The sequence below is a fragment of the Camarhynchus parvulus genome, chromosome 1 (genome assembly GCF_901933205.1).
Source record: "Camarhynchus parvulus chromosome 1, STF_HiC, whole genome shotgun sequence".
Classification (NCBI taxonomy): domain Eukaryota; kingdom Metazoa; phylum Chordata; class Aves; order Passeriformes; family Thraupidae; genus Camarhynchus; species Camarhynchus parvulus.
Genome location: NC_044571.1, coordinates 94577465 through 94649553, shown reverse-complemented (window position 1 = coordinate 94649553; position 72089 = coordinate 94577465). Strand labels below are relative to the sequence as shown.

At 41.2% G+C, this 72089-nt stretch overlaps 1 protein-coding gene across 1 annotated transcript; it reads right to left on the bottom strand.

Moving 5' to 3' along the window:
• Positions 1–41371: 41371 nt before the first annotated feature.
• On the bottom strand, positions 41372–70418 carry DPT (dermatopontin). Its single transcript, XM_030954299.1, has 4 exons — positions 70120–70418; positions 58265–58390; positions 48294–48401; positions 41372–42703 (listed from the first exon to the last, which is right to left on the bottom strand). The coding sequence occupies exons 1-4, from the start codon at positions 70416–70418 to the stop codon at positions 42637–42639; spliced, it is 600 nt and encodes a 199-aa protein (XP_030810159.1). The 3' UTR covers positions 41372–42636.
• Between the last annotated feature and the right edge of the window lie 1671 nt (positions 70419–72089).

The following is a 72089-nucleotide window of genomic DNA, read 5'->3' as shown; positions in this document are numbered from 1 at the left end:
ATAATATAATCAGAGAAGAACTTGAAACCTCTTTTCTAATAGTTTGAATAAATGATTTTTCTCTACCTTGTTTACTTTTTACAAATTGACGTTAAAAAAAAGATAAAGCTACCTTATTAAATATAAAGATGGCTGAAACAAAAGAAAATAATAAGTAGTCAGTAGTGATTACAGAAAATTGCTGTGGGTGATTTTGAGTAGGAGCTCAGGATTCTAATGTCAATAGAAATGTAGTTTTCCCTCCTATTGAAAATAATTTAAGAGGTTTATTTCTTGTCTGTCTGTACTTTAAATTACCAGCCTGTCTTTAAACTCAGTGCTGGAGATGGGTGTTTGACTGGTGCTGTTAAATGGCTGTTCTGGATGAGGACTTCAGGTGCCAGTAGGTCCTCTCCCTCCCCACATGGCCTTGAGCTTATTTAGGCCATGAAACTGTACCAATGGGATGCAAATTCCTGGCGGCAAATCCACACCTGCTTACTTCCTTGTAAGGACTCATCCTGTGAACTTCAAAGTTATGCTTCCTTTATGTTGAGCCACTTGGATATGTAAACATCTTATAAACTGGAGAGCAATAACTCAAAACTCTGATTTTTAAAAAAGTGTATTTTATAAGCCAATCTATATTCTGCCCCATTTTTGGTAGTGGGAGGTTTAATTGGCAGGCAGAAGTTGTGGAATATTGTTTTGTTTGCTTAATTTTATTGTTTCCGTTGCTGTTTCTAATGTCAGTCTTTAAGGCTTTGATCAAAGAAAGCTTTGAATTCTTTCTTCTTCAGCTCTTAAGAAACTCTAACTTTACATCAACCAATTCCACAAACACAGAGGCCAACTCCCTCTTGTATAAAGAAAGTCAGCCCTTCTCAGTGCGGTAAAATGCACCTCTTCAATGAGGAATCTAAATAGAGAATTAGAAGTTTTGGTTCATCCAGAAGAATTCTGCAAAGTAACTTTGCAAAATGATGTCATTAAAGATGTGTGGTTTAAAAAGCCCTTTCATGTACATTTAACAGAGATGAAACTTGACTTTCTTTGCATGCTCTTATTAATGTAGTCTAAATGGAAATATGAAATTCCATTGTAAAAAACAGGAGATAAACACAAGTATAAAATGTGAAATAAACACATTAAGTCCATCTCAGACTGACTGAAGTGCAGAAAGTAAGCAGATTCACTAATGGAACCATTTTATTGCCTTAACTCTTGTAATTTATCCTGAATCAGGCTATGCTGTTTCACCAGTTGCTTTCATTTTATCCCTTGTAAGCAAAATAATGTGCATCTAACATCTCTGACAGTGATGCAACCCAAATTATATCTGTCTGTCTTTGCGGTTTGTTACAGGATGATAGCATTTGTGCTGTCTTCTTTCCTTCTCCAAATCATCAATCTTGACTCTTCTACTCTTATTGTTTCAGGTTGGAGTCATACAACAAACCAAAAAAAAACAACAAAAAAAGTTTCTACAAGATAAAAGGAATATACATGTGGAGTATTTGGTTGCACATATTTTGCCTTTTTTACTCAAGTTGTGAACTCCTATTTCAATAGAATTATTATAGAATAAGATACTGTGGTCATTGACATGCTGTCTTGGGCTCAGCAAGATAATTATATCAAGGTTCTATCAGATTAATAAATTGTCTTATAAATTAAAGATTGAATACTGGCACAAATATTCAAGCTAGGTCATGTATTGTATTTCTTCTTTTTCATCTTGTTCCCAGTGTTGTCAAGACGAACAACTGAATATCTGAATTGTGAACAATATTTTGTCCACCAATTCATCACCTCATGCACAAGGAGTTATAAGGTGTTTTTGTAAGTCCTTCAAATCAAACATTTGTTGGCTGCTGTGGAGGGTAGGGTCAGCTGGCTACTCCTGATTCCAAAGGAGATTGCATTGGCTGTGTAAGCTTGAAAATGGGATGCATCTTTTCTTTTGTACAACCTGCATCATAGGTGATCCTTTAATAGCATTGCACATCTTGTCTCTTTTGGTGGTTTCATCAATTATTCAGAGCTATTGACCCCACATAAGTGTAGTAATCATTTCAGTTGAAAGCTTTAGGACAGATATTTTTGGCCCAAGGAAGAATTTTATCATCAAAATAAGATCCAGAAACTCCAGTCCTGCACCAAGAAACATCATGGCAGGTAATAAACAAATATGTAACAAAAGAATACTCTGTGAAGGACAAATCCACAACCTAAGTAAACAGCTGAAAGGTCTAAGCCAAACAGGCACCCAGAGCCATGTCTGAAGGAAGATTCCTCAGTCTGGCATGAAGATGTCATTATGGCAAATGATTTCAGGTCGTGTTGAGGTCTATCTAACCACATAAACATTTATTTGTAAATGTTGCAGACATTATATCAGATTTTTTGTTTCAGATTAGATTTCTCATTTCATATCAGATTTTTATATAGAGATATTAAGTCACATCTGTGTGACTGTTAAGATACACAATATTAATAGCACATTGTAATAGCACCATTTAGGTTGTTTGCAAGCTGGAAAAGCTAGCCCACTTCTCCTCTCTGCCTGTCAGATACACAGGCAGGTGGGAAAATGTTTTCTTTTCAGGGAATTTCTATTACAGAAGTTTCAGTGGTCAATGCTGACCTGAGCAAGAGTTGATTGACTTCCCCTGTGTTTCCTCCTGTGTGCTTTTGCTGCTCACACATACGAGAAAGGGAATAAAGAAATAGAAAGGTATCTCCAAATCTATCGATACAGAATTGGAGAAGAATTCAGAGAGGTTCTTCTTGGAGAAGGCAGAGCTCAGCTATATAATCTTTGCACAACAAAAGAGCTGGGGATTTTCAGTTACATTCATAAATCTGCTCTCCCAGCTGAAATTGATTTAAAGATTAAATGAATACATTTTTCTACATGACAATTAAAAGAGAGTACATACTCATGTTGATAGCGATGGCAAGTGCTAAGCTAAAAAAGAGGAAGTGTCTTTATTAAGAATTAAATTAAAGATGGTAATGCCAACAATATGATTAATAATCAAATATCTAAAAATGCATAGTAGTATGGACAGCAAGGTAAATGTTATGCCTTTTTTTACAGCTGAAATACCTACAGATATGACCCACAGAAATGCTATTTATGGAAGCTGTAACAAAAACATCCCCATGTTATTAATGTTGGTTTGGTCACAAATCCCAAATATAACACCATGCAAGTTATTACACTGAAAATCACCAGCCCAAACCAGGAAAGGATAAAATATCCCTTGTCTTTTGAAAATATAGAAGACTAAGAGCTATGGCCTGCAGCATTAGATGAGCCTGGAATTGTTATTTGAAATTAAAAATCTTGATATGAGTCTTTGAGCAAGGGAACTCCTGAGCACTTAACTAACTTAATTTTATCTCCTTTTTTTTTCTTTCTCTACATTGACATGTGTTTTGTTTGTTGGTCTTTTTTGTTTTGTTAATGTTGCTTTGTGGCATAATATTGCATGTTTCATTAGGCATATTTCCAGATATGCTGTCACTGGCCATGTTGTACAGCTGTGAATAATTAGTATCTGAAATCTCCACTGGCATATGTGAGAAGTGTGAGGAAAGGATCTCAGGAAGCAGGTGTAGAAGCAGGATATCATCTCTAATGTTTCAGTCACTGGGTTTGTGCTCATGACCCCTTAGTGTCAGAGAGGGCAGAGGTTTTGAAGGAATTGGTAACATCTTTCCTTATACCAGTTGAAATATTCACAATATGGAAAGAGTATCAGGATCATGAGAGACTTAAGGAGTTACCTTATCTTCAGTCTCTCAGGTACAGAAGCAAAACCCACAAAAATATTCAAATTATAGATCATCCTGCATGGAGTCCCTTCCTTTCCCCGTGCTTTCTTATTTTGTTTCAATGAGTTTATATTTGGAAATTGTTTCTCCTTTTCTTTTTTTTGATAGTTACTTCATGAATATGCAGTCATAAGGTGTTTTTGTAAGGTGTTCTGAAGGTCCAAGACTGCAAAACTGGCCGTGCATGAGACCAAGGGAGCATGGTTTGCTCATAAAGAGGCAAAAGAAAGTGTAAACAGATGGATGGCAAACGTACTCAGAATTTTTAAATCCTGCTGATTGTTCCTTTCTGAAGACTTATCTACTCCTACACCTCAGTGTGTCAGTGACACAAGCTTTGACTGTCAGCACAAAAATTTGAAGTAATGGGGTATGAGAGGGCTGGTAGATGTGTGTAGCTTGTGAGTGAGACCAATCGGTATTTGACTTAACATTATTTACTGGATGCATTTGTCACAGACATTTCTTTTATGAAAAATCCTCTCTTAGGATTTTCCTGCTGAAGCTGAGAAGTTCAGCAACCAGACATAAACAATAGGTTATCTGCTTCTGTGGAATGCAGCAGGTCAGTTCTGGATTGGCCCAGATTGAGTGTTTGGAGGTAATGGCCAATCCGGAACTGAGCTCTCTCGGACACAGTCCGAGAGAGCAAGGTTTGTTATCATTCTTTACTTTCTATTCTTAGGTAGCTAGCAGCTTCTGGAAACTCTCCTTTTCTTTTTCTTTTTAGTATAGTTAAAATAGATGTTTATATCATAACTTAATAAATCAAGCCTTCTGATCATGGAGCCCATCTCGTCTCTTCCTTCACCCCGAAAACCTTGTGGCCAACCGGCGACATGCATTGAGGGAAAAGACAGACAATTTTGGTTTCCTTATTTTAAATTCAGTGACTGTATCTGTGCTAATAAACAGTCCCAGAGATTGTTTCCATATGCTGAGTATGATTTTATTTTTTTTAATACTGTCACATGAAAAGGGGAGATTTGCTCCACCTCTTAGTGTTTGATTAGTCTGTTAGCTCCCCAGGAAAACTGGGACCCTTGTGCCCAAGCAGTCTATCAGTGTCTTTTTATGAGGGCCCTTCACTGAGCAGTTCACTACATTGAAGGCAGTTTGGTGGACCTGTTTAGGGTCACATGCCCGAGAAACCTCCTCCTGGGTCTCCACACCTTTACTACTGCCAGCATGTTTGAAGGACTCTCATTAACAGCTGATGGAATAACACTCTTTATTAATATAATTTCAACAGATTTAAGGGCTGCTCGTGGTGGTATCTCACTTCAAAAATGTATCCAAAACAATAGAATAACAAGCAATATAATTCAACACAGCATACTAACAAGATCTAATCCCTAACAAAAGTTAGCTCAAGATAATCCTTCAGTGTGCACGGAGTACAGTTCTTACCCAATAGGGGTCCCTGTGGGGGGAGAAGACAGATTCAGCCTGTCAGCTGATCCCAGAAGTTATGATGGAGTCTTCCCCAACTTCTTCCCAATCTTGACTCACTTCTGTACTATTTCCTTACATTTATGTTAAGCTTGCGTGACTTCAGTCATGCATTTGAGTTACTGAGGGGTGATCATACCTTGGGGCAGATATCTCAGCATGGCACTCAAGAAAAGTGTTGCATGGGCACATGGGTCAGTCCAAGGAGAGTGATTTCACTACTGCTGCTGATTCAACAGCAGGACATATTCCTCTGTTTCCCTAGGTTTTCAGCAGTTGTGCATCTTACTGGCTAGAAAGTACCACTGAGTTCCCTCCTCTACAAGGGTTTTGATAGAGTGTGGCCATGGTGTTTCCACCCTGCTCCACCCTGTGTTTAGCCCCCCCTTAGACTGTACTGTGTGTAGGAGGTTGGGTGTACTGACCAAGTTCTATCCCACTTTATTTTCCTCTGTAATTTTGTCCCCAGTCATCTTCCCACAAGTGCTTAACTACTGTCACTGACCTGTTTTGGCTCCAGCCAAATAATATGCTCTCAGACAATTCACAGGCACAGCTTGAAAGTTAACAAGGACCAAAATGTTTTGGGCTATAAAGGAGTTGGGCTATAGAAGTATGTGAAAAAATGTCCAGTCTGTACTAGAGAATAAGTGCTGGGGGTGCATTTACCTTCCCAGTATGGACATTAGGTATCCAGTGAATAATGTACTTTTGTCAGCAGTCTGCAGTAAAATGGCTGTGCAGCTGTCACTTGGCATGGATTAGCCAGGGCTGAATCTAGTGTGGACTCCTAAAAGGGTGTTTTTCCTCCTTATGTTTGAGTCTGATAAGAAAAATTGGTGGATCCCAACAACATTTTCATTTTAGAACAAGTGATCTCCTCCACTGTGTAGTTTGTGTATCATCATCATCATCTGTATGAAGATGAAATAACTAAATTAGTGGTGGTTTGATTTGTTTTCCTATTAAAGAATAATTTTTCACATGGAAGATGATCTGACTCATAGCCCTGTTTCATATTGGTGAACACTGTAGGTAAATGAGAATAATAATGGAAAAATGGGACTCTGTAAAGTTTTGACAAAACCTACCCCTTACGCTTCTGAAATGCCATCTTAATTCCTGAAAAAAAATTTAATTCCTATCAACTGCTTCCATTGTGGGGTCACCTCCTTGCACTACATCTCCCATGATTCACCCACAAGCCTCGGTCTGCTGCCTCTGGCACTCTCCTGCCTTTGCTGATTCATGAGTGTTGGCACCTGCTAGGAAACATCTTTTCAAGCAGTCAGGTGTTTTCCGGCATAGCATTTTGTCAAAATCCTGTCTTTCAAATCTTCCCAGGCTTTTGTGATTTTTGAAAGAGAAGCCAGGGCAATGGTTTTAACTCGTCACTGTGCTCTGAAAATGCTCCGCAGCACAGGGGAAATTGTGCCACCCGCAGATGAAAGACAGGAAAATAGAGGCATGGTGACTAATCCACAGTGAATAGCACATCTTAGGGAACAGAGTCCAGGTCATGTGCCCCCTGCCAACTATGCTAGAATAGTGACTTTGGTGACTTAAAGGTGAAAGGCTGCAACTGTGAGACGAGTGGCCCTCCTTTTTTAGCAGTGATTAACATTCCTGAAAAGCCTTCCCAGGCTTATGGCAGGTAGTCATTATTTACTGCCTCTGAGGATCTTTATGCAAGGATTTACATGCCAGCTGTAACAAGCTCAGATGCCTGAAACCTTGAAATTTGACTTGCACTATTTTAAATTCTCTCCTTAATTCAAATAAGGAATATCCTAAATGTTTTTACGGTAATAATATGGAGGTATGTAATTTCTTCGGGAGGAAGTGAACTACTGGAAAACCTCACTGAGGCATTTAACAGATTTATTAAAAAACATAAACCTAGAACTGAACTTTCTAATTCAATTCCTTTGTGCACTGGCACAACAGTGCAGTGGCTGTTACTGCATCACCCAAGTTTCCCTGCCTGCAGTGGTTTAGCTTTTCTGCCTCCAGTAATGAGGTACCTCCCCTTCTAACGCAGCAAAGCTAAATTTAGGCCCTGCAGAGTGCACTATTCCTATATTTAGTGCTGTGAAAGTACGACTTCACCAAGGAACTGGCTAAACTATGAGGTGTTCTGCAGTCCAGGAGACAGAAATAGAAACACAGCAAAGTGCCTCTTTGGATTTTTCCCCTGTGGCCAGGCCGCAGTGACAACGGAGGTCTCTGTGCAGGGACAGCATTTAAATAATATTATCTATCCCAGCAGTTATCATGGAATTCCTGAACGTGAGCAGACAAAGAGCTGCAGAGCCCAATGGCACTGGGAGGCCACCGAGCAAGGCTGCTGGCTTTGTGACGAAGGGAGGCTGCGGGCAGCTAGCTGGGGGCACAGCGGCTCTGCAGCTTCCCCGGGCGCCAGCAGCACTGCAGGGCTGGCTCCAGCTGTGTTTTACTCCTCTGCCCTACGGCTGGGGATCTGCTCACACACGGTATGCATAGAAATACGCCGGTGCTCATGTGGACCATCAGGGTCCGATTCTCATGTACCCAAACTTGCCATGTGTCAGCTTGGTGTGATTTGTAAGACAATATAATACTGTTTGTTAAGCCAGGTGAAGTACTTGGGAGGGAAACAGGAAATTTGGGGGTACTTTCCTTTGGGTTTTCCATCAAAGCAGGAAAATGCACGCCACAGACGCGCCGTGGCGATGGAAATTGTTGTGGCTTTTTCTCGTGAGGCTCTGAGGGGGTAGAGGGGTGGGGTGGCGGCGGCAGCACCCGCCCCGATGGTGGCCCGGCTCTGCCCGGCCCACAAGCACGGACGGCACCGCTAGAGGGCTCGCAGGACGGGGATTGCCACGTCTGGAAGAAAGCTAATTAGAACTCTAAGATGTGCTGGCACCGAGCCCTTTTTCTGCTACTGGCAGAGGTTAACAGAGTTATTATAAACGGGTACTCAATGATCACTTCAGATTGCCTCTTGGGGACTGCCAGCCATATGATTTAATTCCGGTGTGAATCAGAAAGCATCTTTTGGACAGACATCGGATTGATTTGGTCCAGCAAATCACTTTTGGTTTTTTTATTCAATTCTGCAGAGTCTGTATCTCAAATAAGAATGGATTAAAGTTTGATGAAAAAGACTTACTTATTGTATCATAAAACCCTTGGGAGACAACTGTTTTCAGAAGAAATGAAAATGGTCAAGAAAGATAAGTATATAGAGCTAGAAGATTCCTGAAATGATCCTCTGCTTTCATAGCCATCAGGCCACACAGTGATAAAACTTTCCTAAACTAATGTTGTTATTTTCTAAAAATAGCCATGATTTTTCTTCCCCATTGTTATCTTCCTGGGGGGTTCTTCCAGAACAGTACAGGTAGAATTGTTTACTAATTCCAGCCTAATTTGGCTCACTTATTCCCATTTGCTCTTGTGCCATTTTTTCTTCATTAGGTCTTCTTCCTCCCCAATGTATCCTCCCTCTAAATACACCTGGGATAATTATATTTGTGCCAGCCTTTGCTTGGCTGGGCTAAACAAGCAGAGTTCTTAAAATTGCACATTCTAAAATAGGCCATCAAGCTTCAGGACTGTTGCCACAAGGCATAAGGACCTCTTTTTTAATCTTCTTTTACCCCTTTGTCCATTAGAGAACATTGCACAAGTGGGGGTACTGTGACATGGGGAAAATTTGCCATTATGTCTGTGTGGCAACAGAGTAGTTTTCTGAGACAGAATATTGCTCTGAGAGACCCACTTTATGATGCAAATTGGCAGGTACTGGTCTAGATGAGCTATTTGCCTTTGATTTCTAATTTTTAAATGTAGAACAGCTTAGTTGCTATAGAGAAAATCATACTGGTATAAACCAAGGAATATGACCTCGGAAAAGTTGAAAATAAAGAGAGCAGAGACTTGAAACACCTCAAATTTTCCTGAATTTTCTGTGAGATTCAGGAGCATATTAAAAACATTCAGGACAGCATTCACATATTAGTATCTTCTCCCTTAATGGCTGGTTCTTGGAAACCAGAAAACCTTTCTAGCTTTGCCACAGTATCCCAGACTGCAGTGAGACCTCTGCTCCTTTTGTCTTGTCTCCTGGCTGAGCTTCCATGCATGTAATGAGTTGCCAATGATGGCTTTTCACAGAATCACTATATTAGAAGAGACCTTTAAGATCATTGAGTACAACCCATGCCATAACACCTCAACTAAACCATGGCACTGAATGCCACATGCAATCTTTATTTAAACACATCCAGGGATGGTGACTCCACCACCTCCCTGGGAAGACCATTCCAGTACTTGGCAGATGATTCCAGTACTTTTGACCACTCCTTTCAGCTTTGTGCCAGGAGCATGGACCTGGCAGGCAGTGAAAACTGACTCTGTTCTCATAGGAATGAGAAGAGGGAAGCATCTCCGAAGGACAAGGTTGAGTCCATGCAGTGCTCAGTCTGTGTAGCAAAGCTTATGGCTGGGAACAGTCAGTCAATGACCACTGCGGACTATGGAATCACAAACCCTGAACTGTCCTGAGGCAGGAATGACAGGCACAAAGAGTAGGACAATGCCAAGCGTCTCAAGTTCCTATTAACTTGTCTGTTGCTCATAAAGCATGCTCTCTCCTGAGTATTCACTCATTTACACAAGCATTAAGTGTATCTGCAAAAGTATATCTATCTTGACATTTTTTGGCTCTGTGATCAGGGCAATGCTTTGATAAAAAAGGGGAGTGAAAGGGCCTTCTTTCAGCTGGAGACCAAAAGCTGCTTGAAAGGAATGGAAAGGGAGGGGGATTCCATGCTGAAGATGATGAAAGAAGATGAAGTTCTTAAGTAAAGTGAATGCTTCACTGCGCAGAGTTAATGCTGAATTTCACTGGTCTGGGAAAAGAAGCTGAAATGTTGCTGCTCAGATTTGTCTTACTAATTTTCTTACATGCTACTGAATGACCCAACTCACTTTGTTGTGGGAACAGAATATGATCCAACCAATGCCCAAAAGACTTTAGGAAAAACTCATTATAAAGAAAGCTAATCCTGTGCTGTGACAAGACAATGTGTAAATGTTTTAATATTATCTCCTGGTAGATCCAGGAGTTAAAGGAAATGGAGGCCTTGTTGCACAAACAGTGCCCAAGAGATGGAGTCACTGCTCCAGTAACTTGTAGTCTTAACAGATGTAAGGGAAAAACAAAGGAGGTAAGAAGCAAGAGCTGCATGATCTGATGTGGGAACGTGCCAGTCCAGTGAGCATTAATGGCTCACAAGCAAATTTATCCTCTCCTCACAGTCAGTCTGGACTGAAAGAAAGGTGATGGGAATTTAATAAAATACAGATGCCACTCTAGCAGAGAGTCTAGCAGCAGAGTGACTGCAGGCAACTCCCTATGGGCTGGCTGTGTGGCAATTGCCAAGGCGATGTCTAGAAGTTCAGCTCCCAGAGCCCGTATATCCCTGTCAGCACATTGATTTGCCTCAGCTGCAGGACCCAGGCACAACCTGGCGTGAAGCCCCTCTGCCCAGCACTGGGCACCATTGGAGCAGAGGTGCTTGGGGAGATCTGGCCTGGCTGCACCCATGTAGCCAGCAATGCAGCTCAGCCTTTGCCTGGACCTTGAGCCTTGGTTGTTTCTCAGTATAACATGGCATTAAAGCTGTGTTGAAAACCAGATTTGCTCACATCTGTTGCCAGATCTCCAGTGATTCTGAGGCCAGGATTTCAGCCTGGCAAGCTATTCAGCAATGCTATCCTCACAGCTGTAACTCAATTAACCAAGGCATGCAAAACTCTTTGTGATTTTCCCCTTCTTCTTTCTAGTTCATTTTCTAAATAGCTACACATACCAGTTGGCCTGTTCCTGTTTCTCAGGTGCTTTCTTCTGTTGCCAAAACGTCTCTCTCTCTGGCAGGCAACATGAGGGAGGACAGCACCACTCTCCTTCCCCAGATGGTCAGTGCTGTCTCCTCCTCAGTCACCAACTGCTGAATGCGAAAGGATTCATGACACGAGTGTTCACATAGTGAGAGGCTGAGAAATTCCCTGGCTTGTAGTACTGTCCTCAGCCCGACCTTCCTCTTCATCTATATTTTCATTTGCCACTCAGGATGAAGGAGAGCAGCCATGAGTCATCCTAGGGGCTGATGACTCATAATTTCAGTCAGAAGACTCAGTGTGCTGAGGGTTTCTCAAGGCTCTGCCCAATCTTCATGCCCAGAAGCTCAGTGGAGGGTTTGTGCATGGATTTCCCTACCTATGATTTCTAGCCCCCAGTTGGTTTTTCTCTCTGTTTCATTGTTTTCTCCCTTGCCAGTAGCTTTTCCCTACCCCCACAATCCACCTTGAGCTTTCCAGTTCCAGACTGAATCTGCCTTCTTCATATATGCTAACGTTTCCCTCTAACATCCTGTATGCTTTTGCTGCTTGGAGAGAGCCCACTTATATTTGCTCTCTGTGTGAGATGCTGCTATATCATGGCTTGGACAGCCTGTGGCAGTGCGCTTGAGTGCTAAGAAACACCACATTCTTTTCAAAGCTAAGTTGCTAAGCTGTACATGTTGATGTATGCCACCCCTTGCAGCTGGTATCAGCACAGAATCCTAGAATGGTTTGGGTTGAAAGAGACCTTAGATCATCCAGCTCCAAGGGCCCTGCCATGGGGGGCCACTAAACCAGGTTGCTCAGGGTGCCATCCAGCCTGGCCTTGAATACCACCAAGGATAGGACATCCACAACTTCTCTGGGCAACCAGTATCTCACTACTCTCATAATGAAGAATGTCTTCCTTATATCTAATCCACAGGCTTTTGTAACAAGCCCCTTTCCCCTTTTTTAGATACTGAAAGGCTGTTCTGACCTCTACCTGGAGCCCTCTATTCTCCATGCTGAACAACCTTAACTCTCTCAGCCTGTTGCCATACGAGAGGTGCTCCATCCCTCTCTGACCATCTTCCTGGCCCTCATCTGGACCTGCTCCAGCAGGTCCTCATCTTTCTTATGTTGGGGACCCCAGAATTAGATGCAGAACTCCAAGTGGGTCTCACCAGAGCAGAGAAGAAAAAAGGCATTTCCATTTTGACCCAGAGTAGGACAAAATAATTTCCCCTGACCTGCTGCCCATGCTGCTTTTGATGCAGCCCAAGATGTGTCTGGCTTTTTGGGCTGTGTGCCCTGCCCTCAGTATCGGGTCATGTTGAGCTTCTTGTCCACCAACACCTGTCAAGTCCTTCTCCTTAGGACTGCTCTCAGTCTGTTCTCCACCCAGCCTGTGTTTGTGCTTGGGATTGCCCTGGTCCAGGTGCAGGACCTTGTGCTTGGCCTTGTTGAATTTCATGAGGTCTGTGCAGGCCCAGCCCTCAGGCCTGTCCAGGTCCCTCTGGATGGCATCCCTTCCCTCCAGCGTGTTGACTGCACCTCACAGCTTGGTGTTGTGGGCAAACTCACTGAGGGAGAGCTCAGTCCCACTGTCCCTGTCACCAACAAAAGTGTTAAACTGCCCCTGTCCCGGCCCCAGCTCCTGAGGAATGGCACTCATTGCTGGTCTCCACTGGGATATTGAGCCAGTGACTGCACTGAGTGTGACCATCCAGCCAAATCCTTCTCCACTGTGGTGTGGTCTGGACCTCTCCACTTCAGAGATGGGGGTGTTGTGTGGGACAGTGTCATGTGCTTTGCTTGTACAAGGCCAGGTAGATTATATCAGTTACTCTTTCTTCATCCACCAATGCCCTCACCCACCATGGAAAGCCATGAGTATTTTCGGGAACAATTTGCCCTTAGTGAAGCAATGATGGCTGTCACCAATCCGCTCCTTATTTTCCATGTACTTTAGTATAGTTTCCAGGAAGATCTGCTCCACGATCTTAACGATGGGTTAAACGGGTGACTTTCCAGCTGTGCATCTGTGGATCATAAAATACTCATCTGATCCCAAGTTAAGGTTTGCGTATGAGCCATGGTGAGTGGCTGAAACAGCTGCTAGGCCCAAGCATTACTTGTCACTTCTTGTTTGAGGTTCACCTTCACATCAGATTACAGCACCCAGAAGAAGCACAAATCGGTTCTCAGGGAGCAATGGCAAGTTAGGAGGTTAGCCACACAGCAATGAGATTGTTCATTAGAAGCTGTAGGAAGAATTCTGCTTGATGTGTAAGCCAGTGGTGATACTAGGAGGGGATCTGAATGAGAAGGGCATATGAGAGGTGCAATATGCTGGGAAAACTGGGAAAGAGGGCAGCATTAAAGTGTAACAAATAAGTAATCGAAGTAATCCTTCCCAGCTTCTTTGAACTGACAAATATTCTTATGTTCAAAGATAAGCACACACAGAAAAAGAACTTATTTTTATTGTACAGTGCATGACTGATGTGTTGGCAGTATTTTGTTGTTACTCTGCATGGCTTTTAATTGAGGTTACCTAGAAACAGCAAGGGACAAAAGTGTTTCACCATGACTGAGTCCTAATTACGGGAGAGTTTATAGAAAACCTAAACTGTATCATGGGAAAAAATGGAAAGCCAAATTAAGTTGTTCTCAATCTTTTCAGCTTCTCTTTGATTTACAGACTTTTTAAGTAAAAAAATATAGATAAGAGTTATGTGAACCAGTTATGGTTTGATCCATTATGTTTCTCTGTTTTCTTTTCCCAGCTTGAAAGGGAGAGAGGGAAATGAAAACTAACTTAGTTTAGGGCTCTGAGTCAAGAGTCCTAAGTGGAAGTTAAATTTTTTATCTCAGTACAAACTTCCTTCACAATATCAGTTTTTTTAAGAAAGTCAAAATTTTTGTGTTTGTTGGAGAAGCAAACCAAACCAATATGCATCGAAACTACAAACCACACTGTACTTGGTAGAATGGACTATTGGCTCATGGTCTCTCGATACATCTTTTCTTCAATAGATTTAAAGGTGCAGGCTATGTAAAGAAATCATAGAAACTATACCATTTACCAAATTGCAGTGAATGTCATATTTATGTGGAAGGTTAAAAAACTTGTATTGCATCTGAACAAGCTCATTCATGGATAATAAATAAATGAGCTGCTAAAAGGCTATCAAGAATGTGAAACTACTCTGTCCCCTTTTTTCTAATTATAAAATCTCAAGGATACCAGCCTAGGCAGCACATTTACATAGAAATTCCTAGATCAAAGTGCTCCCAGAACAAAAGATTTGCTGGAATAAAGTAGCTTCCAAAAAACTCTGGATAATTGCAGTCTTGGTGGAGCCAAGCCCCCTGGAAGCTGCCAGCCGTGTTGTGTGTCTTTTGGCACCTCTGCAACATATATAAATAGCTGGAGCCCTTTCTGCAGCCAGGAACAAGTGAGATGAGAAAAGGCTCTGTTTCTAAATTTGAAAAGAAAGCTGTAAACAACAGGCATGCTGATTTTAGGTGTGCCAGGGGACTTTGGGAGTCTGCCCTTTGGTCCTCTCAGCAGGCAAGGTCAACTTCCCCTCCATTTTGTTTAGTAAACACAGACAGAACATGACCACAGTCTGGGACTGCTCTTTTTGAGAACCAGATCTCAAACTGAGAAGATGAAACTTATCCTGTTGTGATCACAAGCCCCACACTGAAACCTTTACTTTAATAAGCTTTGCTAACCAATTGTCCAGAGTGGCTACCTTAACAATGTTGCTGTGCAGTTCCTCTGCTTAATCTAGCCTTTGAAGGTGTCAGTCAGGGTTATTTATAGGGAAAATGCAAGGAATAAATAAAGATCTTGGGCCACAGAAAATAGCACCACATTAAGTAAATGGCAATTCATGACAGTTTGAGCCATGGAAAAGTTCATATCCTTCCTCTGTTCAGGACCACCCGTAAATTCATGTGGCATCTGGCCACATGAATTTGTAACAGGCCTTCAATGTCTTTGCTGTTCCCTAGTCCTATTGAAATGCCAGCCATATTTCAAACACCCATGAACTCTGCACACTTCACACAGTGAGCTGGATATTCTGTTGATGGTACAGTTTTAACCACTTCTGATCCAGTTGGGACAGAGCAACATGGTCTACTGAAAAGCAAAGATGGATGTTAAGCTGTGTTTTCACAGATTTCCATTATCTAAAGACTCAAGGTCTCATTTCAAATGTTTTAGTTTATCCTTAACTGAAAATTTTGCTATGTTATTTTTGCAAAAGTGTTTGCATAATTTCATAGAATCTTAGGACCATTTAGCTTGGAAAAGACCCAAAGGTCCACATCTGCACAATCTTGTATTTGAAGAGAAATATAATCCAACAAGACAACTGAGGTTTTTCCAACTACGGTGTTAGGTCAGTGACATTTTACTACCTTTAGAAGAAAGGGTTGTATGCTGCACTAGGAGCACAACTGAAGGCAGCAGCTGCCTAGGTGGTATTGTGTGTTAGTGAAAGCAGTAGCTGAGCAGGCAGCTGCATGTGTCACATTTCACACCTCACCATAACCACTAGAATAACTTTTCATTTATTCCTTCCTGCAGACAAGGTGGGGAACTCCAGAAAAAAATCCCCGCATAAAACAATTCCTAATTCCCCAGATTGCTCAGGGTGCTTCAGTTTATTAAGCCTTTTGGCTGCTTCTTGTATGCTCTTCTGATTCACTGAAGTGACCCTTCAAAGTTTGCAGCACGGGGGGCTCTGGCTAAAGCACTTTTTTAGCTTGTTTTGCTAGTATGTTTCAGATACTCTTCTTCAGAGTCATCATTTCACTTCTATCTTTGTAAAGCTAAATAGCTTTTTGTGCACCCTATTTTTACACCCCATTCTTTATTTTTGGGTCTAGACTTGATGTAGGAGAGAAAGGTTAGTTCTATGTGCCATGAAAATATTTGCCATGGCACTTTCTGTTGTGCTATTTGACAGGGTACTCCTTCTTCTATTTGGCCAGTTACTTTTACCCGACTCTTTTTTGCAGAATCCACAGCCCATTTATCACAAATGGTCCATGAAGTATTCAAACATTTGTGCAAAGCATGTTTTTCTCAGAGATCTTGTTCTGGTTTAACCACTGCTGGCAACTAAGCACCACACAGCCTCTCGCTCATTCCCCCTCCAGTGGGATGAGGGAGAGAATCTGAAGAGCAAAAGTGAGAAAATTTGTGGTTGAGATAAAGATAGTTTAATAAGTAAAGTAAAAGTGATGTGTGCAAGTAAATCAAAACATGGAGTTAATTTATTCCTTCATTCATAACTTCCCATGAGCAGGCAGGTGTTCAACCATCTCCAGGAAAGCAGGGCTTCATCATGTGTAATATGTGTCCCCCCTTCCTTCTTCTTCTACTACCTTTATATGCTGGGCATGATGCCACATGGTCTGGAATATCCCTGTGAGCAGTTGGGGTCAGCTGTCCCAGCTGTGTCCCTTTCCAACTTCTTGTACATTCCCAGCCCACTCACTGGTGGTATGAGAGGCAGAAATGGCCTTGGCTCTGTGCAAGCCTTGCTCAAAACATCCCTGTGATATCAACACTGTTTCCAGCACAAATTCAAAACACAGCCCCATACTAGGTACTATGAAGAAAATTAACCCTGTCTTAGCCAAAACCAGCATAGATATCTATTCTGTTACAGGTTTTGCTTTTTCTTATGTTTTCCACAACATTCTTGGGATGTCATGATGACACTGATTGCACCTGCCACCACAATAAACTCAGCTTTATTAGTAGCATGTAATAATATAGAGCAGAGTCTGGACACTACAAATGAGACCAATTTCTCTGTCTCACAAGGGAGCACTGTTCTTCCTGTTTTATGGGCAGTGAATAGAGCCTTAAAGAGTCTCATAAGAATACCATAGAGAAACCTGGTTTGTTTTCTGAAACTTTTTTTTTTTATCCTAATTAGAGGACAATCCTGCCTTGCTGGCATTCCTCTGGTGTTGTGAATTACAATGTGTTTAATTACCAAGTAGTGTTGTTCTTCCATGCAAGAATATTTTGTTCCCAAATCTTCATCCCAGCTTCAAGACACAAGAAATATCTGTGTGGATGAAAGAGCTGTCACTTTAGAACAGCTGTTCAAATACACATAAACACCCTGCTGAAATGGCTGTTTTGCCTATGATTTACATTTGTAAGAGGTCTTAATAACTGTTTCTAGTATGAAATTTCAGCTCAAGCTTAGAGTTAACACTGGTACAAACTGCAGTAGTGCCAGAATGCTGTTCTGCTCTCATGCTGCTCTGCTTGCTTACCTGGTGAGACTGGAGGAATGACTGAGGAAAAGCTGCTTCGGGGACATGCAATCGAGGAAACTTTTCACCTGATGCCTAATGGTATTTATGCATTTTGTCTCCGAGGTTCCTGCCTCTAAGAGCTTTCTAATGTCCTCTGTGGTGGGCATGAGGATGGCTGCAACTGGATTTCTGGTGAAGAGTTTCTGCATAGCTGATGCTCTGGTTTTGGGGTTATTTTTATTATCATAACAAGGAAGTATCAGGGCAGTGGGGACACGAAACTGCCCTGAGCGTGTAGCTAGGCTAAAAGCTCATTGTGAAGTGATGGAAACCTATTTGATGAGTGGAAAAACAGAGGTCTGCCATCTCTAAGACACTGTGGCCTTTCTGAAAGGAGGATACTTCATTTTTCTTCCCACATGATGAGTTCCTAAGTGACTGGCATGAAAATACAGAGAGACACCAAAATGAGATATTGCTGCATTTCCAATATCCAGTATAACTGTAGGAAAAGCTGTATGTGGTGATGGTAGAAGCAGATATTTGCACACCCATGTTAATGGTAGATGCAGATAAGTAGGTAGAAATTTGCTCAGTGTGCTGTCTTTCATGGAGGCACACCACTTAGAAGTAGATTATGGTAGTGTTACTGTAGCAGCACAGCTCTACACAGTTGTCAACCGGTGTCATAGGTACAGGGTGAAAATTTAAAAATTTCTCACTTCCGAATGGTAATTTGTTGATTTTTTCTTTTTCCCAAATTTGAAAGTTTGTGATTAGAGAACAAATACTTCAGATTGAAGATTGACTTCAAACACCAGGAGATATGATGGCAACTAAAATGTAGTGATTTAGCCCTGAACCTACTGGATCAAGTCATCTCTCACTTTGCTGAAGGAGTGGATAATTGCCTTGCCTTGTCCCTGAGAGGGTTCTTTGAATATACCTGCTTGGTTGTGAAGAAGGCCAGCAGAGGGTCAGCCATGGAAATAAATAGTGAGTAATGTTAATATAGGTTGTTTGTATCTTTTCCTTATTAGTGTGCACATGTCACATGCCTTAGAACTGGTCATGGTGGGAGCTGATCATTTTCCCTCCAACACACACGGCTCACACTTGTTAGCTCTCAGTCATGGACCAGTCTCCAGTGAAAATTTATTGACAATACTGACTGTATTTGTTGCTGGCGTCAGGGTTTTGGCAGCAGGGATTGCAGAGTGGTCCCTGTGAGGAGAGGACAGAGGTGCCCCTTGCTAGGCACAGCTGGTTCCAGACAGCTCCAAACAATCACCTCACCGCAGGACACAGCTGAGCCCTGCAGCCAACAGGGAGAGGCTGTGGGATAAAGGACTAAATACTGTCCTGCAGGAGGAGTGAGGGAAAGAAGTGTGATAAACACTCTGAGCCCTGAGGTGAGGGCAGGAGGAGGGAGAGAAGGCACCCCAGCAGTCTGCAGATCTCAGCATTGCACCAAGGGCAGGGGTTTTCCATTGAGAAGGTGTTGTTGATGATCCTAAGAAGTTGTGTTCTGAGATGCAGTGCTGCAATCCAAAAGAGTAAAATGCCACTTGGCGGTGTCTGGGGCTCATTTTTTTCATCCCAAACTGCTGCTATTGTCTTGAACTGAAGACTATTCCAGTTTAGAAACTGGGACTTAGTGAGGCTGAAGAATGATTTAAACGTAGGGAATGAGTGGGAAGCTGTAACTTAGGTGCTTGTTAGGTCATGGCATGGCTGCGTACAGACTGATACACTGGCAACATCATAATTGCAGCAGCTTGCTTACAGAACTTGCTTCTTAATTGACAGATGTCATGTTTCTAAACACAATTAGATCCCTAAGAATACCCAGAAGTGCCTCATGGCATTTGCAAAAGTGTCTCCACATTCAACTTAAGAGAAATAAGTGAAGTAATTTTCATTTCCTTATTTGCATTTTGGATCCTTAATGTTTTTTAAAAAGCTATTGCTGGGAGGTCAGATATGTTGCAATTTATGTTTATTTCCTGACTAATTCATAACTGTGTTCACAAATTTTACTAACATTTTTGCTATATTTATACCTGTCACACAGGTATAAATATAAATAACCCTGTGCATGCCACAGGATTATTCTAAAATTGACTATATCTGTTTTAAAGGAATTCATAAAGGTTATTTTCTCCCTACCATCTAGTTCTCACATAAAAGGCATAAACAATTACAGGGTATTGTAAAAATTATATGTAAACTGTTAATTATTCTGAATCAGGAATTACTTATCTCATGGAGCCTACTGTGCTTTCCTTTCAAAAGAATTATCCTTCTCTTCCAAAGAGATTTAGTTTCCCAGTGATTGCCTAATCATGCTTCTTATTATAAATATTATGTAGGCTAAGCAGAGAAATGAAATCTCACCTTTAACAGAGGTGACAAATCAAACAAACCATGTACGTTGCACACTGCTCAGATTGAAATGCATATCTATACAACCAAATTGTTAACCAAGCAGTTGTACTCTTTTCTCATTTCTATTTTCTTGGGTTTTTTCTCTTCCTTCTTCTTCTCCTTTTTATTTCCTCTTCCTTCTTTTTGCCTTCTTCCTTTCTTTTCCTTTTCTTAGGTCGGCTTAATAACAGGTGGAGAACTATAGTTTTAGACCTTGGTTCAGCCCTGAGGTCTTAACCACAAAACTTACACCTATTGCTAGGTCAGAGTGGTAGGTCTTAACCTCCCCTTAGATATGAAATTTAGTGAAAGGAATTGGAAAGAATATGAGTTACACTTAGACCAGAGGAAAAACCATCACTTTTTTTAGGCAACGATCAGGATTTGAGGAAGTTTTCTTTATGTAAACATGATATGAAATGCATTCAGTTACTGAAGGCAAGGAGGAAATCTGGTAAAAATTTCTGCTGACAATCTATAGTACTGGATCAAAGAAGTACAACCCAGCATTGGTGCAACAATTGCACTGTTAGTGTGCATTTAATGAAGAGAAAAACAAACATCTTAGGGTGCTGAAAAAATACTTGTTCTAGTTCTTAATCTGCAGGCTAGTTTGGTTTGACCAAACCAAAGAAAGAAAGAAAATCCATCTGTCTGAGTTTTGTAGCCATGATCCCATTTTTTCTGCATAATTTAAATCAAAATACGGTATTGCCATGCTTGTTTAAAGGCTCTTCTTGCATTGCACTTGTTTTGTTCTGAGTTCATGATTTGAGGGGTTCTCATTCTCTTGCGTCCAGCCAAGGTTTCCCATATTGCAAGTCTAGATCATACTGAGAGATGTATATTTAAGTTTTAGCTCTGCTGTGAGGTTAAGTTGAAATGCTTGTTGCTGTCCCTCTCTGGCATGGTGAGGTTATGCAAACATATAAATCCTATTTGATAGAAGGAATATGATTGTGAAGTGTCCCATAAGCTTGTAGGTCAAGTTTGGATGTGTTCCCATTATTTATATTGTCCCCCAGTGCCAAATCATCTTATATTTATCTGTGCAACATCCACCAAGCCTCCAGGGTGGATTACTTGTATTACAGCAACATCTAGGCCATAAGAGCAGCCTAGCAAGGAACAAAATAACTGTAAAGCACAGAATAGGCATGGGAAGAGCTGGTTGGCTGCTGGGTGTTTCTGCAGCACTTGATCACGGACAGCTGTGTACAGCTGTAATTCAAAAAGCAGTGAACAAGCTGTTGCCATCAGAAAATGCCAAACTTGCAAGTAGGGATTTGTTTTTCTTCTTGGATACATTTGAGTGTTTGAACTATGGTAGAACCCGGTAGAATTAGCTCTCATCTGATCTCAGAAGAGTGTTTAGGAAAGAAACAAAGTAAAGTTTCCAGGAAACCAAGCAGGCAATTCACTTTACTTGTACGATACAGGGCGGTAGGTTCTGCGGGTAACTCATTTGCCCGCCTGCCTGCAGCGTGGAGACAAACCTCTGCAGCCTCTTTTTCTGCTGGAGCTGTGCCTGGTGTCATTTTGCCATCCTTCAGCCCCAGAACTGGTTCCAAGAACACTACAAGGCAGCCAGGGTAGCAGCAGCTCTGGGAGCTGCATTCCTGTTACAAAACCCTAGAGACTGCCTTTTCTAAGTTGCTAGAGGCACTAATAAAATAAGCAGCTCTTGACATGCCAACTGGATTGAAAGGCTGTCCTGCTGGTAGTAACCCCAGTGTCCATCAAATTACAATTCAGTGGAGAAGAAGAGTGGGAATTTGTGGTTAAGTGTGAGTCAGGCACCAGGACAAGCCTGGAATGAAGCAAATGAGCCCAAGAACAGGATTTGTATTATGATTAATGCTATTGAACAGTGCTGGATAATACTTGTACTTTCCGTGAAGTCACTGCGAGTGATAGCTTGAAAATGCAAATGCTCTTTGGCTAACTGGCAAAAAGCCAGTTGATTCCAGTCAAGCCAGCTGCACTCCAGACAGGGCACAGCAGTACCTGCATGTGTTACTGCTGCTTCAGCTTTTGGAGGAGACTCATGGAAAAGCTGGGGAGACACGCAGAAATATGACTGAAAGCAGAGAATGGTAGGCAGCAGGTGCTGAGCCCTCTGTATGAAGGTTGCAGGGTTCCCCTTTGTGCCACAGGCATGGTCCTCACTGCTCTGTCCAGCTTTTGCCCTGGAAGCTTCTGCTCTGGAGAAGCTTCCACTGCTTTTCTAGATGAAGGCACCTACAAATATTTGGGGAGCAGCAGCCAGCCTGCAAATATGAGCTTGCCGAGAAGCTTGGAAACCTATGTCAAACAATCTGTGCTCTTGTGCTTGTTCCATAAAAAATTCCTGAATTTAACTCTTGATGAGAATCATTTAGAATGGATCATAAGGAGGGGTATGAAAGATCTGAGAAGCAAAGAAGGTGCAAAATTACATAGAGTGGAGCTACTTTCATTAAGTATTATAAGACTTCATTGTGTTATTCTACCTCCAATGCAAATTGGTTACAACAGCAAGTTTAAAGTTTCTCAGTAGAAGATCAATCTGAATGACAAATATCAGCAGGCTGTAGAAACATGGAGCTTTCTTCCATCCTTGCAGCAAATGTCCACTTCAATAGGTCTTTTCTTTCATGCTGCTGACTGCCCTTTGTGTAGCCTCACAGCACTATAAGAGGAATGTCTAGAAGCAGCAGTCCACAGTGGTGGCAGTGGTTGATTTGCACCTCACAGCACTGCCAGCACCTTGTTAGCAGCTGCTTTTGTGTGCATTCCCCTATAAAACTCCAATATACAATTTTACCAAATTAATAACTAGAGAAAAAAAATTTTACCATGGTTCTAGCTTTCCATGGGCTGAAGTTTTCATTGCTGATCTGGTGTCGTATGCAAAGTAAATGTTTCACTTCTGTCTTTTTTTTCCTTTGGCTCTCCCTATTTGAGGCAGGATGGGTACTAAAATATGAAGTAAGAGACGTGGTTGCTTTTCATTTCTGTTTCATTATGCGGAGGGTACAATTATGAAACTGAACTGGCTGCCTACACTGGGTGTATTAGCCATGGTAGCATAAATCAGGACACTGTTGAAAGGTCCTGGATATGAATGCCAGAGCAGGTGATTTTCAGGTGAAATGCCTGATACAACCTTTCCTTACCCACAGTTGCTGGGTAGTAAGGCTGGTTCTGTGACTGGCTTCTTCAGCAGGTTCTGGCTAAGTGGTGCAGGGGTGTGAGGGAGCCATTCTTCTCTGGCAAGTGAACATGGAGCTACTTCAGTGTGCAGGCTGGCTCGTGGGATGCATTCTGAGTCCCATGTGCATTGTAGTTTTGACAAACAGTATAAATATTTACAGATTGTGCTTCCTTCTAGCTCTCCAAATAGACTTCTTCATTAGAGAGGGAGCTGAATATTATGTGCTTCCCATGCAGCCAGCAAGATATGAACTGGGATTTAACCCTGTGATGGCCGTCCATCAGATTCAGAGGTTTACAGACAGCCATGACATGACCCTCATCTAAAGAGAGAGGGATCTGTGACTGTGTCACATCATGCAGGACTGCAGACTGCACTGACTGGTACCAGAAGAAAGACTTAATTTGCTGCTAAATGTGTGCTTGAGTTTGCAAAGCCAGCATGTGGGGAATGAAGGAAAGATTATTCTGGTTTTAGAGACTTTGTGTTTCATCTGGTGTTAATGAAAGGCAATAAATGTTGTATGAGAAAGTACCATATTTAGTGAATTTCCTCTCAGGGATAGGAAAAATGGCCTCTGAGTTGATTAGAAATGTTGTATATTTATTCTCTTTATTTGTATTCTTATTGTCTAACAGGGAAGAGAGATGTGTTACTACAGTTTCAGTACACAAATAATAGTCAGATGTGGCTCTGCAGTGTTCTGTTTGGTCAAGGTTCCCCTTAAGCTGTGATGAGAACAAATAAGCAAGAAAGGTTTAGCTTGGGCAAATAACAACGGGTCTTCTGAGCTTCCTGGGCAGTATCCTTACACTATCAACTTCTGCCCTCTGAGAAGAATTAGATTTAAACCATCAGCTGATTTCTACAGCCAACAAACATCACACTAGATTGTACCAGCTTTTGATCACTGTAAACTGGGCCAGATTTAGAATGGCCATGTGGACCTGGAATGTTACAGCCATGGTAAATCCCTCATTGCCACAGATAGGTTAACTCCCTATTCTCTCCTCATCTTTGCAAGTGCTTTCCCTCAGTTTAATTTTAGTTTGTGCAGTAATAGTAGCACTTACTAATTTCTGTGCAATTTAGTTTTCATGCCATCTTTGTTTTGCTTCTTTGCCTCTGCTATAGATTTTTTTTGTCATTATAAAATTATCAAGAAGGTTGGCACTTTAACAGTAAAATAGAAAATAGAAAGGACAAAAAGGAGTCCACAGGTACCAGCAAAATTATGGTCCAAGGGTAATTTTGCTAAAAACAGTTTCCAGTTTCATGAGATCAATTCTTAACTGAAAATCATTCCACCCTATCATTTTATACAAAGATTTATTAGGTCTAGAAAACAAACTGAGTGACTTTTCCCTTGTGTATCTACACACATCCACACACTTTTATAATTTATTTCTTCCTTTTTTTAACCTATAATAATGTGAGAAAAGTCCAAGTGAGAATTATGGCTTGGCAGAACTTTAGGTTATATTGAATAGATTTGATGTTGTTATGATGTAAAAACTATTCTTTGCTCCTGTGTCAGAAAGGGCTGTATAGATCATCTTTTACCCAATGACTCGCCTACTTTTCTTCCTTGATGAAAAAAAGTGATTTATTGTCATAAGCTAATTACATTTAATTCCAGTGTGCTGAGAGAATGTAATAGGATGCATGGGGCAAGTGACAAGGTTTGGTGGCTGACTAAGCCATTAGCTATTTTTAATGACCTGCTTGGCCTGTAGCAGTACCTGAGGTAGGAGTAATTGATTTTCCTAGCAGCTGAAGGGTAGGGACAGCTTCCCCTGACAAGACCTCATAGAACAAGGCATTTTTAAAATCTGTATGGTTTTGAGAGGCCATATGATTGCAATATATCTTTTCCAGACAGTGACTTTCCCAGTATAATTAAGCTGAAGCATTATGGCAATGTGTTTTTACAAATTAAATTGCTGGGTTGGCTCCCAAAATGTAAGAATATCAAAATATGGGAGTTCAACCTGTAAAAATAAGAATATATCAGAAAACTACACATTCTCTATCTTTGTTATCAACATATGTAGCTAAGATAGCTTTCTTGGTCACAGCAGAAAGGAAGAAGGGATTTTCTTGATACTCACTGCCATGTGACTGACTTAATACTGTCTTGGAGATCCCCACTGATGAAAAATTTGTACAAATACCTTCTCTGTTGGCTACATTTTTCGTATCTGAAGTAAAAATGCTGCAAGATTCAGGAAAGGAGGTAACAGATCCAAAGTACCTTGCCATTTCTGCATTCTAAGAACCTTGTGTTTACTGTTCTCATTTCTTTTTATTTGAAAAGCTACTTTGAGCTGAAAGAAATAAGTAAATTGTTCTGTAGGTGATTAGATTAAGAAAGGGATCCATGATAAGAAGAAAATTATTCTTCCTGTTGCCAGCGGCATGATCTGCTGTGGCTGTTGTTAACTAAACCAGATAACTGTACTGTCATTGTCCACTGCTGATTGCACTGTCAATCTGCTGATCTGTGGGCTAAAGTTCAGCTGAGAGCCAGTTTTTGTCTTTCAGTATTAAGGAAAGCAAGGAAAATAGCTCTCTTTTTAACCTGTATGGTGGACTTATTTTTAACTAAGAGCATTTTGCTTACTTGTTCAGGCCTGTGAAAATTAGGGAACCCTGATTTAGTATATCCAAAAGCCTCATGGGCTGGGAATATGTGATAAAGTGAAGTAGCTGTGTTTATAGGAGTTTACATTGAGTTTACATATTATTTCCTATATACTTTTTATTTTTTCAACCTTTCAAGAAACAAGTATCAATGTTAAATGTTACATTTTGAAGATAAATAATCCTTCAAACTGAATAGGAAGCTACCAAATTAGCTAAGCTGGAATATATGTGGGTTGTTTCTAAATGAACTGAGGTCACCCTTGCTGCCTCAAGAGGAATTGGTCATGGATTGGATTAAGAACAAGTAAATAAATGAAAGACAAGAATGTTGAAAATGTACTTCCTGTGCTAGAGAGCTCATAGCATTCACATATGAATGGAGAAGGTAGAGACTCTGGTACAGCCATATAGCTCTGTTAGCTTCATCAGAACGAGAACCTGCATTTCCCCAGAGCTTTGCATTGGTTCTAGATGGGCTTGGAACTGAAATTTAAGTACAGGAGTTGCAGCCAACTTTCAAATCCCTTATGTCCTGCCTTTCCCTAAATCCCAGACTTCCTGTAAACTAGAATAGAGTGCTGCTCTATTCTAGTTTGACTGTTTGGTGCATCATCTGTCTTTGAAAAGTGCAAGAGAGACCATCCATTGAAACAGCTGAAAGATATCATGTCACGCAGCTTCTCTAAGAGATCCCCCCAGATAACCCAATGCCTGCCCTTCCCTTTCTGTCACTCCTTTTCTGGGAAATAATATACTAGACCAGTTAGATCCAATATCTGATGAGAAACTGGAGCATATTGCAAATTGATGTGTAATGCAATTTCATATAAACTCACTTTCTGTAGAGACAGGGAATAAATTGTAATTGCAGGTCAGATCTTTATCATTGATTAGGAGATATCAGGGAGTTTTATCCTAATAAGGATTAGTAACAATGTACATTAGCTTTCACTTTGGTCTACATTTGTAATAATTTCATAATATTTGCTGAAAATGGAAAAAAAAAATGAAGAAAAGCTTTTTTTTCGGTGGCCAAAACCAAGTGAGTGAATTTTACTTGTGGAGATCTGCAAGCCTGCAGTGCACAGGATAACAGGGCATTCGTTTGTGGAATACATAATCTCTAAGCCAGTGCTACTCCTGGTTGTGTGAATTAGTAGACAGTTATGCTTTAACAACCTATAGCACAGAGCCAAATATCCCTTGGGGGATCACTGGATGGTCTACTGGCATTACCATCTGCCTTGCTCAGGTGCTGTGCCCTTTCTGAGAATTGGACAATATGCTCTGATAGTGTGTTAGAGAACAACATGTGAGAATCACCCTCAGGAAAATGTCGTAAGAATCAGGGATGGTGTTTGCTACCTGTTGCCTTCACAGTCTTTTCAAAATTAATCCAGTATCCAAGGGGACGAAACATTCCTTAGGGTAGAGAGAGCAGGATTTCTTTTGCAGTCATGGCACTAACTCAGTGTGATTCTGGATAAATCCTTTCCCCTCACATTCATTTTCAGGAGCCATAGAATCAACCATTGAATAATATTTGCTTAATAACATTTGCTGTTATCGTGTGCTGTTAATGACTGCAAAATGCTTTGTGGTCTGTAGGCGAATGGCACCAGATATATTGAATACACAGTGCTGCACAAAATGCTGGGTATGTTTGAAAAGGGGAGATGAAAAAGGGCTGATTGTGAGCCCTTTGAAGTCTGGGTTAAAATTTTCACACATTTCCATGGGCTCTGGATCAGATAGCGAGTGTGAAGAGAGGAATGGGAGAGAAAATCTTATTCAAGGTCATCTGCTTGTTTTTAAACAAGGAACCAAGTTGGTGCACTTGTGATTGAGTGCCCTTTTTCCTTTTACTTGGAAAAATAAAGATGAAGGAAACATTACTGGTATCCCATTGATGTGCATCCAGTTTTGGAACAGAACATGGAAACTCAGCACCATAGCTGTCTGAATGTCTCTGTCTGCAAATGATGATCCCCTGATGAACACAGTCATGTAGATGGAAAGAACATTTTATAATACAGCCCTGATCAGCAAATCCTCTTACAAATAGACCCTCTAGCTACTCAGAGTCATGTTGCCTGGTTTATTTCAAGGGTCAGTGCCTGGGTGAGGAATGTGACATCTTGGGTCATTTATATAACAGCCTAATCATGTAACAGGTGAGGAGGGAGTCCCTGTACAGTGAAAACAAATGCCCCTACCATTTTCCCCTGCATTGTCAAGCTGATTATAATGAAGAAAACATGTAAAGTGTAAAGCTGAAGCCAGAGAACCAAGGCTTGGAGCCTACTCAGAGATTCAGAGAGGAGAGAGGGTGGTTGATTCCATGTCTTGTGGCATGGTCCCAGGACCAGTGGTCTGTGTCTGAATCTTTATTTGGTTTCTGTTCAAGATATGATGCCTGAGCTTCTTATATCTGAGTAATGTAAGAGAGGCTGTATTGTTCCCAAAGGAAGAGCTGTCTGCCTTCATTGTCTCTACTACAGACTTCTTAGCTAGCAGCCTGTAAAGCACCGACTGCAGACCAGTGAAATGTGCCCTGACTGCACTTAGTCCCTGATGAGTGTGCACATCAGCTGATAGTCAACAGCTTTTCTCCTTCAGTGAACCTGTGTAAAAATAGAGCTCATCCATCTAGTTCCAATCATCAAAAAAAAGAACATTTATAGTTGTTCAAGATCAACAATTTACTGAGTTTGTGCATACTATAAATTCTGGCAGACATCTTACAACTTTCACACTTATGGACAGCATACTGTTGTATCTAGTACACTCAACCTGATCTTTTAAAAAATATTTCTCCAGGTTTACTGGGGCTTTACTATAGTTATCATTACTAAGAATATTGAATAACCAGTTGCACTTTCTTGGGGAAAATACGTATGCAAGGCAATAGACATTGCTTGAGTCCAGATTAGTGTGTTTTAACAAAGTTTCATAAGCAGTTTCTTTTTTTTAATGTATGTTTTCTCTGACAAGCACACAGTTAAAGGTGGTGTTGTGCATATTTCATGTTACCTAACAAATATTTTATCAGCCTTATTAACCAGGTTAGACAGAAAGAATAGAAAATTAATAGTTTATGTTAAGATTATGTTGGAAGGCATATAACTCTTACAGCTAATATATTTGCCACATTTCTCAGTTGGCAACCAAATTGTTTTGTAGCTGCACAGCACTTCACCACTACGCTGGGCCATTTCCCTCTGTGCACATAATATTTATCATTATTGTGTTCATTAAATCAGCATCCTTTGACAGACTTTCTTCTTGCTTGGGTTCTCCCTGTGTAATGAGTGTCTCATTTACTGTCTACCTGGGTGTTACTTATCTTTTAAAGACAGACAAAGTGAAAGAAGCAGTGGTGCTCTGATGCTGAAGTCACAGTGAACAGGAGGTCTTGCTCTCTATGAGTGTCTGCAAGTGCATCATCCCACTGCCTCTCCAAGTCAAGCAGGATCTCATCTTATGCTCTATGCATGTGTCACAGTCATGGCAACTCCCTTAAATTATCAGCTTCATATTCCGTCCTCATGTGGACACAGATCTAAAGCCTCCTGGATTCCTTGAGAATCGGTTTGTCAAACTAGAATAGCCTTTATTATCCAGGAAAGAGTCAGAGGAAGAGCATGTCAGAAGCATGTAGATATGCAGGAGGAGTGTCTCCCAGCTAGCCACAAGCAGGGAGTACATGCAAGGACCGAGGCAGAGAGAGAAAGTATTTTTGACATCCTTAGGAGATCCAGGGGTAGATGTTCTTTATGCAACAACGACTGAAAATGTCCTTAGAAGTAGAGAAATTCAGGAGACACGCTCCACTGAGAATCACTGGCAAACAAAGAATTGTGAAGGTCTACTCTTGTTTGGTCCTGTTTGAAACAGCCCATATACAGGCCTTCAGCACTCAAGCAGTCAAAACATCTAAGCTGTTTGCAGAAGCTATCCATATGTTTTACTGCCAGGCAACTGAATTCTGGTTTTTAGCTTCCTTTAGTCTGTGCCTAGCCCACCTTTACTGGGAACAGAGTGGTGAGAGAGTGGAAACAATTTAACAGGATTCACAAAGAAGAGAATGATGCTATACTAAACCTGACTCATGGTAAACCCACTAAGCCCTGTGGAAAGCTTTAGTTATGGTTTTAGGACCTTAGATTTGGTATTGAAAAATATGCCAAGAACAGCTCAAAAATGAGGCAATTTCTGCCTTACTGAGGATTTTCCATTGATAATTCCTGTGCAAGGTCTGCCAGTATCTGATATTCTTAGCCTACTGTATGAATGCTGTCTGGAGCACTACCCTCTGTCCTGTGCTTTTCATTCGCTCACTTCTGGACACAGTCCAGTGTCCCTGATGTCCCTCCATTGATTTAAACTTGCCCTGGATTAAGCTCAGCAGTTGCCTAAGCGTATTAATTTCATGGTTGTTTGTGGTTATGTTTTGGAGATTATAAGGGTACTGACTGTTATAAATATATTTATAGTTTAGCCTTATAAAAATGCAGTGCCTTTACCATGTTCTCATGCTTTTATTATTATCATTACTGAGTTACCCTTTTACCTTTTAAACCACTCTGTGGTTTAAAAGTAGAAAATCCTCCTTAGAAAAACATAGCAGCCTCCTCCATAGTAGAGCATGATTTAATGAGAAATCATTAGCTATGGAGCACTATGACTTGGTTTGTGAGCATTTAGCCTAATCCACTAGCCAGTGCCAGTCCCAGCACGTGGGTCTGAGGTCACAGTACTCCCCCCTCAGAAGTTTCTCAAAGCTCTTTGAGAAGCTGTGCTAACTAGAACAGTGACTATGTCCATATGTCACTAGCTATCTATGGAGGCAAGTATTGAGAACAGGGAGCTAAAAAGGGTTCACATTTTCTTGGCTACCATATCAAGCAGCTTTACGTCAACATCTTCAAGTTACATCTAGCCTTGACCTTCAGCATCTGACTTGGGATTTTCTAGACTGATGTTTTTTAAATGAACAGTATCAAGAGTTTAGAGGCCAGAGTCTGGTCTCTTTTGTTTGGGCTACTACAGAAAATGCACATACAATTGCACCGTGTGTTTAAAAAAACACTAAGTCCAAGTGCTCAGTTAAGTGCCTTGGCACATCCCTTCAAACTACACCAAGCAGCTGTTTCAGTCAGACATACCTGATTTCTGTATGTGTATGAACTTTCCATGAAAATCCAGACTAATTTCTGCTGCTAGACACAAACTCACATGTTCAGTTGCTGTTGGCTCCAACCTTAAAACCAATAAGTTTCTCAGGCATCTTCACCTGCAGGACTTGGTTTTACAGGTGTTCCCAGGGCTAGTGGTCTGGTTCAGGCTGTGCACCAGACAACAGTGGTTAGGATTAAGAACCAGTTTCCAGCCTTCCACAGCCTGATTTACTAAGAATTTGCCTTCCACTTTTCCACTTCCAGTCTCCATTGCTCATTTTGCTGAAGCCCATCTCCTCCACATGAAAAACTTGATCTTTGTCAAAGCAAATTGCTTTTTACTGTTGAAATGTGAATTGTCAAGCTGCTTTCTCTGTCTTTGGGGTCTTGAGGCTGTTGTTAATCTGTCACAGGTGATATGTCTGGCAGCTCCCTAGATCAGTGTCTATAAAGCATTTTAATCCAAGTCACACTTTGATCCTTCAAGAACATTTTCCCTCCTTGCAGTAGTGGATGGGTGCAGTGGTAGCTGGGAAAGGTGTCCTTTGCACCATGTGTGTTGCTTGCAGTACTTTAGCAGTTGGTATTCCATGGATGCACAGTGCAGCCCTAGTAACTTAGGGACAGCAGAGTAGCTCCACCCCTCTGTCCTGAAAGATCCTAGCCATTCTAGAAAATTTGTAACTGGAACAACTGAAAAAGATGGTGCTTGCCTGTTGTATTGCACTAAATAGTTTATTTAGCTGTTGTTTTTGCACTGATCACATGGTCTTTCCTCCCAAAAGCCCCGGTGGTAATGGTTTGACCCAGGTTTACTCCTCCCCTCGCGCCTTATTCACTTGTATCCCATTGGCTGTGGCCCCCTTCCTCCACCCCCCCACCTCCTCCGGGTTTAAAAGTCTCCCGCCATCAGGCATTCGGTCTCTTTTTCCCCTGGGATACCACTGTATTCCCCATCATGGATCCCCTGGAGTAATCCCACAATAAAGCTGTGGGATTTTCCAGAGGAGTCCAGAGGAGAAGAGTGCCTCACATCTTTTACTTTTGTCTTTGTAAAGGCTGCGAGGGGCCGAGGGTCCAGAGCTAGCTGGATCAGACCTGAATGGCCCTGGGAGAGACAGCCACTTATGCTTGCTTAGACCACCAGTGTAGCTTATCTCTTCAGCACATGCCCAGAAGACTGTAGATAGCCAAGTCCTTTTTCCACCTGGCTCATTGACACCATCTGCATGTGGTGTCTGACCTGGCAACAAAAGTCATGGTGGGTGTACTGGCCACATGAGTTGTAATGTGCCTTGACTCCTAGAAGACAAATCCATCTTTGATAGGTAAGAACTGGTCACCTGAACAGGGAACTTAGGGCTGTTTGTTGGATTGTGGTGGCTGTGTTAATTGGGAAAATGCCATGCTGCTGGGTTGGCTCTGGAGGGACCCGTGCAGAGCCCTGAGGAGCCAGGCAGAGTGCCCTTGGTATCAGCACTCTGGACAAGCACTAAATGCCAGAATGTAGAACCAGCACACTCACACTGAGATTCATCTGATCTGTCATATTTATAGTGGTCTTCCAGCCTTCTCCTTGTTATAATATCATAGAGCCTCACTGTTGTGATTACATTTATTTGTGCGTGATGCCAGTGATGATTTCTATCTCTGACTAATGGAAGGAGAGATGAGATTCAGAGGGACACAGGGCATGTTTCACATGTCCAAATTACACGTGAAACAAAGCACAGTCTTAGTGTTGACTGAGCTATCCTGAAATCAGGCAAGCTGTGTTAGGCTGAAGTATGTGCTTGGATTAATTAGCAGCCTGGGAACAATGGAAGTATTGTTTTGAAAATGTCTGTTAGCATCTCTGTGTGTGGCTTTTAAGAATATCATCCTGCTTAAAGTTCTTAGAATTGACCTTCAGTCCTATTCTGCAATGTGTCACAAGAGTATAAGTGACATAAGTGACCCTCCTCTCCTCACATGAAAGGTGGATGGACAATCAGGAACTGCTCAAGTTCCTGGGTAGCACTTTAACCACTGGGCATTCTTTCCATAAAGACTATTCATAGGGATACTGTTCATGGTGACTTATAAAAGGGTTTTTCGTGGGGCTAATTACTTCTCAGTCCTGCTTCTTTCCCTAGGTTCCCTTATTTTGTGAAGGTTTCTTTCTTACACCCACTCTGTCCCCTCTTTCTTTTTGCTGTGAAACATTCTCTGCCATGACTCAGACATTTTGTTTTTGCCTTGCACAGCATCCAAGATGCAAATTGCAGCTTGAACAGCTTGTTGGAGCATGATGCTCTAAACAGAATAATGGATTTTTTCCCTCAGTTGAAGGAGTAAGCAAGAATCAGTTAAAGGCCTCTGCCTAGGTGAAGCCTGGTAGATGACATGGATGTTTCTGCACTGTACTTTCAGCCTAACAGCTCCCTACGGAAAAGGTGGTTGTAATTATTTTCTGGAATTATCTTCAGGTTTTTTATCGTGTGCCCACAGATGCACTCTTTAGTTTTTAAGATTTCAGACAATTAACTGCTTCTCTAGCAAAGCCTCATGAAGAATATTCCCTCTTGATTTGTTTTTAATTGGAGTGTTCCTACGTCATCAGTATGCTCATACATAATTTAAAGAAAACATCAGCTCTCTTCCTATTGTCAGGTTGGCTGCACATGGGTTTAGAGTACATACTTCATCTGTACTCTTATTCTCCCTGTGAGGGCTTATTCTATTTCAGACTGACTCTGGCTTTCAAATATATGGCTGAATGGGGGACCATGGCCATTGCACTAAGCTGATGCTTATAATGAGGCAGATGTCACCTTCTTATCCTCTCCCATCCTCTATCAATCTCAATTTCTAACAGTTTTTTCACTGTCTATGCAGAAATCAAGAAAGTACAGAATCACATGAGGGGTGAGGAGTGAAGAACACTGGAGCTTTTTCTGCATTGTACCATGCATGGTGCACCATAGAGCAACACCTATCAACACACAAGTAAATGCTGAGCAAGCTAGCTGGGATACAGAAATGTACCTGATCATGGTAGAATGGGCTAATTCCTTCTCCTGTAGAAGAGTGTCAAACAGCATTAGGCTTTCTGTCAGGAAGATCTAGGTCTCAACAGAAAGGGAGACCCAATAGTAGAAAATAGTCTGTTTTCTGATGACAGCTTTTTCTGAAGCACTAGGTGGTTTTTGTAATTTTTAATTAAGTTAACAGGAGAATCATGACCAAATCCTTGGTGTTATGCTCTGGCCAACTGGAATTAGACTACTCTCACAAGTTCATTTTGAGATGCTCCAGTGTGTCAGCACCATACTGCAGTCTGCTCTCTGTTAGGCCTAAGACCTTTGTTGACAAAAGGAGATGAAGGAAAATTCCAGCATGGGAAATCAGGTATGTGTTGCATAGCTCATCCTTTTTACCCAGGGTGTTTGGCTCTGTGGACACATTTATATTTTGATATTTACTTCTGCTCATCCCACACTGCTTTATTACCCTCTTTATTTATTTGGTATGGTCTTCCAAGAAATAGACCGAAGACTAAATCAATTTTTTAATACAATAAGCAGGAGAATAATACATATCAGTCTGTTGCTCTTTCTTTCTTTTTGTTTGATCAAAAGGCTTAATTCATTAATACATTCATGCTGTAAATTTTCAGCTCACAAACGTGTAACAGCAGCTCATTATCTTTTCAGATATTCATACAGCACATGGTGGAAATATGTTATTAACTTTATTGAATATGTAGATAGAATTTGGGTGTTGTGGTACAAGTGAATATATCTGACTTTGCATAGTTGTTTAAATCTAATTCAAATAATGAGATCAACGGGCACAACAAATGGAGAACAAGTGCACACATGTACTGTTTAAGTAGGCTGATATCCTTCGATGAAAAGGTCACCTGCATGGTGGGTTATGGGAAGGTGTTATGTGTATTTTTCTGGATTTTAATAAGGCTTTTGTCTCTGCCCTCCACAACATCCTTTTGGGCAAGTTGCCCATCTGTGGGATGAATGGATTCATGGTGTGCTGAGTGGTGGACTGGCTGAAAAGAAGAGCTCAGGCTGTTATAGTGAATGGGGTTACCTCTGCCTGGACACCAGGCGCCAGCAGTGTACCTCAGAGTTCAGTCCTAGGGTCAGTGCTGTTCAACATTTTTAACAATGGTCTGCATGCAGGAGTTAAATGTACAATTAGCAAGTTCGCCAACAATACCAAACTGGGAGGTGCTGTTCACTCTCTTCAGGGACAAGAGACTTGCAGAGGGATCTAAATAGACTGGAGCATTGAACTGTGATTAATTGGATGACATTTAATCAGTTGAAATGCTGGATTCTGCATGCTGGAATGGAGAGATGAGTATAAATTAGGAGATTTCACTGTTGATAGTAATGCTTTTACATTAATAATGTTTAGTCTTTTTAGTTGTTACTGTGATGTGAGTGAGGGGAAAGCGGGTGAAATGACATCTTGGGGGGCTTGACAGGAGCCTGGTCAAACTCATTTCTTTGGGTTTGGGCAGAGTACAGAGGCTGGATGGAACGGTGGCAGTGACTCACCTAGGCCCTGAGCAAGCACATATGCTCAGTTCACACCAAGGGGGAGGTGCTCCCCTATTGCTGAGGAACTCTGTCCATTTGTATCAGACAGGGCACAGGGGGCTGGTTGGGTTTAACAGAAAAAAGTAATGACCTTTACCCATGATATGCCTTTCTTGCTGGTGATCCTGAGACTGTGCTGTGTATGTATGAAGTGGGTGCAAAGCACCAAAGCACTCTCAGTCACCATTTAAAATTAATGTCATGGAGATCTACATATTTACTGTGCCTGCCAAACAGCACTTAATTACTCAGAGCCCTTTTCCTCTTGTCTGCTTTGTTAAATAATCCAGAAAGTAACAGCAAATGATAGCTCAGGTTATTGGGCTGTGAGTGCAGTATTTGCTGTGCTGCAGTGTTAAGTGCAGAGTCTGTGATATGTGTACTGTAGTTCACTTCTGCAGAAAAGGTAAATGTCAGAGGCACCTGGAAAGCAAGTAATGTTGGACCAACCAGAGAGCAAACTGCAGGTTTTGATGCTATAAAGGTTTAGGTTTAACATTTCTAAGCAGTATGGAAGGATGTTTACGTCACTCTTGTCTCATCTAATTCTCTTTCTGAATTGTAGTTAAATATTTTGGAGCAGGTGACTTTTCCCAAACCAGTGTGGCACATTCAGCAAATAAAATCCTTGGGCAAAAAATTGTTCTTGATGATGCTACAGTTCAGTGTAACAACTGCAAGTCTGTTACAATTCAATGACTATTTCATTGCTGATTTTGAATTACATTTATGGTCATCAGTCAGTTTCTAGAAGAGAAGTGGTGGCAGCTGGAGTTACTTATGCCCTTCATTGCTTGCCTCAGCAATACAGTTGTTGTTGAATAAGCCACAGACACTCAGCAGTCTCCAAGGAGGTCCCCTAAAACCCAGGAGAAGGCAGAAATATGAGACAGAAAAGCACTTTGTTATATAGATAAGAGTTTCTTCACAGCCACCTCTAATTCTCCATCAGTGTCAAATTCACTCTAAATAAGGAAAATAAATAAAGGAGGAATTATTATTACATCTTACTTTCCATGTAAGATCATGTCTGAATTTATTTATTTATTCTATCAGGATCTTCTTTTGGTGATGAATATATCCGCTTCCAAGTCAAAGCTTGTTCACTTTAATAGGGGTCTGAACCCAAGCCAGAGTCTTAAGTAACTTCAACCTTTAAAATAATTTGAGCAATATGTTTATATTAACTGAAGCAAAGCCTTATATGCAGTTTCACACAACCATGGAAAAATAGAATTTCAGTTCAGAGACCACAGGTTGTACCAAAGGCCCATTTTCATTAGTTTGTTGAGAATTTGTTTGCTTTTGTTCTTTTCTTGCCACTTTCTTAATCTGTGATCACATCTCCTCCTTCCACTTATGCTTCATTGTTAGCTTATTTTTTCGGTTCTCATTTCTCTGTTTTCTTTGGTCAAGGGTTAAGAGCTCTAAACACAGATTAAAATATTTATATCAACATTATCAGTTGGTTCTGCTTCAATTGGCAACTCCTCTGCTTTTCAAAGATGATATTCGATGTACTGTGCTGGCTTTTTTCTTTTCAAAGTTATTTGGGAAGCTTTCCCCAAATTCTTTGCTGGTATTAAATTATCCTAGTCATCTCATCTCCTAAGATAGAGGAGCATGCATTTATTTTAAGAAATTACATAATGGCATATTCTTCAGGTGGCTTCATGTCTCTTTCACTATTTTCACTCTGGTTCTTGACATTTCCCTCATTTTTTCTGTGAGATAGAACCATCTCTTCTGCACTTTCATGTGTTCTTCATTATTTGGGATGATTTTCTATGTTCTTCATGATGTGGGATGATCTCTTTGGGATTAGGTTCTGCAGTGTGATGATTTGTCTTGTTTGGGCAAGACCTTGAGAATTTGACCCTGCAGGTAAACTAAAACGCTCATTCTACAAAAATATAGCTGAGACCTTTTTTTGTATACTGAGCTTTATCATGACAAGGCTTTAATGCTAAGCTGAGCAAAACTTCTTTTACTCTTCTTAAATGATTTAAAGATAACCTGGGGCAAAGTGAGTTGTGGTCTTCAAGAGGTTAAGTCAGATTTTTCAAGTAGGATAGAAGGTAATACACTGTTTCATTTGGAAGTGACCTACAGTGACCATCCAATCCAATGGCCTGACCAGTTCCAGGCTTTTATGTGTTAAGAAAGCATGTACAGAATATGTGCTGCCTTGGCCATTCATGTGTCTGTTGGCACGCTCTTTGATTGATTCCCTCTAACTTGAGTTACAGTTTATCCAGTATTCCTTGCAGAGATATATCAGCTGAGATCCTGAAAAATATTTACATGTATGACTCTTAAGGCTGAATTCAGTTGAATTTGGTCAAGCTTCACAACCTGGTGAGACTGAAATGGATGTTGTTCAGGTATGGAGTTCAGAAAGACAAAGACAAGCCTGTTGTCTCTGATCTACAGGCACTTTTTTTAGTCTTTTATTTTCAGCATGTGGGCAGTCCTGTGCCTTTTATAAACTTCTCAAAGCATAGGTCCATTCAGCGCATCAGCCAAACACATACCAGAACCCTGTAATGTGAGAAATAAAGTAGCAGTCCCCCGTGTAACTACTCTGTCTTGAAAAGTAAATCTAAGCACAAGCACTGTTTGTGTTTGATAATGTGTTATTAGCAGAACTCCTGCCTACGGTTCACGCCAACAACTCTGGCACAAAGTGCCACTACCAGTGACGTTCATACTCTCTGATTGCAAACACTACTGTAGCCTTAAGGATGCAGGCCAGCACCTGTTGCTAATGCAATAAATTTGGACTTGAAATCAAGTTTTAAAATAGAAAAAAATCAGTGTCTGGGTGTTAAGGGTCCGACCTCAGTAAGTTTTCCAAAGAGCCATCTGGTCTTCTGCCATATCTTCTGGTTCACCCACAGACCAGTTTCCCTTCAGCTTTGTTGACATCTCTCTGCTTAGGAAATACCATGACTCTCCACCAGGTTTATCTCATATTACAAAATCCTTAATACTGGGCTGGAAGAGGTTGAAAGGTCTCTCCTGACCTTACAGGAAAGAAGCCTTATTTCAACATGGCTACAGGTTTGTTATTTCTTTTTTCATCAGTCCTGTGTTGCCAAGGTGTATTTATCATGAGTTCCATAATATTTGATGTCCTGAAAAACAGGACCTAAAATATAAAACCAAAGTGCTGATGTCCCAGCTCTCATTTTCAAGTGGTTAAACAAGAATCTCAGCCTTCACTTAAGAAAGACATTTCAAGGCTCAGCATTGTTGAGAAGTAATTGGAAACACCTGAAACACTTGAAAATTACTGAAAGTGAAAAATACTGGAAGTGCTTATATACTCTGCAAATTGAGAAATCAGAATATCTTTAAAAATAGAGCTCATTATTTTTATTTTTTAACAGAAGTGTTAAAAACAGAAGTTTTTAACACTTAACATGGTTTTTAAGTTACTCTTGAGATTTAGGAACAAGAGCAGTCAAGTCCTTCTCTTTGACTGTCTGTTTTCCCAAATTACTTACGCTGTTCTGTTATTCAAACCTCTCCTCAAGTTGAGTGGATCGAATGGAGGACGTGGGTTTGTCTTAGCACCTGCCTTTGCTGAGTTTCAAGTTGAAGGAGACCCACAAAGGGAGCCTGGTGCCTGTTGGTGTTTCTCTTCTACAGCCAAGCCACCTTACTTCACCTTTTTTATTTCCATTTAGAAAAGCTCAAAAGGTTCTATCTGTTTCTTGAAGTTTGCTGTGTTTCCCTTTGTGAATCACAGACTTTCCTGCCCTAGTTTATCTAAAAAAAATTGCTGACAAGTGTGTCATCTGCAGCCCTTGTAGCGTGGCTGGGTCAATGCTCAGTATTTACAAGGGAATATTTTTCTCTCAGATGTTTGAATTCAATCCATACTGTTGTTATTTATTAAATAAATAAAACTTTATTTCCTGTTGTCTTATTTATTAAAGACTAAGGATTTATTTTAAATGTTAGGCTTTATGTTTACTCTCAGGTCGGGGAAGACTTTAACTCCATATAGTACAAGTGCAGGTGTGATGCTTCTGTGCCTTGGAGCACAGGAGAATGAAGAAGCACAGTGGGCTCCCTGAACTGGGTATCTGTGCTGGGCTGTACTTGGTCTGACTGGGCACAACTCTTCATTTCCCTGCAATGGCATCTGGTTTGTGCCAGCAGGAGTGAAAGGTGGCTCAGGTTTGGTGTCCTAAGCAGGTTGAAAGGCTCACTTTACCAGAATGGCTTTAGGAAAGTTAAAGCAAACTTGATGAGGTTTTGAAGCAGGCAAACTTTGTGAGACAGGCTCATCATCACCTCACTCTGTGCTAAGGAATTTGGGCTGGAATCTTAACAGCTTTGGAGCAGTGTTTTCCCATACGGAAGGGTTAAGTCAACATTAGAACTGGATACTGCAAGTATAAGTTTTTAGATAAAAACTTAGATAAGGGCTAAGTTCAGTTCCTAGTTTTGCTAACTAGTTGTCCTAGGACTTCATGGGAACCATTCTTTCTCTGCCTCTGTTCTGAATTTTGGATATTTTCTGGTCCATATCCCATTTCTGCCTTCCCTCAAGATACATTCTGTTTCCCACCCACACCTTTCCTCATCTGAGAATTACTTTACTTTCTGAAGAGGAGTTCTGTGAAATGTATCCTACACAGATGCACTGCTAGGGTGGAGCTGGGAATAGAGCATGGGTGGAAACAAGGGACTGGGACAGGGATGAGGGAGAACAGAGGCATGAGCCAGCAGTGTGCCCAGGTGGCCAAAAAGACCAATGGCATCCTGGTCTGTATAAAAAATATTGTGTCAAGCAGTACTAGGGAAGAGACTGTCCCTCAGTACTTGACACTGGTGAAGTTGCACCTCAGTTTCTGTGTCCAGTTCTGGGCCCCTCATGAGAAGAAATATGTTGAGATTGTGGAGTCAGTCCAGAGAAGGGCAAAGGAGCTGGTGATGTTTCTGGAGTACAAGTCCTATGAGGAACAGCTGAGAGAATTGGAGTTGTTCAACCTGGGAGAAGAGGAGGCACAAGGGTGACCTTATCACTCTACAGCTATCTGAAAGAAGAGTGTAGCAAGGTGAAGGTCAGGCTCCTCTTCCATACTGTGCCAGGGGAGGTTCAGGCTGGACATCAGCAATATTTTTTTCACTAAAAGAATGATTAGACTTTGGAATGGGCTGCCCAGCAAGGTGGTGGAGGCATCGTCTCTAGGCATGTTCACAAAACGACTGGACATGGCACTTAGTGCTATGGTGTTGTTCTCATGACAGCATTCCATCACATGTTGGTCTCAATGATCTTGGAGGTCTTTTCCAACTTTAATGATTCTATGATATGGGACAATATGACACTGCAGCTCCAGGACAAGAGACCAGAACTGCTCTTTTCCAGCTTAAGATGATATTTTACTGTCCCATCAGAGGCCTTCATAAGCCCGTGGTGTGCACACAGAATGAAGAGCAGCCTAAGTAGTCAAGACAAAGTTGTGTGGGAGATGGGCTTCCATCTAGGTCAAGTATTCTCAGGGATGATCTTCCTGTGCCTAATTTTAGTGCACAGCCTTTTCCACTGATTCCCTGGCATGAGTGCTTTCTCTTCTGGTTCCCTACTGTTTGGAGTTCTTTGGCTTCCTTTGCCTGTCTACCAGAGTCAGTGATCAAGCTTCTCCAGCTTCTCTAAGCTTATCAAAGTCTCTTTCTCACTGTAACCTACATATCTCAGCAACTGGCTCTCACAGAACTTTTATCACCTTTATGGTCTCTGAGAGTGACAGAGGGTTTGTTTGTGTGTGAATTAATATGCTGGTGAAAGGAAAATCAATAAAGAACAAGGCTACAGCAAAGCAAATCCTAACATTCCTTTATTGAACAAGAGGGTATGCTTCTAAACATGCTAAAAATGCTTGGAATATGGAAACTCATTGGCAGACACCACTGTTTCTTATGAAGCTTTGCAGCCTTAAATTGGCACATGGAGTCATCACAGCCCTTGAGCCAGCAGCACCAAAGCCATTGCTAAGTTCACCATTGAATTCATCAACTAAGAAACTGAGCCCTAAATTCTGACTTGTTCAAGAGTGAAAATACTACCTCTGATCTTTCTGAAACAGATCAATATTCTTTCTTGTTGGACTGCAGCTGCACAAGTGTTGTGCAGTGTTGAAACCTGGTCAGTTTATACTTTATAGGCAATAAGATCTGCAAACTGGAGGAACTAAGGTCACCTAAGTCACTAACTTTGTCTCTTCTAAACCAAGATTGTATTACCAAGGGAAGATGGATGTCGTACAGGCACCCACAGTGGAAACCAAATCCACCTGAAATTCAGACTCCTGAAGAATGTCATATCCATATTTACTGAGCATGAATGGGCTGACTTTCTCCTGGGTTTGCCCAGACTAGAGTTCTTGGTTAGTTTTATCATCAGAGATTTTAAAGACAATATAAAAGAGACTCTTAGTAAAGCTGGGCTAGTCTTCTGTTTTTATTGATGGATCTACTCTCATTTTTATCCGATACTGATGTCTTCCTGTTGTAAATGCCTGGAATTCTCCTGTGTGGGCAGACCTTTGTTGCAGTGGAGTTATGCTGAGGGCTGTAACAGGTAATGCCAGGTGCAGCCCATCAGACACCTCCCAATTACATTTTCTGCACACTTCCAGGTCTGAGAAGTTGGTTGGGGTCACTGGATTTGTTCCAAGTACAAAGTAGAAGACAGGAAATTCTAGTGCATGTTGGGAAGCATATAGTATGTTTCCACCTCATTCAGAGGAGCTGGGAAGCCATTTCTATAGAGCTGCTATGTGAAAGGAAGTTGTATGTGTTTAGAATGGCTACATGTATATATAAGAAAGGTAACTGCATATGCCATAGATTTGTGTATCATAAACATGTATGTCATAAGCAAATTTAATTGCAGGATACAACTGTCAGTGCAGCTTGAAAGAATCCTCTGAATTCACTGTTGCAAGCATGTAGGTTGGCAATTTACGTATTAGCTCCAGAGGGAAAGAATTATGTCTTCAGCAGACAGGTGATGAGTCTTGGTATATTTTTGTGAACCTAACTGATCTTCTCCTGTAATCACTAATTTTATCCCACCCTGCCTGTCCCCAAGATTTCCAAATGGAGTGCACTCAATCTTTTAAACATTCTGAAATGGGCAGTCATAGTCTGTCATCCTGCAGACAATAAATTTCCACTGACGATCCCTGCATGAAAGAGAGACAAGAGAGAGGTGTTAGTGATCCAGAACTGCAGAAGATGCTATACAAGTAAGAGTAACTTTATACCAGGTACTGGTATGGCAAGAAAAACATCTGTCTGCCATTAACTGACCTTCATCTGAGTGCTCTGTGTTTTCAAGAGCCAAAAGAACATTAAATATATGTGATAGTTACAATTCCCTTACACTCCTTTACAAGATAAGAAAATCAGCTCTCTGAATAAGTAGGTCTCTGAAGACAATGAATCCTGATGGTGAACAGTCCTGAATTGACTTTTAATCAGTGACCAAGAGGAAAAGGATAATTCTATCAAAAGTTATTGTCATGTCATATATTGTTCAGTAACGTGTAAAAGGTGAATAGTACTTGGGTGATTTTAAGCTATGTCTAAGAGGGGAGTTATCCATACAGCAAATATTGATTTCTCATCCTTGATCAAATTGTATGTGAGGAAGAGTAACATTTATGAATGTAAGGAGAATTTATGCTCTTCTCAGTTTGTGATTGGTATTCTCTCTCAAGAGAGCGATAGGAAACCTAACAACTGTTAGTAGGAAGCCTGACTGGAGCAGTGGGATTCAACAGTGGAAGCCAGTGATTTAGTGTCCAATAGTCACAACAGGCTACAAATTTAATTTCCTCTGCAGCTTATTGTACATTAAATTTTCCTTTGACAGATAGGCATGTGATCAGAGGATCAAATACTGTCCTGCTGTGAAGGGAATGTTGAATTTAGGCTGCTTGATACTGGCTAACTTGAATTTAGATCCAAACTACAATCCTTGCAGATGACAGTTGTCATTTATATTGATAATGGCTAGTCCTCTAAGAGGTTTCTGAAAGCTTGAATTCTGCTAATAGTGATGTCCTAAAGATGAGGCATAGGATGGGCAATGTTGGTAATGGGTGATTTAATAGGAGCTTGCATTTAAAGACCCCTCCACCAAACTGGTGCCAGATTTCTGCCTCTTGGGAATGTGCTGAGACCCCCTGAGCCCAGATTTTGGTATTAACTGTGCTTAAATGGTGTCATTGACTGGGTGACTCTGTCCTGGAATAAGACTAATTTGACTATTAAGCCCTGTAGGTATACATTTTGTATCTACCCTGTAGGTATAAAATGTCTCATTGCAGCTTTTGTTAACTGAGGTTTTTTAACTGGAAATTTACTGCGCTGCTAAGCTACAAGTTTATCCTGAGTGTCATTTGGAACTGGGTCTGTGTCATGCTCATCAGCAAGTATGATGTAACAGTTATATAGTTTGGCTTTGGTTTTCTTTAGATCTTTCCTAGATGTTTTAAACTGTAATTTCCTGGTAAAATTGTTACCAAAGGTTAATGAAATGCAAGATTCATTTTTAGGTTTATTTTAAGAATAAACTTTAAAATTATTTGGTCTATGTGCATACTTTTCAAGGACAGTTATTACTCTTTTGGTCATTAAGTTACCAAGAAAGACAAAAAAATAAAGAGGATCTCTTTGTGGAAAACAGAATTATATCGGTCAAAGTTAAGGTCTGCTACGATAGCACCCATTGTCAGAGAGACTTTTAGCTCAAAATCTTAGATCAAGTAGGTTTTCTAAAATAGGACGTGAAATTAAAAGTCAAGCTCTTTAAAAGAAATGTATTTTAGTCACCTGAATTAATACTATCCTTTAAAATACTGGAACAGAATTATTTCTGAAGCTGTCATTTCAGCTTGGATTTTCTGACACTAGCATACATGGTTGATGCATTTATGGCATATTACTATTTTTTCCCCTGTTACTTGTGTTTGAACTCAAGCATACATGCCCAGCTTCTCAGGATGCAGGCAATTACTTTGTACTATTGCTGTTGTGTGCTTAATTCAGTAGCTATCAGCCTGTTTCAATTTGTAGATCTCTTAAAAGTTTACCAATGGGGATGCAGATGCCATCAGGAATTGCCTTATGAGGCGTACACTAGAATATATCTGAACTTGCCTTTGCAGATCTTAACACCAGTTAGTAGGTGTCATCCCCTCCCAGTTGCTAAATTAATGCATTTTCCTTGGCATTGGGAATCAATATTGAACTGTCTCTTTTGCTTTCCACCTGTCATGTCCTGTAAGATTTGAATTATTGATGTGTAGAGAAATTTCTTTTATCTCCAAATATTTTTGAGTAATCTGTTTCCAATTAAGTTAAAAAATTCTGTGAATTCCTATTCAGATTGAGTTTGACAAAATCCTCTTTCATTGGTCATATGAAACATATTAGGGACCTTAAATACCCTATAATTTAGATCAGCTGAGCTTGGTGGATGTTCAGCTTGTCTGGGCATTTCAAACATACTTTACTGTTGGGGTATCTGGCTGTTGATTCATTTTTCAGTGATGATGTCTGAGCAGTTAAGAAGTAACTGGCTATCCAGATGACCCAAACAAATGGAGCAGAGAACAGTTTTGTAAAAGAAACAAGCTTATGACAGCCTGCATGTGCTATTTTTATACTACATAGCAAAGGACAAGCTGTGGTGGCTCTTTCCAAGAACACCTGGTAATTCCCACCTCCCTGTCCAACGTACTTGCTGCAGGTTGGGTTGTGAGTGTTCCAGGTGGTGCCCTCTGGACCAGGAGACTGTTCCAACCAGATCACAGCCACCAAGCAATGCTCCACCAGAAAGTCATACCATCATCACTTGGCATGTTTCAGAGCTCAGGCTGAAGGTATTATGTTGTTCGGTTTGTGGGTTTAATTTTGGGAGCTATTTTGCCAAGGGTTTGCAATGTGTATGTGTATGTGGGCAGTTTCAGTTGTTTACAGCCTTCTTCAGATAGCCCATGTCCTTCTCTGAAATTTGATTGTATCAGTCTGTCTGATAGAGATACTGCCCTTTCCTGCAAATGTTCCCTTATTTATGGCCTTAGGTCATCCTGTCTGCTTCAGTGTTATCACCACACTCCTAAATGGGCTCCCGGAGATACTTCAGGCCTTTCCTAATTTTTTCCAGCTGCTTTTGTCTTGCTTTATAGACAGTTGTTTTCTCCTTTTGACCTATTTAAAATGAGACTGGAAAATGTAAATAGTAACCAGTTCTGAAGTCTGTTCTTCCCAAACAAGCAGTTAAAACTTTTGATAATAACTACAAAAATAACTCTTTCATTCTTTCCTGCTACACAGGCATGGAAACTCACTGACAGTGATTACAGAAGTGTTGGTGGGCATAGCATCATTCGAAACTTTCTATGTCCTTTGCCACAAGCATCACATGCTGTCTCAAATATCCTTGTATCAACAGTGACCACACTGATGCAATGTCTTAGGGAGTAGGAAGGGAAGATATGATTTCTGCAAGTTTATTGAAGAAGTCTAAAAATACCTACCTATTTGAAGTGATCGGGAAAGTTTTAACCGAAATACCTTCAGAGGCTTTTTCTTGCCTCTTGTTAGCTCAAGAACATTGTCCATATGAACTAAGTCGTAACGACACAAGTTTAATGTGCTTGAAAAGAGGAATTAAAAAATGTTCACAAAAACAAGTGGAAATGTGCATGCTCCAGGCAGGCTGAGATCAGAAGACCTTTTCCTGCTCCTATTCTGCTTCATGAGCTGCAAAGAATCATTAAGGATGACAAATTTGCTGACTTTTGTGATTCATACTGCTCAGGAGGAGTGTTACAGCCTGAATCTGAATTCTGAACTGGTGTAGCAAGATTTTTTTTCACCTCATTCTCTTGGCAACACAAATGGTTTCTGGTTGTTCTGAAAGCTGAGGACCAGAAAGTTCATTGGTGCAGAAAACTTTTCTAGTTTGCAATTCGTAAAATATTTTCTCTGTAGTTTCAACCTGCTACTGTTGCAGGTGTATGACTGCCACCAGAGCAGAGATAGGACAAAGGTGTGCTGGTGGCTTCTTCCTCTTCCAGGCACTGTGGTCCTGTGAGGACCTGTACTCCCAATGTACATTCCCATGACGCTGCCTTTGCTCCAGTCACCCCACTGCCACCCTCTTCTGAAGGCTGCCTTTAGCAGCCAGAGACAGCAATCTGCTCAGAGGCATAGGCTACCTCGGCTGCTCTGCTTTCCAGGCCTGTCCTTGTGGATTCCAGACATCCACATGTGATGGAGTCTGGATTCCAGCTACAGAAGAATGCACTGTCTGCATTATTTCCCCTACTCTCTGCCACAACCATGAGGAACAAGGATTAAGGACAGCACTGGGAAATATTTAAGATGAAAAGCCCAGAACGGGGCTATCCCTTATGACCTTGTAATTTCTTTATCTAAAGTGATAAATAGATACCCTTGAGTCAAGTATCTATGAAAGTTATTCTGCCACTTGTAGGAAGAATTTGCAGACACAGCTTCCATTTGTTAATAAACAGGATAATGTATTTTAGCCAGGAAATTATAGTTATGGACCTGTAGTGGTCTTACAACATGTTGTCATTCTGGAAAAGCCTCCTTATTTTAGGTTGAGGGATCCCTATGGTGAACTTCGGCAAGCTGAGTACATTACAGTGACAAAAGCACTTTGGCTGCTTTGAGTGTTATTAGAGAGCGCTTGAAATATTGATGTCATTAAATTCCCACTTCTCTCTTCTCTCCCCCTTCTCATGTAGCCCATCTTGGCAGAGCATTGCAGCACTCCTTACCTTGCTGTCTGTATTTTGCTTGATAACAAATGCTTTAATATATTGGGGCTGAGGTGCCTAACAAAAGACATCAGCAAAGAAATAGCTCACTATTGATGTATTAGAGGGCAGCTTAAAAGAATCAAGATCCCTTTCCCACAATCAGGTTTCAGTGACTGCTTATACTCTTCTTAAACCTGCTCTGTTAGGATCTCTGTGGCCCTAGGCAGACTACAGTGTGGGATTTATGTTAAACCCAAAGTTTAAAACTTTGCAGTTGTGCATAGTAAAAAGGGAGAAACGTTCCTTTTTGACTGAACAGAAAAATTGTGAATCCATTTGCGTGACTACAACTTCACTAGCCATAGGGCCTCTCCCAAGAGGACTAGCAAATGCCAAGAAATTGCCAGAACTGATCAATAAAATGTAGTTAACTCATTTTCTGGAAAGGGATCAAGGTGCATGGCACTGCCTGAATTCCTGGAGTGGATTGAATCTGTTAGAATTGTGTTGAAATAGATTGGGCAGTTTAAAGCATTCACATCACAGTTTGTACAGTATCTGCATGCTGGCAGATTCCCTGCTTCTCTGCAAAGAAAAGTGGACCAAAATAGGTCCCTCATTCCCTGAAGGCACAGAGTGTTTTTACTGAGCTCAATGAAATATGCTCCAACTAGAGGTAGGTGAGAAAGCATACAGAAGATCTGTTGCATTTAGTGAAGGTCAGATTCAGCCCAACCTACCACTGCTGTATTTTTCACTGCTCAGATGGACATGGCAAATTATCCCCATTAGCATGCTCTGCTCCTGATGCATGACTCTGGACAATGAATCATATGTACTGTGAACTTTGGTCCTCAGAATTCCTAGTGCTTTGCTAAGTACCACAGCAGATGGTATGTAGCCATGCTCTGTTGGGGGGAAATAGAAAAGACAGGCATTTTAAAGTTTCTAATGAAACATATGAAAAGCAAACCTGTGCACAGCAGAGAAAGTTGTGGTTGCCCCACGGATGTAATAGTCGTAAGTGTACATCATCATGTCCATATCTTCTCCATAGTGTCCTGGATATTCTGTTGTTAACCTTTACATTGAAGAAAAAGAAGATAATATAATTTGCCATCTTATAGAAGAGTCCAGTTCAATGACTACAACTAAATTAGTAGATTTCTCCTGCATCTTTAAAAGTTCTTGTTTCTTAACAGCACTACAAGATGCAGTCTCACGAGACTGCCTTTCTCCTCTATGCAACTAATTCAGGTAGCTATTTGAATAAAATTGAGCAACTTTACAACAGTTAAGAGCAAACTGCAGTATTGGAATATATATATACACATCTGCAGCTCTGGGATAAAAGCAATCTGAACAAGAAGATAAAACTTGTCTACTACTTATGTCTTTATTGCAGGGATTTGCTCCAGCAAATTTTCCTCTTGTGAAACTCTTTGGTTTGCAGCTGTAGACCGCAGTAAATGTTGCCAAGTAAGGTGGCACGAAGCATTTATCCATGTATGAATTGTATTAAGTGAATGTAACAATTAATCCATTACTCTTTGTTCGTTTCCTCTCTCTGCCCAATTTATAATGTAAAAATATGGGCCTGAACAGTATTTGTGCAGTGTATTTGATCTGAGGACCTCAAAGTGCTTCTTCAATTATTAACCAAATTATGATAGCTGCTTCCCTGGGAAATAGGCAAGTAATACTGTAATTCATTTTACACATAATGAGCAGATTCAGGAAGGGGCTGGAAGCTTGACCAGTACTTTCTGTCAACATTATATTTGAAGTCTGAATGGAAGCCTGGCACTCCTTGTATTAAACCATTTTACATAGGTGCTCCTACTGGAGTTGTCAGCCTCACTATGAAACAGCAAAGAGAAGCATCAGGTTCCCCATGAGGGAGATGCTGAACCAGTGGAAATATACAGCCCAGCTCCTGTTGAGACTAACATGGTTAAGACACATTTACAGAAATCCTGGCAACCTTTTTCTGACTTAATCCAGCCCGGCAGCAGTACTTGAATGATGCTTGAAGGTGATTGAAGCACATTCCAGCCAGCACTCATGCATGTTTACATTTTGTTAAATCGGTGGAGTTTAAGCACAGGCTTAAATACTTTACTCACTAGGAATATCGTTTTTGGGATGGGTTTGAGCTTTTATGAGGTGCTTTGGGTGTATTTGGAGCTCAGACCTATAACTGCTAGAGAACTCAGAAGCAGAAGGTTTGAGGTACTCTGGGCTACTAGGTTGCTTTCCAGGTCATACTCAGCTTTTGAACGGGAAAGATCATTCAGTTAGAACATCATTCCTAACAAATCATTTTTCCTTAACAAATGAAAAATGTGTCTGCATATGAAACTCAAGCATGACCTTTTAAGAGCTTCAAGTCTAATCAGTCAACTTCTTTGAATATATCTTGTTCTCATGCTTCCTTTCCTTTGGCCATGAAAATCATCACACAGATTCTGACTTAAAGTACAAGGACACCCATCTCAGAGTGTGTTTGGAAAGCAGAAAGTCAGGCCTAGTCACAGTGTCTGTTCTGACCAAGGACACGTGGATGTGCAAAGCCCTTGCGGTGCTCTGCCATTGGTAAGAAATAACAGTAGTATTTCACAGGTCATGCAGACTAGGAGAAAGAGAAGAAACCATGAACACTGCCCACTCAGCCAGAGGAGAGTCCCCATATTTAGTTTACTAATTTGAAATCTGAGTGTCTGATTGTGCATGTTCAGAAAATCCAGGGTCATGGAAGGTTTTAAAAATGAAGACCAGCTACAGACCAGCATTTAATTTTGCATTCTCCCATTAAGTCCAGGTTTTGACACTTTGTTTAGCTATTATTATGAGAAACCACAAAGACATGTGTTTATATATGTTCTACCAAATGTGTTTCAGAACATCTGTTTGGCACTCAGCAAGGAAAATGTTCTGTAATCTTGACCAGCGGTATGTGCTGGGCAGATGAGACTGTGCACCACACAAGGTTAAAAAGCTGCTTTTTTCTCTACTCAGAAACAGAACTGAATCAGTTCTTTGAACTTCTTTCATGGGCCTCTCAGTTGAAAAAATAAATCTGATTACAAACTTCTGAATTGCTGTGGTCTCACAGACCTTTCGCAGAGGCATGCAGTGTTATTCTGAAGTGCAGTGGGAGTCTTCATTTAGCTTCCCTCTCTTTTCTTTCTGACTGCTGTCATCTTCCCCTCCCTCTGTATTAACTTCTCCACATTACCATGCAGCCTCTTAAGGCTCCTCCACTAAGAAATGTTCAAAAAGCAAATCTATGCAATCATCAAAAATAAATTATCTGGGGACTTGAGCTGCTTTGAAGTGTGTCTTGTTTCATAGGCAGGTGCCTAGGGGCTACTTTTGTTCTGGAGAGAAGAATTATAAATAGTGCTATGACAGCAGTGTTCAAGTTCACATGAGTCTGTGTGGTCTAATTCATTTCTCTTTGATGACTGCTGTACTCATTTCTGAAACTGTTCTCCTAAGCCCCTGCATTTCAGGGTTGTCTGGCTTGCACCGTGTTCTTTAGAAGGAAATGCAATTGATCGTTCATGTAGCAGGGTTCTGTGGTATGTCCCATTCCTTTTCTATTATCTCTATTTTTGGAATCCTGAGGGTAATTTACACAAAATGTGTCTGCACTTAGAGATGCCCTTGTGTTTAATGCATAGGGATAGTAGTATGTGGTTTTCTCATCTTGAAGGGGAGAAAGGTCATTTAAGACACCCATTAAGGGCCTTCCCAAAGTGGTCTGCCTGACACAGTGTCACAGACATTTCTTTCATGAAAAATCCTCTCTTAGGATTTTCCTGCTGAAGCTGAGAAGTTCAGCAACCAGACATAAACAATAGGTTATCTGCTGCTGTGGAATGTAACAGGTCTGCCTGGATTGGCCCAGTTTGGATGTTTGGAGTTGGTAGCCAATCCAGGACTGAGCTTTCTTGGACGCAGTCCGGGAGAGCGAATTTTGTGATTCATTCTTTACTTTTCTTAGCTTAGGTTAGCAGCTTCTGGAAACTCTCCTTTCTTTTTCTTTTTAGTATAGTTATAATAGATGTATATATCATAAGATAATAAATCAAGCCTTCTGATCATGAAGCCCATCTCGTCTCTTCCTTCATCCCTGAAACCCTTGTGACCACCGTCAACAACACAGGACAGTGGTTCTCTCAGGTTTTGTTGTAGCTTGGTCTGTACCCTTATTATCAAGTACTTAACTGAAAATGTTAAATGTTTTAGTCACTAATGAATACAAAGTGCATATCAACTTGTGCAGCCTCCCATGGTCCTACAGACACATAATTTATTTTCTGACATGGTAGCATTTGTGAGCCACGTGTGGCAATGTATGGTTTGTACCCGAGAGGAGTCACAAAATGAGTGTGAGGCACTTTTTCCCTTAGTTATGAGGATTTGCCTGCCCATGGGCTTTTCAGGTGGGAATAGCCATCCATAGTAACCTTCACAGCGCCCTGTAAGCACTTCTGGCATTGAACTCATAGCAACCAGAACTGGGCTAGAGGAGAAGCGAGAAACCTGGGAATCGACAAGTGCCCAAAGTTGCTGCTGCTGTTTGGGGTGTTGTATGACCAAGCCAGGGTGCCTGTGGTTCCTGAGGGGGTAGGTGACAGGGGGCCCTTGGAAAGAGGCTGGCAAAGCAGCTGTGAGAAGATGTGTGTTATAGCAATTGTGGGCTCTAGGCACTGAGTAATTTGTAAGGCTGAGGGGTAGGGGCCAGCAGGGTGCATTTAGTGGAATTGTTTGTCAAACCCAGATATACGCACAGGTGTTAAGTTTGGGGAAGGACTTGTAGGGGAGAAAAGAGTAATGTGAGACCTTTAACAAGTGGTAGTCTTTTCAGTCTGTATGATCTGTTTGCAAGAAAATACAGAAAACAGGAACTCTTTTCAAATCTACTTCTGGATAGTACCAGGTGTATGATGTTTGGGCACAAGAGACTTGAAACACCAGTGACATTGTTGAGAGAGGAGAAAGACGGGAATTCAGTGTTCAGGACTGGGAAAGGAAATCTTATTATAAGGGGTGTATGTAGTTTGGCCTTGTGTGAGCGGGAAAAGTTGACAGAAAAAGGTATTTTCATAATGGCATTTTTACCTAGAATTAGGTTGATGTGGAATGGTTTATCTTTTCAGTGGTTTACATTGCTCCAACCATCCACACATTTTTCTAATGTATTTCACTATAATCATATAAATCTTGCTCAGGGTAGGATATGTACTCAAAAAAGGCGTTAACTCTTTACCAAGATTACTGTTGTTTTTATTTTAATCTGAAAACAGCCGTGTTGTTTAACTTCCATGGTGAAGAATTGCTATGGTAGAGATTAATAGAAAACACAGAGTTACTCATTTAGCACTGAGAAGAATGTTTTGTACTAATCTACAGTGATCTGTGGCACTCTTTTAACAACTGACTTCAGAAATAGTTATCATGAGTCCATTATTTACCAATAAGAAGATCAAGTCACACTGGTAGCCTTAATATGTACAACCTGCTGATTAAAGAAATAAATGAGAACTCTGGGTATGCCTTGCTTTCAGATGCCAAGCAGACAAAAGAAATGAGTCTTTTAAAATATGAGAGATAGTCAGTAGTAGAACAGTTTCTGTCTCTATAATTGTGGAATATACTTATTCCCTGATCATAAGTACATGATTTTGGAATATCTTATGCTGTTCACTTCTTGTGCAACTACAATGCTAACAAGATGAATGGCTTCTCTTTAACCTTCATTCCCCTCTTTGTGGCTGAACTCTTCCTCAAACAATGCCACAGCCAAAAGAAAGAGCTGTTTCATTTTAAGAGGAAGACATAAGCTTTAACATTAACTTTCTGACATTTGAGGACAAGGAGTGTCTCCTGACACTCCTTACTTTATGGGCTTACTTTCAGATGTTGTTTACAAGTGCTTCAAGAGTATGTCTTTCCTAAAGGAGAAATTTTGTTCAAGAGCCACAAGCCTGCAAGTTACATTCAATGAACATGGGAATTGTATGCCTCTTCAATCAATTTCAACTCCTCCTCCAGGTGGAAGACAAAGGTCATCTGCTTTAAAATATGCATCCTAAGCTGAAAAGCCAAAGAAGGTCTTAGTAAGCTGTTTACAGAAATTCCAGCAACTGCTCTGAGTATAGATCTCAGATTGCCAAGCTGCCAGGGAACAAGAGATGTCCTGGAGCTCCTCTAGAGATGAGAGGTTCTCTTGTGTGGCCATGTCATGTGTTTTGGGATTGAGCTCAGGCTCCAGGCTCTGAGCCCATAGATTCATACAGACACATCACTGCTGCTGTGTTCCCACTGTGTTGCACTGAAAGCCACACGCCCTTCCAGGGTTGAGGAGCCACAAGGCCGGAGGCTGGCACAGTGGGACCAGAGCTCTTCCAGGCCTGCACGACCTTGTGCAATGCAGGTACGAGCAGCAGCAGAGAGCTCAAGGCAACTTGTGCCTGCTCCTCAAGAAAGATACGTCCAAAATAACTTGGCCAGATTTCCAATGTCGGATCAAATGTGTTTCTCCTAAAATGTCTCTGGAAGATGGTCCTGCCAATTGAACTGCAAGGTTGTATTTGATGGGTAATAGTTAAAAAAAATTTAAAAATCATCAACCTCCCCCAGCAGTTAAATACCTTTTTAAAAATGGAAAAAGAGGAGAGGGGAATTGGGTTGTCCAGAACTGCATGTTTCCATGACATCTCTTCTGAGTTCACCTCCAGGATTTGTACCTCTGCTACTGGTTATCTTTGAGAAACCTGCATAGGATCACATCATTTTCAATATGCCTTGTTTGGCAGGTTGAGTCAGGAAAACAAATAAGTGCTTTAAACCCCATAACTCTTGGAAAATGTAATTGTTGCCTGGACAGTGTCACCATGACAGAGAACAGCCACAGCTCCAGACAGGCCTTCTGGCATTTAAACTGCTCGTTGTTTCAAGAAGGGGAACAGTCATAAACAGTCTGCAGATTTGGGGCTGCTCTGTGACATGTGTTTGCTTTTCAGAGTATGGAGTCAAGCTTTCATTTCCTGGCAAAGAGAAAAATCGGAGCTCTAATGGGACCACTTAGTGACACTGTCTCTGCATCTGTGATAGATTTGCTTCCTTTATGGTGCAAATCAGCACACAGTTTATTTTACTGTGGTAGTATTCTCTAGCCAGGTAAAGTAAAGGGAGTTTTTCTGCCTCCTGTGAGGAATGTTAATTATTTTCAGTATGTTAAAAATGTGCAGAATCCATGACAAGTCTTGGCATAATGAAGAGGGAAACTAAGTACTTGTAAAAAAATTACAAAGCAAGTGCAAAACTATGAGACTGGAAAAGATTAGTAAATTTATTTTCAATATGAGCTTACTGCAGAGGAAAGCTGGGAATTAATGGTGAGAGGACTAGCTGAAACAGAACTACTGGGTTCAAAGAGTAAGAATATAAATGCTAACAAATAAAGTCCTTCTGCATGTATTTGACTTCAGTCATTTTATTAAGCACAGTGAAGGCGAAGTCATGCATGATGATGTTATAAATTTGTATTCCAACAAGTACTAGCAGTTGTCAAAAAACACGGGGATATTCTAGGTGTAAAAAACAGGGCAAATTCTAACAAATTTGTTGCATGGCTCATGCACATAAGAAAAACCTGTCTTTATTCCTTATAGGGTCATCTCACTTCAGGAGGAATGTAGTCCTGAAGCAGAAGAGACAAGAGAAACCATACATAAGGATCAGCTGGTTTACTGCTTTTATATGTACCAGAGAGGCCTGTATGGAGACAAATGGAAGAGGAAGGAATCAAATACTCAAGGTGAGAGCTAATTTGAAACAGTTTTGTCACACCTCAATATTGTCAGTTTTCTTTAAAATGCATTTCTGTCCACATCTGGTTTCATACTTAAGGATACATTACACATTAAAAGTCAAGGCTGCTGAGAAATTCTGCAGTGTGGATTTTCTTTGAATATAGATTTTCCTGTGTAATGATCCACAAAGTACCACCATCATTGCATACTTTCCTGGTATTACTTTTCCAGTAATAGTCATATACTAATGAAGTAGTATGTTTCATGCCTTTGCATGAAAATAAGCCTCTCCAACCAAAAAAGAGGAGTCAGCAGCATGTTGATTGCCAGTTCTCCACAGTTACTTTATTTACAATGAGTTCCTGGAACAGAACAAATACTATTATCGTTTGGGGCAGAAGCTTCAATAAATAATGATACACTATACACACACATCTTCGTTGTGTCTCACATGCATATACAATGTGAGGTCTTACTCATGGTAGCCCAGAACTAATTTGCAGTTTGTTTGGAAAACATATTCTTCCTATCAAGTGCATGTTAACTAGTGCAAGATACAGACCAGAAGCGTGACGTGTGAACAAAGTCTTGTGACAATAACTTGGAAATGCCAATGAAAGTTATGTTGTGAATAAGATCTCCTGAGCTTAGGGGACAGGAAGTTTGGTTTCGGTACACTGAAATTTAATAACTCGGACAAGTCACATCTGTGCTTCATGAGTAAAAGTGAGTCCAAAGTATGGGGTTTCATACTACCCTGGTGAAGTTCATGTTGGCTATGTTACCGTAACAACACTTGCCTAGAGTACTACTACACTGTCTAGGCAGGGAAAGAGAGTAAACCAGAAAAGAAACCATTCCTAGCAGATGATAGAAAAGAGACCGCTGTTCTGGAGGAGAGACTTTATCTGTGTGGTGTGGGTCCTCCAGTAAAAAAGTCCTTCTATGTGGGACTCCAGGATAGCTCTGGTGGAAAAGGACTCCAAACAGGTTCAACCACAGGGTCAGACCAGGCTGCTCAGCTTTTATTTGGTTCAGTCTTGAAAGCCTCCAAGGAGCCTCAATAGGCAATCTATCCTCATAGAAGAAGTAGTTTTCTTTACATCCCACTGAACTGGCAGTCCTGCCCTCAAGCATGTCAGCTGCACCCCCCAGTTTGGCATCATATGCAAACTTGGCCAGCATGTGCTCTGTTGCCTCCTCAAGATCATTGATAGAGATATTAAGCAGGACAGGCACCCAGGCAGGGTATCAACCTTTAACCACTGCCCTCTGAGCCTGTTAAACCATTATATTTTAACCCATCTAGTTGTCTGTCCTTCCAGACCCTAACATCCTAATTTGGATAACTGTATGTGGAAACAGCTTATTTACATACACCTTGCTAACTATAGAGGCAGAATGTTTTTTTAATGAACCCATAATCACAGACTATGCACCAGAAGCTTTTCGCAAGCCAGTGACACAGTTTCCTATTAGCCCCTGACACAGCTTCCTACCAGTTTTACAGCTCTCCCCTCCCAGAAGAATGTGAGTACATGGGATTTCTACCCTCCTTGGAGGGAAAAACGCTTCACCTGCTTTTGAAATGCTGTCTCTTCTGCATGGAACTGCAGGTGAACTACATAAGGCTTTCTTTCTAAGCACAAAAATGGAGTGTTGTCACTGTTGGAAATAAAAGGGCAGTATAGGAGTCTGTATGCTGTATAGGAGCTGAGATGAAAACTAAAGACTCCAGTAACCTCAAACATTTACATTAGGATTTGCCTTACTCTGAATGCCAACTTGCAAAGCAGAGACAAAGCTGTTCCCAGTTGTCAAGACAACATCTGAGGGAAGTAGAACTGTCAACAATAACAAAAAAAGTCAGAGATTTCTGTTGTCTCTCTGAAAATGTATGCAATATTAGAGGAGTACAAGAGATTGGAAGAACTGCTTAAAAGTCTGAGTCTGCCTCAGAGGGAAGAGCCTGGGCAGGTATGTAAATAAACCCCCAGGTAGGGAACATACATAGGCAATGTCTGCTGGAAAGGAGGCAGAAGAATGTTCAGAAGAATGTTCAAAGACTGTTACACAGTTCCTGTAATTTAAAGGCATTAAAAATAATAATAATAAAAACATTTATTTTCCTCCTGGCTGGAAGGAGCCTGAAGGATGAAAAGCAAGGCAGTGCTGTTGTGTTTGGCCAGTAGCCAGCCAGCCAAGTAAGACCAACAGGAACATAAACAGTTTGTATGCATCTCAATGGGAAGCCTCCTTCAAAACTGAGGTGTGGAAAAAGGGTTCAAGCACAAGTTTACTTTTTGCTCCTTCTTGTTTTTTGGTTTTTTTTTTCTTAAATGTAGGCAGGTTATTCTTTGTGTCACTGGAAATAGTTTAATTTTAGCTGAATGTAACCCTGGAGCATAAAATGATGGCTTCTCTGGAACCAGAATGGACAGGAGAAATATAAGCTGCCTCTACAAAATCTGCTGCTGTCTTTGGCTTTAATTTAGAGAAACCACACCTGCGGTGCATCTTAGAGAAACTGGGAAGCTTGGGATTCGCAGCTCATTTTTTCACAGTCTCCATTAAGTCACCAGCACTATTTGTGATACTCTGCTGAGACATGTTTTTCTTCTGGTTTTATGATCAGTAGCTCATTTTTACTTTGATCTTTAAACAGTTTTGAGAGAGAAAGCATAGTCATATGCACTACTAATATTTTTTCTGAGGTAAGTGGTAAAAGTTCAGTCTTGTAAGTCATTGTTGCACAAATGTGTAGCACAGAGATGCTCCTACTCCAGTAAATGTGCTGGATTTATAGTAGGAAAATATCACTCCACTTTGGAGACTTCTGTCATGGTTTCCAGCACAGCTAGGCTGATGCTGATCCCTAGACCTGTTCACTGAGGGCCAGCTACTGCGCTGTGCTGTTCAGTGTAACTGCACCCTTATTCTTACCCTTAGCCTTGGATCCTTAAGAATCCTGTGGCAGACTGGAAATAACATGCTTAGCTCCATAAAACACAGTTAACTCTTTTTCAGACAAGGTTTCTGACAGGTCAAGCAGCCAAAGGCATTGACAGGGATTGTTGGGAGAAAGAAGATCACAGGTTTGGTGTCTGCTTGAACTCACCAGCAGGAATAAGGGCACCTCCGGCTATAGCGGCAGCAGTAAAATTGCCATTCACGGTCCAGCACCGATGGAAAATACTGACTCTGGAAACCAGCCACCAGCCCATTGTTTGAGCAGGTTTGATACCTAATAATGAGGGTAAAGAGGAGAACACACAAGGAAAACGTGATATTAGATTCCTTGATAGTTTCAAGCATTTCTCAAAACAGCATTAGCATTTTTGACATAGAGTGCAAGTTGAGGGTTTGACTTTGTGCTGAGAAGCACTGTTTGCACTTGCTGTGTACAGAGTAACAATTTTCTATAAGAAAGTAGCAGTAGTTAACCAATGTCTTAACATTTATGTTGCACTTAAAACTATTTAATCAGGCTAAAGTATTTAATCATTCTAATATGCTAACCTGGAAAGAAGATTGTTCTGGGGTTATTATTCTCAACTGTTTACAAATCATAAGACTGACTTCAAAATAGTCCATTAATATTTTTGTCTATGACTGTTGGTATTTGAGGATTTGGGCTTTATTGAACTAATCTTTTCAACTACTTCTCTACCACAATAAAAATTTTTAAAAAGCTTGAGAAGCCATTTTTTAAAAGAAGTTCATTAACTTTTTTAATTGCTTGCTTTCACAACTATGTGTCTCTAGGAGAAGGGATGCTTTATTAAAAGCATTTAAGCTTATGATGAAATCATTATTTTGATAGCAATCACATAAGGAAAACTGTGATTCAGATATTATGTAATTTTAAAAGTCACATAAAGTTTATGACTGGATTTTCAAAAGAAAAATCTGCTGCTTCATGTTTTCTGTGTGCTCGATAATTCTATCACACCTGTGAATCACTGTCGCCAGGCAGAATAGACATGGTCTCAAAGCATGCATGCCTCTGTCTGCACACCCTTCAACACTTCAACACTGATACCCAAAGTAATTCAAGTGGTAATCAGTTTGAATAGCTTGCTTCTTGGAGACTAAAGACAAGGAGCCTATGAAAACAGACATGTCATTGGTTCAGCTATCCGGTGCTCATTCTCTCAAACACCCTCCTGGCCTCACTGTTTCCCTATCCTGAAAATTATAGGAATGCTATTTCTTCCATCACTTCTCCTTTTCTTTCTTTTCCTTTCATCAAGGAAAACCTGTAGCAAACTTTATCTGTGATTTAATAAAATCAATTACAATGATCTATCTGAAAGACACTTTCAGAAGTAACTGTATGTGTAACAATTACCAAAAATCTCCCTTAGTTTCATTCAATGACGTCATAATTTATTCTAAAGACCGGAAGTATCCAGAAGGGAACACACATCATCTAGCAGAGTTTGGTGTTTGGAAAGTCATTCACTTGTGCACAGGGGTGTTAGTGCTTGCAAAGACAGCGTGAGGCTGAAGTATGCAAAAGCTGAAAAACTGATCAATTTTGACCTGTGCAGTGATGAATTTCCCTGCCTAGTTTTCAGTGTCCATTTTTGAACCGAAGAGTCTCTTCTCTGTCTCTTCCCCTTCGTTCTGTTGTTCACACAAGAGTATTTATATTTGTTTGTGTCCCTGTATCTCCCAAGCTGATGGGGCCACAGTACTGGTTGTGCTTTGTGAGACTCCTTCAAGGACCTTCAGAGTTCAGTCGTGATGGGGACTCTGAGTTGCCATGGTATCACACCAAGTATGGCAGTCTGGCTTTCACTCAGAGGATTTCAGCAGGGCTTTGATAGGAAGTTGTTCTGATTTTTGGCTCATATGCCATAGGAGCATATGGCTAAGACTCTGAGTAAACGTATTGGATAGCTGCAGATGATTGGTGTTATCCTGATGGAAGAATGGTTGATACACAGCAGTATAGGGATTGGTTCTACCTGTTGCAAGATGAGCATTAAACTGTGTAAAATAGCAACAAATTTGTGCCTCATCTTCCATCTCTCTCCCTTCCTATCTGCATTTGCACTGCTCAAGTCCTCATGCCCCTGGGAGATTTTCTAGCTCTTTTGTATAGGTGCAATGTTGGGAGCACTTTATTTCTCCATTTCCTTGGCATTTCCTCTCAGAAGCTCAACACTGCCCTGCAACTTCCCATCCTCAATGATCAGATCAACGTCTGATATTCCTGCTCACTTGTCTTTGTGGGAGGTTCTTCCTTCTTTTCTCTTCCTACCTGTTGACATTCAGTCTGGGAAGTTCTGTCCTCTTTGCCTTTGTCCTATTACAGTTTTTATTTTCCTGACATGTTATATGTTATAAGTAGAAAAAGCTGCCAATTTTTTAAAAGGTTGCGGAGTGAACAGGTTCGACCAGTCGCTGCTAGGGTGGAGTTCTAACTGTTTGTTATTGTAATCACCAGTCGTTTTCGTTAACTACTCCTTTTGTATCAGTACCGCCCTGCCTAAAGCCAGGTTGATGGCCCTTCGCGGACAGTGCAAGAGACATCGGAGTACATGCAGATAACATCAGACCCAGAATGCAACCAGAGAGGACCCCCACCAAACTTACCAAAAGACCCCCAAAACAACGAGCCAACACAGAATTAAGAGATCAAAGTGATGTCTGGACGTGAGGAACAAAGTATAGAGCCTGCAGGGACGCTGAGACCTCTTTGTTGCCCCTTGCCCTAGATACGGAAGGACCCCGGCTAGAGGCAAGACTCTGGGAGGCAAACCTGCAAGATGGAACACTGGATTTACCCCCACTGCTCTCGTGAGGACGGGACCCCCAGCTCTGCTCCCTAGAGGACAAAACTGCACTTTTCTCCTTCTCCGAGTCATTCCTGGGAGCGACGACAGTGAGACTGCGGACCCATCGAGCCTCCCAACCTTGATCTGATCACTTTTAATAAAGGCATTAAAAAGAGAAAAGACCGCCTGCCCTATTTCATTACAGATGGATAATAAGATAACTGGCTTTCGTAATCAAAAGATAACTATTGTGTGAATATTAAGAAAAGCTTTAGTGATGTATAGTTATGTAATTGTAGTTTAGATGTCCTCTGTTCTCCCCATGGTTCCCTTTCCCCCGCCCCTGTGTTGTGACCATCAGACACCCAGGGGTGTCTAGGACACAAGCCGCGTGCACGGGGCAGCTGGGAATGGAAAAGCTCAGGGGGTCGCTTAGGGGGTGTGGCATGGCAACAGCTGACCTCCAATCAAGTTACAAGAAAGCGGTCTCCACTGTTAAATGGCAAAGAAGAGCTGACTGACAGACTTTGGGAGGGGCCAGACCTGGCTGATGCAACCCCCAGGGGTATAAAACACTGAGCATCCATCTTGAAGATGACCCGGCCGTGTGGTATCTATGGTGGCAGTTCCCAGTGCTGGGAATTTTTCCTTATGTAGTCCTTTTGTTCTATTTTTGATAAGGTTTAATAAACCTTTTTAAATTTTCAAAGTGAGCCGTTGTTTCTCACAGGACACATTATTTTCTACTAATACAGTTTGGTTGTGATGGAAAGATTCATTTTGAAAGAGATGTCGCTCATGGACACTTCTCTCTATAGTGAATTGAGAAACAAACCTAGCTAGCAAAACACTCCTATGTTTACATGCACTCATATTTGAGTACCAGATTTTAGGAATTGTGGTTATTTTTTATTCTGATTCTATCTTCTCATGATAAGTTTGATTAAAAAATATCATTGGTGTTGCCTTAAAAATTAGTTTCTTAGATGGAAAGTGTACCTGGACATAAGTAATGTTTTATAATTAAATTGCATTTTTGTTTTAATGTAATTCAAAGTAAAATTTGAAATACATATTAAAGGCCATGTTCAATTTTCTCTCTTTGCTGCTGTCTCATACACAAGGTCCTGTACTCTTTTATTCAAGCTCAGTATTTGGTTTAGCAAAAAGAAAGATAATAGTGATGTTGAAGTACTCTTCTTCAGCTTTGAGATAATGTAAGATTATTTGCTGTAATCTTTCTAGTTTTCAAGTAAAATCCAGAAACTCCTTCAAAAATGAAGAGATGCTCTCAGAACTTGGAGTGCTTATTTGTGAGGTCATATAAAATATTTCCTTCCCTTTCTTTTTCCCGGCTGGCCACTTTCCTACAAGCAGAAATTAATTCTTCAAGGGAAACAAACAACCCTCCTCACACGCCTTTTCCATCAGTTGCTCTATGCTCTAATCTGAAACAACACTTAATATATCAGATTTTTTTCCTTTTCTGTTGGATTCACTACTCTTGAATCACAGCAAATCCTAAAGTAAGTAGGGTGAGTAAAAACTAGTAAGTACGGTGAGTAAAAACTAGATTCAGGAACTTGGATTTATAGCCAAGTCAAAACAATTTTTTTTTCACAAGACCCACTCTTTAGCACTTTTACTATAAAGGGTAGTTGAGTATTCAGAATTAATGTTACCAGGTTCTCCTCCTGAAATCCTGACATTGCTAAGAAGAGAGGAAAATGCCTCTTACAAAGTGAATGCAGAAGAACGTGAGAAACTGGCTGGGACTGTGTGGGATTAAACTTGGCAGTGGATAGGTTTTCTTTTTCTAGTTGGCTCAAGTTGCCAAGCGTGAAGAGTTGTCTTTTGGATTTGGTACTGGGAGAAGAGGAGGCAAGCTGGTTGGTGGGGGGGAGTGAGAAGATTGGTGGTGAAGATCAGGTGCTCTTGGATGGGAAGTTGCCCTTGCCTTGGGTACAGGTATGGGAAATGAAAGTCTTATTCTGGGAGGACTTCTGTGTAGTAACAGGGATGTGGTATCTGAGACTTTCCTGGCCTGCTGTGATTCCTGTGAAAAACCTCTCCTCTGCCAAATATTCTTCTGAACTGGTTAATGACTGTTGTACAGCTGAGCTCTGTCATGGCATGCAATCAAAGCATGAATCCATGTTACAGATTTAGTTCAGGTCAGAACTGCTTTTGCTCTTCACTAGTAAGCTTTCATCTGTGAGACCAAAAAAAGAGCTGGGGTGAAACAAACAACCACCCAAAATGCATATGTGAATTTTTGATCCGTGCATGACCTGTTTCACCCTATAGTTCCTCTTAAATTGTGCCACATTATTTGTGAACATCAGTAATAACCTCGGCAGCCAAGAGTGTTCCTCATTGGCTCAACAGGTGTCTGCCAGACTGAATACAAACATTGCTTACAACAATAGAATTGTTTTGAGCAATGGAATCAGTTTTGGTGACACTTCAGACTTATGCCTGCACCTTAATTTTGCTCTTTGCTAAGTAAAGCCCCAGAGTGTTGTGCCGCACCTAATACTGGTGCTGTGTGGGAAACTTCCCTCTGAGGCCCCCTGTTCCTCAGCTACATCAGTACCGTGTTATCTTGAGGATGAGAACCCAAAGAGGAAGCCTGTTCATTACAAATCTGCTCAGGGAAGCCCAAGTTAAGCTGCAGGAAGTAGTGCTGTTAGAGAATGCACTGAATTCCTGCTGCACTGACTGGGATTATGCTCCCTGAAGCTCTCTAGAGCCATGCAGAGGCTGACACACCACTCAGTAGGCACCAGGTCGTGCTGCATTGAGGGTGATTTGTTTCTAATAACAGGGTAACATGAGAGTGTCATTTCATGTCCCTGTGGAGGAGAGGCCCTACACTGCTCTCCTGAGTTATGTTTGTGGTATGTCCTCCCTCTGCGTAATTGGATTAATTGTGTGATAAGAACTAATTCAATGTCCGTTACAGGTGAATGGGCAGACATAAGAGGTTGAGGGCAAGCTCAGGACACTTGCAACTCTGGCACCCAGACAGAGGCAACAACTTTTATGTGTTTGATTAGGCCACGTCAGTCTCCAAAAGCCAATTTTTCAAGGAGTGTTCCCTATCTGTTGTGGGGTGCTGAGACATGTTGTTATGCCACATGCCAAAGGCAGCCTCTGTAATAATTACCTTCAGCAATATTTTTTTTCATTCAGGGGGCATTTATGCTTACTATTACTATACTTACTATTTTCTCCCTGACCAAGGGAAGGCTGTTGCAGTGTGATGTATTTAATTCCAATAGAAGGCAAGGCCCTTTTCACCCTGGTGATTTCTTCTTGACAGTAGCTGACAAGGCCTCCTTTTCTACAGAAACATTCCTCTTCTCCTCAGATGCTCTCTCTGGACTCAGTCCATTGCAGCTGTGCTAAATGGACTTGTAGCGCTAGTCCTTTAACATAAACTTAGGGCTCTGAAGAAAATGAACTTGCTTGTGTAGATAGCACAAATGGAAACATTTTCAAAGAGCAGCTGGATTATTGGGTTTGGGTAATATAATACAGCCTCAGATCTGAAATTGGGGACTGGCTGGAGATTGGGAACAAAAATAGTTCCTACTGATATACCAAGGTGTGCTGCCAGAACCTGAACAGGAGGATCCTTTGCTCAGTAGTCTGTCTTTGCACCTAGTTTCTGGGCAAAGGAGAGAGAGAAAGGGAGTGGAGAGGGAGAATCTATATATCTGTTTTTTCCAAGTCCCATCTAAACACTTTCTCAGATGTCTAAACAAGGAAAAGAGGCAATAAACGTGGAGTAAATAGCTCTTGGCTGGAAATCCTTCTCCTTTTTGCTTTACAGCTAACTGGGAGTATAATGAGAATATGGCATGGTTTCATCTGTATCATGTGGTGTAAAGCAAACTTATTTTACCGGAAGGAAGAGCTGTTTGTCTTCACTTGCAAGCTTTTGTTCCTTTGTTGAACCCTGTCTTTTGGTATGATAGTTTTCGGCAAGAAAAATAGCTTTTATTAAAACCCTTGTTCAGAGACTTGTCTGTAGAGACAACTCTAGTATTCAACAAAGCAGTGAAGAACAGTCTCACCCTCAATCATTCAGACCTTAGGTGGTGAAATACTTAAACAAGGTCAAAATATCTACAGTACAAATGGAGATAAGAACATAAAATTTGTGCACCCTGAAAAGATAGGATTCTTTGAGAAGCTGCAGCATAAAAATTAGAAGGAGTAGAAAGACTCGAGGACTTCTGCAGCAGAAAGACTGCAGAATCAGGGCATGCTCTGGAGACTTTTCCCTACTCCAGACATGAGGATTTCCAAATTATCCAGGAACTGGTTCTTGCTCCCAGTTGCTGTCTCTCTTTTGAATATCATCTTGGTTAGCAGATAGTTAACCTTACTCTGAAGAAGTAAGGTGTTGAAACTGATTCAACAAATTCTTTGCACATGTACTTAACTTTAAAAATATTCACAGATTAATGAGGCTGAGAAGGCATTCCTGATCATCTGATCCAATCTATTGCCACAATTTCCCCTTTGAGTCTTCTAACAGGTTCACAGGCTTATGTCCTTTCAGCAAAGCACAAATGCACATAATCTCTTCAGAAGTGCATGAATATATATGATTAACTTCAGGAATGCATTTATGCAGTGAAGCACTGTAGTTAGATATATTCTGAAATGCCACTAGGTAATTCTAGGTAGTGGTTAGAAGGGATTGGTCTTCATGAGTCTGCTTGTGAAAGAGATGGGGTGCCCCAGAGAGTAGTTTTTAGAGTACCTGTTCTCTCCATTGACCCTGGAAGGAGGCAAAGGCCATAAACTAAGCATTATCTGGCATTAGATGCCTAATGTCGATCTGTGTCATTGTCCTCTTTCTGTTGGATAGTTTTTTCATATCTGAAAGATTGTAAGTTTTATGGTTTGACTATCTAAATCTGTATAATCCCTAGTGTTAGTGAACAAAGTAAATTTACCAGGAAGCTCTGCCAGTGGTTCCCTCTTGTCCCAACTTTCTTAATCTCTATGGTCCCACCAACCATTTCTGTCATTTTGTCCCAAATACTGAAGGCCAAAGAAAATAATGAGTTGGAAACTCTTTCTTCTCTTTTAAATTCCCTCTTCATTTTCTCTCCTAAGCTTGTTTTTGTTTACTGTCTTTTCTAAAGAAACCTCTCTTGAGTTTGTCGCTACTGTGCAGCTTTGCAGCAGTCAGGAATGGTAATTTGAAAATCACCATTTGAAATTTGAAATGCCATAAGCATAATATGTCAAAGGTTTTTTTTTTTGTGTGTGTTTCTGCCAGACTAGATTTCCTGACTAGGGTTCTGGCTGAGAAACCAGAGGTAACTCAGAGAAGAGCTGCAGGTATGATCAGTGTTTGCTTAGGACTGTTGAAATACAAAACCTCCAGAGGAGAACTAGAAGAATGGAGACATGTTCAGCCTGAAAGCAAAAGCATGGATGAAGGTGTGTGGGTGAGGGAAAGGCATAGCTGCTACCTATTATTAAGTAAAAAGGATTTTACAAAAGATTCAGCAAGCTTGTTCTCATTGCTCAGCGAAGGTAGGGAAAAGAATAAAAAGCCTCAATTGCAGCAGAGTAGCAGCCTTTGACACTGGCTCCCACAGCATACTCCTGAAAAAGCTGGCAGCCCACAGCTTGGACAGGTGGTGGTGTTCACCATCCCTGGAAGTGTATAAGGACAGACCAGATGTGACACTCAGTTGACCTGGTAGTGTTCAGTCATAGGCTGGACTCAATGATTTCAAGTCTTTTCACACCTAATTGATTCTGCAAAATTTTAGCAAAAACTTGTCAGACATGTAGTTACTGGTGGTACAAGCAGTTGAGCATCACTGGATGTAGTGTGCAAGGTGAGACAAAATACTCTGTGAGACAGAGCTGAAGAAGGAATATTTTAGTCCATCCTACAAGGACGGGAAAATGTACTAGCAAGTCCAGCAGGGTGCTGTGTTAGCTGACCTGAGAATGACATATTGCTCACCAACAGATTGGTTTGTTGGGAGATCAGCAGGGAAGAGAGTTGGCCAGACAGGAGCCACTGGTACAGATGGTGACTCATATTTGGGGTCCCACTCAATTATTGCATGAATCTTTTTAGAATTGGGGATGGCTCCAAATAGCACTGAGGTGGATGGCGAAAAGAGAGAGAAGAGGGGCACCTATAAAAAGTAAGAATGCCAAGAGAGAAGGCAGGATTCTCAAAGGTTCCCCAGGATATATCTGTGCCATCACATTAATCTGAGGCTACACTGGCCTACACTTTCACTCCAGTCACTGGGCTCTTGGGCAGCAGTGTTGGCATTACCAGGGATGTGCTTGCATGCTGCAAGCCTCTCTCCATAAAGCACTTTTGATAGAACTAGCTCAGCCCTGGGGGTGGAAAAGTGAAAACTGCAGAATCCAACCAGCATTTATGGAAATGGCCCAAGTAACTAGGAGCACAAGTTCACCTTTGCAAAATGGGGGGGGAAGGGGGGGGAGGGTGGGAGGGAGGGAGGGAGGAATGGAGGGAGGGACGGAAGGAAAGGAAGGAAGGAAGGAAAGGAAGGAAAGGAAGGAAAGGAAGGAAAGGAAGGAAAGGAAGGAAAGGAAGGAAAGGAAGGAAAGGAAGGAGGAAGGAAGGAAGGAAGGAAGGAAGGAAGGAAGGAAGGAAGGAAGGAAGGAAGGAAGGAAGGAAGGAAGGAAGGAAGGAAGGAAGGAAGGAAGGAAGGAAGGAAGGAAGGAAGGAAGGAAGGAAGGAAGGAAGGAAGGAAGGAAGGAAGGAAGGAAGGAAGGAAGGAAGGAAGGAAGGAAGGAAGGAAGGAAGGAAGGAAGGAAGGAAGGAAGGAAGGAAGGAAGGAAGGAAGGAAGGAAGGAAGGAAGGAAGGAAGGAAAGAAGGAAGGAAGGAAGGAAGGGAAGGAGGGAAGGAAGGGAAGGAAGGAAGGAAGGGAAGGAAGGAAGGGAGGAAGGAAGGGGAAGGAGGAGGAAGGAAGGAAGGAAGGAAGGAAGGAAGGAAGGAAGGAAGGAAGGAAGGAAGGAAGGAAGGAAGGAAGGAAGGAAGGAAGGAAGGAAGGAAGGAAGGAAGGAAGGAAGGAAGGAAGGAAGGAAGGAAGGAAGGAAGGAAGGAAGGAAGGAAGGAAAGAAGGAAGGAAAGGAAGGAAGGAAGGGAAGGAAGGAAGGAAAGAAGGAAGGAAAGGAAGGAAGGAAGGGAAGGAAGGGAAGGAAGGGAAGGAAGGGAAGGAAGGGAAGGAAGGAAGGAAGGGAAGGGAGGAAGGGAAGGGAGGAAGGGAAGGGAGGAAGGAAGGAGGAAGGAAGGAAGGAAGGAAGGAAGGAAGGAAGGAAGGAAGGAAGGAAGGAAGGAAGGAAGGAAGGAAGGAAGGAAGGAAGGAAGGAAGGAAGGAAGGAAGGAAGGAAGGAAGGAAGGAAGGAAGGAAGGAAGGAAGGAAGGAAGGAAGGAAGGAAGGAAGGAAGGAAGGAAGGAAGGAAGGAAGGAAGGAAGGAAGGAAGGAAGGAAGGAAGGAAGGAAGGAAGGAAGGAAGGAAGGAAGGAAGGAAGGAAGGAAGGAAGGAAGGTTGATCTATGCAGAGTAGACAGAGAGATGTAAGGATGTTGGACTGGAAAGGTATGCTAGTGAAGAATTACTAAAATAACTCCAAAAACTAGTAAAGGTAGAGAAACTGAGATAAACAATTAAAAAGAGGTTGAAAAAGAAATACATTTGGAGAAAATAAACGGTTTGCTGTAGGGAAAAAAGTAGGTGACAAAGAGGACAAAGTGAAAAGATTTTTTTAAGAGGTGAAGGAAGCAAGATTCAGATAATACGCTGTGGACATAATCATGCTGAGCATACAGAGCACAGTGATGAATGGATACATAGCAGAAGAAAATGTTCTGTATAGACTTAAACACTATCCTGTTTGTGAGAAATGAACTTGAGCACTTGCTGCCACAGAGTTTTAGAAAGTGAAAAAATAAGTTTATTTTGAACAAAAAAGAAATGTCTAATTCAAAATTATTATGCAATACATAGAAATTGCATCAGTATATTAAAAATGAAGAAGTTGTCCAGGATTATCACAATGTGTTGTTTCTGCCTGTTTTGCAGCTCTCCCCCTTTTTTCAATTCTTATTCCAAAGTTAAACGTAGGGTCAATTGTTTTTTCCCTTGGCAATTGCATCAGCCATAGGCATGTGTCACATGGTAAATGAAAGCGTATGATTAATTCAGAACAAAATTTTGAATCATTTAAAAAGCAGAAACTTCACATTTCATTACTAACCTATTCCCATATTAAAAAAATCAAAAATCACATTGCAATTTCTGGGACAAAACCATTTCAAGTATTTGAAAATACTCATTCCTGCATGCATTTCATTCTGTCCAAAGAATATTTCAATCCCAGAGCTGTCCAATACTCTGTTTCCCATTTCATTAAAAACCCCAGAAAATAATTAAATACTGGGTATTCTGCCCAAATACAAAATGCTATACATATTTCCAGAAATTATTGTCTCCACATAATGTGATCACATTTGCCTCCAAGGCTGATGGAAAATGTAACATCTAGCTAAGCAAACTGATGGTATTAGGGAATTAACATGATCTTCTGCTATCACCATGCAGATATATGTGCCACCATCATCACTTTTTAGTGTGGATTTTTGGCTCCTATAATAACAGCACAACTAGAAAACAGCATTTGTTTATGCTTAAGCCAAAAAGTTTAGCAACAAAGACACAAAGCAAAGAGCCAGTGCAATACAGAGATTATTTTTCCTAGTGATCAGAGTGTGAGGATGAAGTGAGGAGTTTTGCAATTTGTTTCCCAGTTTAGTTACTCATTCAATGTGACTTTTCAAGAGGGACTTTATGCTCTCCTCACCGTAGGTGCTTGCCTCATCTTCCTCATCATTGAAACAATAGCAACACCAAACCACTTCACAGCTGAGGTTGTGAGTGACCAAAGGACACTGACACCCTCCAGCAAGAAACTGCCACAGAGAAGACAAATGTGATGTTGACCAGCTCTAATGGATTGAGATTAAAGAGTCTTAAGGCAGCAAAACCTGTTGGTTATCATGGCATTCATATGCATTTGCATTGCTCTGACCAAAGTATTAGGACCCACATTCCACAGGGGTTATCAGGGCTGTGCCCTTCAGGGATGGCTGGGGTTATCCTACCATTCAGTTCCCGCCCTGTTGATCTCTTCCCACCAGCACTCTGTCGGCTCACCGAGGCTCTGGGATGCTGGCATGCAGGCATAGTTCCACAGTCTGTCAGAGCCTTCCTTCTTGCTGAAGACACTTCTAACGGCCACGATCACCTGCCCATGCGGGCACTGAAAGTTGAAACCTTGCCGGTACACATTGACCCATTCATCATTATCTCCGTAATTATAGGGACCGTAATAATAGTCACTGTACTGGCCCCATGCCAGAGTCACCAGAGGCAGGAACACACAGAGAAGGAAAATGTCCATCCTGAAGATGTTCCTGGCTTAGAAGTGCCCCTCCAGTTTGTGGGGCTGGCCCTTTTATATTGCCTCTAACATTTGGCTTCCAGATGTTATGTTTCCAGATCCAAGTGCAGTGTGTCATTGCTTAGCAAATCTCTAAACTACAGAGATGTCCAATTACTTTTAAGGTGGAATTCTGCAAGTACAGTAAGACTTCAGTCCCTAAGAGCAGGGTCTTCCCACCACCACAAACCATCTGTGATCCTTCACTGCCGAGCTACTGTGCACAGCAAGCTACATGTCATAGTACAACTGTCACAGACATGCCACTTTCATCCTCCAGACAGCGGTTAAGTTTGGAAACTACTGTATTTGAAATGAAAGCTCTATTTGAAGTTGCCATTTTCCATCATTTCCAACATGCAATCAAATGTGATCCTCTGTGTGTGTGGCCATCATCCTTTTCCTAAATGTGTGTGTCATGATTCTGCCAGTGCCTAGAACGAAGAGAATTGGGCAAGGTTAGGGAATTCACTGCTCCTTTTGAAAAAATTCCTTTGGAAATTTTGAGCAGGTTTGGTTGGAGGCAAGGTGGAGCCCAAATGACTTCAGACTCTGTCTTGGCATGGGAACAGCCCACCCTGAGAAGTAGGGCATTGGCTTCCTCCAAGCAGAACTGATTTTGCTATGACTCTATGTGAGCTCTGTGAAACTGTGGACTCAGCAGATATTTTAATTTGAGGATAAAGCACATAAGCAAGTTACAATGAGAAAAACTTCATGCGGGACCAGAGCCTACTGAAATCTTTGAGCAAGGGCCTTGAAGCCACCTTGATTTTATCATGGGCTAGGAACACAAGGCTGCTGCTGAGGAACTGCTGTGTTGCAAATTCAAAACCAGACTAGCCACTTGGAAAGTGTTTATATGCAACATCCTCAGGCAATTTCTTTACCAGGAACCCACTCTTTTCGGGGAAGTCTTGAATGGTGTGCTTTACTTAACTGCGTACTTGACACATAGAAAACTCTGGGACTTGAGCATGTTTTAATAAGACAGTCCATGCCTGTGTTGCCTCTGCTGTGTTACTAGTAAAATGTATAACCCTTGCAACAGTTCCAGATTCAGATTCTGTCTCTTTTAGTGAAATCCAAAGACCTTTCTTGCAGCAAGGTTCTTCTCAAATCTTTTTACTACCTCTCTTCCACATTTGGACCATGCACAGAAAAAAGGGAAAGAAACAAAGAAGTTTATGAGCTTTTATTCTGTTGCTGGTACTGACAGAAAGACCTGTGATAGTAACTGGACTTGTTCCTCTCTAGGCATCTCCAAATCCATCCTGCCTGGTCATTTTTTTGCAGGACTATAAGCATCCCAAGAGGCAGGTGCATTTACTAACAAACCTCAGGTCTCAAAACTGCCTCCAGTCTCATCAGCCAGATGCTTTTGTGCCTTTAGCTAATAGCTTTTCTAGCTTTTCTTGTAGCAGATCCTTGTTGACCAAAACTGTAGGTGGTGGTTGGCTCTTTTCCTGAGCAGTGCAGCAACATCTCAGTTGTCTGTGCTTACAGCCAGTGCAGATCCACATGCACAAGGCATGGTGAGAGCTGCTGGTGTGGCTCAGTGCCTCACTTCCAGCTGCAGCATCCCCAGATGTGTGGGGAAGGGGACTATGGAGACAGCAGAGAAGAGCTCTT

What these genes read in the sequence shown, in the direction of transcription:
- DPT (XM_030954299.1), bottom strand. Translation starts at nt 70,418, where the DNA reads ATGGACATTTTCCTTCTCTGTGTGTTCCTGCCTCTGGTGACTCTGGCA. An exon ending in AGGTGCCCTTATTCCTGCTG is followed by an intron (nt 48,402 to 58,264) that starts GTGAGTTCAAGC and finishes TTCAATGTAAAG; the next exon opens with GTTAACAACAGAATATCCAG. An exon ending in ACTTTCTCTGCTGTGCACAG is followed by an intron (nt 42,704 to 48,293) that starts GTTTGCTTTTCA and finishes TCTTTCATGCAG; the next exon opens with GGATCGTCAGTGGAAATTTA.